Genomic DNA, 72,089 nt, shown 5'->3' with positions numbered 1-72,089 from the left:
ATTTCCAGCATAGCCAGTATTTTGTGTTTGTCTCAGGACATCAGACATGAATACAGAACATAGAACATTGCAGTGCAGTCCAGGCCCTTTGGCCCTGAAACCAATCTGAAGCCCATCGAACCTACATCATTCCATTCTCGTCCATATGCCTATCTAATGACCATTTAAATGTCCTTAAAGTTGGTGAGTCTATAACTGTTGCAGGCGGTGCATTCCACACCCCCTACTACTCTCAGAGTAAAGAAACTACTTCTGACATCTGTCCTATATCTATCCCCCTCAATTTAAAGCTATGTCTCCTTGTGCTAGCCATCACCATCCGAGGAAAAAGGCTTTTACCGTCCACCCGATCTAACCCTCTGATGATCTTAGATGTCTTAATTTAGTCACCTCTTAACCTTCTCCTCTTTAATGAAAACAGCCTCAAGTCCCTCAACCTTTCCTCATTACACCTTCCCTCCAAACCATGCAGCATCTGAGTAAATCTCCTTTGAACCCTTTCCAAAGTTTCCACATCCTTCTGAGAATGCGGTGACCCGAACTCCACACAATACTCCAAGTGCGGCTTTCCCCAGAGTTTTGTACAGCTGCAGCCTGACTTCATGGTTCCGAAACTTGATCCCTCTACTACTAAAAGCTAACACAACATACGCCTTCTTAACAGCTCTGTCAACCTGAGTGGCAACTTTCAGGGATCTATGTACATGGACACTGAGATCTCTCTGCTCATCTACACTACCAAGTAATCTCCATTCCTGTTACTCCTTCCAAAGTGAATCACTTTTCTGCATTAAACCCCATTTGCCACCTCTCAGCCCAGCTCTGCAACTTATCTATGTCCCTCTGTAACCTATAACATCCTTCGGCACTATCTACAATTGTACTGAGCTCAGTGTCGTCCGCAAATTTACTAACCCATCCCTCTCCGCCCTCATCCAGGTTGTTTATAAAAATGACAAACAGCAGTGGATCGAAAACAAATCCTTGCAGTACACCACTAGTAACGGAACTCCATGACAAACATTTCCCATCAACCACGACTCTCTGTCTTCTTTCAGGTGGCCAATTCATCAACCAAACTGCTCAATCACTGTCAATCCCATGCCTCTGTACTTTGTACGGTAGCCTACCATGGGGGACCTTATCAAACCCCTTACTGAAATCCATATACATCACATCAATAGCTTTACCCTCATCCAGCTGTTTGGTCACCTTCTCAAAGAACTCAATAAAGCTTGTGAGGTATGACCTACACTTCACAAAACCCTTCATCCCTGCGGGCGGCATGGTGGCTCAATGGTTAGCACTGTTGGCTCACAGCACCAGAGCCCTGGGTTCAATTCCTACCTCAGGCATCTGTCTGTTTGGGCATTCTCCCTGTGTCTGTGTGGGTTTCCTTTGGGTGCTCCGGTTTCCTCCCATAGTCAAAAGATGTGCTGGTTAGGTGAATTGGCCATGTTAAATTGCCCATAGTGTTAGGTGAGTTAGTCAGGATAAATGGAGGGGAATGGGGTCTGGGTGGGTTGATTTTTGGAGGGTCGGTGTGGACTTGTTGGGCCAAAGGGCTTGTTTCCACACTGTAGGGAATCTAATCTAAAAAAAAACTGTGTTGACTGTCCCTAATCAACTTATTCCTATCAAGATGATTATAAATCCTATCTCTTGTAACCTTTTCCAATACTTTACCCACAGCCGAAGTAAGGCTCATGGGTCTATAATTACCAGGGTTGTCTCTACACCACATCTTGAACAAGGGAACAACATTTGCTACCCTCCAGTATTGTGGTACTATTCCTGTAGACAACGACAACATAAAGATCAAAGCCAAAGGCTCTGCAATCTACTCCCAGGTTTCCCAGAGAATCCGAGGATAAATCCCGTCTCTCCTAGGGTATTTATCTATTTTCACACTTTGCAGAATTTCTGACACCTCCTCCTTGTGAACATCAATCCCATCTGGTCAAATAACCTGTATCTCAGTATTCTCCTCAACAACATTGTCTTTTTCCAGTGTGATTACTGACGGAAAATATTCATTTAGCGCTTCCCCTGTCTCTTCTGACTCCATGCACAACTTCACATTACTGTCCTTGATTGGCCTGAATCTTACTTTAGTCATTCCTTTATCCCTTCTATACCTGTAGAAAGCTTTTGTGTTTTCCCTGATCCTATCCACCAACAACTTCTCATGTCCCCTCCTTGCTTGTCTTAGCTCTCTCTTTAGATCTTTCCTGAAAAACTTGTAACTCTCAAGCTCCCTAACTGAGCCTTCACATCTCATCCTAATATAAGCCTTCTTCCTCCTCTTGACAAGAGATTCAACTTCTTTAGTAAACCACAGTTCCCTCGCTCAACCTCTTCCTCCCTGCCTGACAGGTCCATACTTATCATGGATGCACAGTAGTCATTCCTTGAATAAACTCTACATTTCCATTGTGCCCATGCCCTGCAGTTTCCTTCCCCAACCTATGCATCCTCCATCTTGTCTTATCGCGTTGTAATTGCCTTTCCTCCAGCTGTATCTCTTTCCTTCTGGTGTGTACCTATCCCTTTCCATAGCTAAAGCAAACATAACTGAATCGTGGCATGTTGGCTCAGAGGTTACCACGGCTGCCTCACAGTGGCTGGGGACCCGGTTCAGTTGAAGCCTTGGAGCTCATGTGTAGTTTTGCACATTCTCCCAGTGTCTGCATGGGTGTTTGTTGTGTGCTCCAGTTTCTTCCCACAGTCCAAAGATGTGTAGGTTAAATGGATTAACTACAGTAAATGTGTGATTACAGGATAGGACAGGGAGCTGGGTTTGAGTCAGTGCAGACTCAATGGGCCAAATGGTCTTTTTCCACATTGTAGAGATTCTGTGATCGGGAATTCTTCCAAATAGTGTCCTCATCTCACTCATTTTCAGCTGTTCCTTCAATAGTCCTCCATTTATCATACAAAGTCACAATGATATTAGCAATTTTACATCATTCAGCTACATTCCCAATTCATTCCAGAATAAGGCAGCTCACAAAGCACTTACAGCAGGACCTGGACAATATTGTGTGACAGGTAGTACTTACTAATGAAGAAGTAACCATTTCCAACAAGAAAATATTCAACTGTCTGATTATTGAGAGTGTGGCAGAGACTAGATACTGAGTGACTGTCAAATTCTGTCCACCATTTACACATTAAAAGGTCGATGCAAGTGATGGAAGTTTGAAGTTTCCTTCCACAAATAGAAATTTAATCAGTTGTTAACTCTCAAGTGAAACTAAGATTTCTGTTAAGCAGAAATACTGAGAGATAGAGAACAAAGTTGGGTAAAAGGAACTGAGCTGCAGATCAGCCAGGATCAGAGTGGAGGAGGAACATGCTTGTAACATTAAACTGCCTCCTACTCTTTCCATGTTCCCAACCAGAAGGACACTCAAGAAGCTCCAGAAGAGCAGCCTGCCTGATCGGGGGATCTCGGACACGTTATCATCCACTGCACCTGAACTCTAGCTGTAAGACTGATCCTCAGAATGCATTCCAGCAACTCATTCAAAACACACTCCAACAGTACCAACCAACCAACTCCACATCCGATCCCAACAGGAAAAACAAGGACATGCCATCCCACCACGGACATGCTATTCAGTTCCTTCATTCTGTCGGATTAATATCCTGGAATTCCTGACACCTTCATCACTGTGACAGGTGAATATCAATGGGAAGGCCGATGAACACCATCTCAGGGAAACTGGGGCTGGACAATAAATGTGGCCTCACAGTACGGCTCACTCCAGGAGAATAAAGAGGAAGAGAATAAATCAGCGGTCGAGTGGTTATACCGAAAACTATCAGAACTGGCTTCAGATTTTACAGGTTAATGGAAAACACGAACACTTACAGAGGTTTAAAACTTGCCGAGCACGGGTGTGTAAGGGATAATAGTTAAAAATGGACAGAACGAACACAAGACCAAAGGAGGAAATGTAAACTGGGTGTGGGAACAAACACAGACTTGGGGTTTTAGTGGAACATTTCCTCTTCAAATCTTAAGTGAAAAAAAGGAATCAATTCTTTTCTCATTCTGATCTTGTTTTGCACATTCAAATGGAGTCATACAGCATGGAAACAGACCCTTTGGTCCAATTTGTCCACGCCAACTAGATATCCTAAATTAATCTATTCCCATTTGCCAACTCTTGACTCACATCCCTCTAAAATAATCCTGTTCATCTACAGGGTGCCTTTTAAATGTTGTAATTGGAGCAGCCTCCACCACTTCCTCTGGCAGCTCATTCCATATAAGCACCAATCGCTCCGAGAAAAAGTTGACCCTTAGGTCACTTTTACAGAGGAGCCTTGATTATCCGACATTCGATGAATCGAGTTTCAGATGATCCTAAAATCAGATCCCGAGGTGTGGCTAACGATGTTATCCGGCATTCAATTAACTGAACAAAATACTCCCCACCTGTGTCCTGTGGATAATTGAGGTTCCTCTGTATATCTTTCCCCTCTCACCCTCAACCTATGCCCTCTAGTTCTGGACTCACCCAACCGAGAGAAAAGACCTTGTCTGTTTACCCTATCCATGTCCCTCATGATTTTATAAACCTCTATCAGGTCACCCCTTAACCTCCCATGCTCCAGGGGATTGAAAACCATCCCCCACTTTTCCGCCCAACTCTCCAGTCTATCTATACCCTCCTGTATTCTCTGACAGTCCCTTATACGTTCTGCTACTCCATCAATCTTCGTGTCATCTGCAAACTTGCTGATCATACCAACAGTGCCCTCTTCCAGATCATTTATGTATATCACAAACAACAGTGGCCCCCGCACTGACCCCTGTGGAACATCACTGGTCACCTTTCTCTATTTCGCGAAACACCCTTCAACTACTACTCTCTGTCTCCTGTTGCTCAACCAGTTCTTTATCCACCGAGCTAGAACATCCTGCACACCATGTGACTTCACTTTCTCTATTCGTCTACCATGGGGAACCTGATCAAATGCCTCACTTAAAGTCCATGTATATGACATCAACAGCCCTTCCTTCATCTCTCAACTTGGTCACTTTCTCAACGAACTCTATTAAGTTGATAAGGCCCGATATCCCCCTCACAAAACCATGTTGCCTATCACTGATAGGCAGTGATATAAATAGATCCTATCCCTCAGTATCTTCTCCAGCAACTTTCTCACCACTGACGTCAGGCTCACTGGTCTGTAGTTACGTGGAATATCCCTACTACCCTTCTTGTACAGGGGGTCAAATGAGCAACCTTCCAGTCCTCCGGCACCTCATCTGTGTTTAAGGATGCCACAAAGATATCCATCAGCGCCCCAGCTATTTCCTCTCTCGCCTCCCTCAGCAACCTGGGATAGATCCCATCTGGTCCTGGGGAATTGTCCACCTTAATAACCTCTAGCCTACCCAACCCACTTCCCTACTTATGTTAATGTGATCCAGTCTAATCAAACTTCTATCGCTAATCTCAATATTCATCATGTTCCTCTCCTCAGTGAACACTGATGCAAAGTAATCATTCAGAATCTCACCCATTGTCTCAGGTTTGACACACAGCCTTCCTTCATTATCCTTTCGTGGACCAAACCTTTCTCTAGTTACCCGCTTGCTTCTTATATAAAAATAAAATGCTTTGAGATTCTCCTTAATTCTGCTTACTAAAGCTATTTTATGACTCCTTTTAGACCGCTTGATTCCTCATTTAAGACTTGTCCTAGTCTTCCGAAATTCCTCCAGGGCCTGTTAAACTCTTAGCTACCTAGACCTTATGTACGCTTCCCTTTTCCTCTTGGCTAGTTGTACAATTTCTCCTGTCATCCACGGTTCACGAATCTTGCCCTTCCTATCCTTTGCCTTCAACGGGACATGCCTATCCTGCACTATCTTTAACCTCTCTTTGAAAGCCTCCCACATCTCAGATATCGGCTTCTCTTCAAATAGCTGTGTCCAATCCACATTTCCAAGCTCCTGCCTAATTTTGATACAATTGGCATTGGCCCAGTTTAGTACTGTCCCCTTAGGACTACTCTCTTTTCTATCTATACGTATTCTAAAACTTACAGAATTGTGGTCACCGTTCCCAAAGAAATCTCCCACCGCAACTTCTACCACCTATCCTGGCTCATTCCCCAGTACCAGGTCCAATATGGCCCCCTGTATGAGGAAAACCCGTGTCTTGCAAATGTAATTGAGCTTTTTGAAGAAGTTACCTAAAAGGTGGATGAGGGCAGAGCAGTAGATGTTGTTTACTTGGACTTTATTAAAGTCCTTGACCAGGTTCCACAAAGTAGACTAATTAGTGAAGTTAGATCATATGGGATTCAGAGTGATCTTGCCACTTGGATACAAAACTGGATTAACGTCAGGAGACAGAGTGACGGCAGAGGATTGTTCTCCCATAGACGGCAGTATGTCAGGAGTCTGCACTCTGTTGCTGCTGTCCTTGTAAAATAGATGCTGAGTTGTTTCAACTGACAGTAGCTGGAGTAGGTTGAGGCCTAGAGCAGGGAGTCTCTGGTGCTGCAGCCTGCCTTCCTGGAAGCACTCGAGCCTGGGATTCTCTGATGCTTTTACTGCCTTTGGAAGCCTGGTGGTCTGTATTTTTCCTCGGTGAGTTGAATACTGCTGTAATAGCACCTCCTATGCTGGGGAGAAAATGCTGAGGGTTGGGGCTACAGCCTGGGGCTTAGGTGCTGTAGCCTGGAGGGAACCAAACTTGGGACTTGCTGTCACTGCTGCTGCTGCCCTGAGAAGCCTGAGGGTCTGCAATTCTATTCACCGGTGGCTGGGAGATTTGTTTCTGGAGCCTGGATGTCTTCTTCAGTTTGGGGATTCTGGCCTGGACACTAATTTCTTGGGGGAGGCTGAACACTTACAATGAGTGACTGTATGTTGAAGTCTGGGGCCTGGAACTATTTGGAGCCTGGACCATCTCCTTATTGCTGCTGCTTTGTGACTGTAACCTATTTGCTGCCAGTGACTATTGCTCAGGGCACTGGGGAACAATTGCTTTGCACCTGTGGTTTGGGTAGCAGGTCAGGACATGGTTGCCTGGGTGACTGGACGAGCAGGTCAAGCCTAACAGGACTCTCTCAGTTTCCTTTACTGACTATTTATGTGAGGGAAGGTGTTGGTCTTGGTTTGGGAGGGGTGATGGTGATCACAGGACTCTGTAAAACAACACCCAGGGTGGGGCCCAGTCACTCCTACAAGGGGGTGGATACATCTTCCACCTCCCCCACCAGCCCCTCCCAGGGCCTCGTCACCCTTTCCTTATTTAACAAACCAGCTCAGGACGAAATGTTACATTCACCCCAACATGACCAATAAGACCTGTCAGCAGCCTTGGTGGGGCTAGTCTGGTTCCCCACCATTGTCACTACATCAAAGATGTCTGGGAAGGCAGTGTTCTTCCTGAAGACTGAGGAGGTGGTGCAACTCGCCCTGGAGAAGGGCCTTACTGTCACTAAGATGGTATTGCCTGTTGACCCTCTGGAGGTAATTTCCCAGAGGATCATTTTGATGAATATCCTGCCCTTTGTTCCATTTGATTTACTTCCATCCCACCTTCACCAGCTCGGGGAGATGTTGTCGGGTATGGTGTCAGTACTGCTTGGTCTAAAGGAGGTCTTTGCTTACCAGGCATTCTGGTCAGTGAAGGCTGTGCGGTATCATGTCTGCAAGGAGGTGGGACTACTCTGGAGTAACTGGCCTGCGTGGAAGACCACTACCAATACCCAAACGACCAATCATGAAGCTTTGAGTGAGCAGATGGTGCCTCCATTTGCAGTGCCATCTGTGTGTGGAGGGGGAAAAGAGTCAGTCTTTTGGTTGTTGCTGATGACACATTCATAGCTAGCCTCAACGTCAAAGGCAGCAGGAAGGCCGAGCGCAGATATCGTATCCTTCGCTCCTCAGGGAATGAATCTACACAGTGAGCCTCCTGCAAGAAATCCCAACTGTATCAGGAGACAAAGGTCCATGGCTCTTGGAGAGGCAGGGAAGGGTCTTCCTGAGTCACTGGCCTCCAATTCTGGAGGGGTGGATATCTTGTTGGCCTCTTTTCCCAGCTGGAGATCTTGAGGGTCAAGGTGACCCAGCCATCTGCTCCAACTCACGGTTCATTTCAGAGGCTCAATGATTCACTTCATGAAGGTATATGCAGCTTTGATGGTGCATGAGCATCTAGGACAAGGAAGCATCTAGTCTTCTTCCCTCCATTGGTGAGGGGGAGCCCATCATTCTCAGGGGACATTTAAATTGCACTCTCAGGAGGAGGGGCTGTGGAGATACCCAGAAGAGCTCAGCATCGGTGGTCAAGTTGAAGACAAGCTGTTCTGGGACTTGTTTCGTTACTTCAGGACTTGCTGGAGAGGGAAGCAGGGGGAGCTTCCCCGCATTGGGGGATGTCAGCAAGAGCTGAAAATGTGTTGCTGGAAAAGCGCAGCAGGTCAGGCAGCATCCAAGGAGCAGGAGAATCGACGTTTTGGGCATGAACCCTTCTTCAGATATTTTGCATTAAGCTGTTTTCAGGTATGGCTCTGCACGGGCTGGGGCTCGAGCTGGGTTTTCTCGGTGTACACCGATGACTCGCTCCTCATGTTCACAGAGCTGTGGAGGATGGGAAAATGCAAGGAGGTCCACTCAGCAATGTCCTCTGTAAGGATCACCTGGAGCAAGGTGCTTGGACCATTTGGTCGGATCGTGACAGATGGACGCCCTGCCAGATGAGCTCCGGTGCTTCACGGGGAATACCACTCACCTGAGAGTCTATCTTTGGCCAGCTGAGGAATCCTGGCTGGCAAACTGGCCCATGTTGGAGACCCAGGTAACCACTCACCCAGCACAGAAAACAGGACTGCTCTGAATGTTGTCCTACAGGGCATGAGTAATGGCCAGAAACCAGCTGGTGGCTGCCATGTTGGGCACTGGCTGGTCACCTTGGCCCCTCCCCCTAGATTTTTCACCCTCATCCAGATAAAACTCATCGGGGTTTTTTCTGGGCCTAGAGGGTAACACCGGGTCACTGCTGTGGTTCTGCGTGTGACTTTATACCCATAACTTCCCACCTTCAGACCCTGCAGCGATATCTTCACATCGAGCCTCCTCAAGGTGGTGGGCCCTGATCATGTATTTCTTCTGTCAGGTGTGCGGCCTCTGTTAGGACATGGAGTTCCTTTCCGAGCAGTGGTCCCAGACTTGTGTCTTGTTCCAGGAATTGCCTGTCTTCTAGCTGGACCTGATCACAGTCTGGGATACAGTCGGCTCACACTGGAGTTCTCCCTCTATGGAAGTAACGGCTCTCATCAGAGAACCACTGTTCGGGAACAGATTCCTCCTTGAACATGGATTGTGCTGGCTGAGGGAGGAAAGAACTTGGGATGCAGGGTTGGATGGTAGAGGAGCAGGCCTGTTAACGCTGGCACAATTGACTGCAAAGGTATCAGTCCATCTCCAGTTCACGATCAGAGCTATCCATAACCTCCAGATAAGGCACTCGGCCGAGACACCTCATACTCACTCGAGGTGACTCAGGCATGTGGTGGGCTTCCCAAAGAACTCCTAACTTCCTGTCCATCCAGAATTCAAGATTGGGCCCATTCCACGGACCCTCCCTTGTACCGAGGTGCCCCACTATCTGAGCAGTCGCAGGGATATCCTCCTTTAACTGTGTTTGTTAACCATCGTGTGTCACCTTTTCCTTTTGCTGTTTGCACCTTGGAGGGATCTGTGTGTATTCTATACCTTACCGCATTTCTATAAATAACGTACATTGCCTGACTGCCATTAAATTTTGCGGGGCATAAGTGAGGACTGCAGATGGTGGAGATCAGAGTCTAGATGAGAGTGGTGCTGGAAAAGCACAGCAGGTCAGGCAGCATCCGAGGAGCAGGAAGATCAATGTTTTGGGCAAAAGCTTTTCATCAGTAATGAGGTCGGGAGCCTCCAGGGTGGAGAGATAAATGGGAGAGGGTGGGGCTGGGCAGAAGCGTGCAATATGTGGAAGGAGGTGGGGATAAAGGTGATAGGTCAGAGAGGAGGCTGGAGCAGATAGGTGGGAAGGGAGATTGGCAGGTCATGAGGATGGTGTTGAGCTGGCAGGTTGGAACTTGCGTAAGGTGGGAGGGGGGAAATGAGGAAACTGGTAAAGTCCATACTGATGCCCTGGGGTTGAAGTGTTCCGAGGTGGAAGATGAGGTGTTCTTCCTCCAGAAGTCGCATGGTGAGGGAGTGGTGATGGAGGAGGCCCAGGGCCTGCATGTCCTCAGCAGAGTTGGAGGAGGAGTTGAAATGTTGAGCCACAGGGCGGTGTGGTTGATTGGTGGGGGTGTCCCGGAGATGTTCCCTAAAGCACTCTGCTAGGAGGCATGCAGTCTCCCCAATGTAGAGGAGACCACATCGGGAGCAACGGATACAATAAATGATATTGGTGAATGTGCAGGTAAAACTTTGATGGTTGTGAAAGGCTCCTTTAGGGCATTGGATGGTGGTGAGGGAAGAGGTGTGGGCGTAGGTTTTGCAATTCCTGTGGTGGCAGGGGAAGGTGGGAGGGTGGGTAGTGGGAGGGGGGGGTGTGGACCTGACCAGGTAGTCACAGAGGGAATGGCCTTGCGGAAAGGGGTGGGGAGGGAAATATATCTCTGGTGGTGGGGTCCATTTGTAGGTGGTGGAAATTTCGTTGGATAGTGCGGTTTTTGCTGAGGTCGGTGGGGTGGAAGATGACTACCGGAGGGGGAGGGGGGTTCCATTAAATTTGTTTTGGACACCTTTCCAATTCAGTGATGTCAACTTGCCCCTTATACCTTCATGGTTTGCCTGGCTCAAGTTTATATTCATAATTTCACGAAAGAAAATGGCAAAAGCTGTTTCGTATTCAGATGTCACATTAAATTCAATATATTATGATTACTACTCCCAAACACTCCTTTGCAGCAAGGTTTTGAATTAGCTCTTCTGCTCACACAATATCAATTCCTAAACAACCTGGTCTCAAGCTTGGTGCTCAACATGCTGTGCAAGCAAACCATCTGAAACATGCTCACGGTATTCATTTTCCCCAGGATGAGCATTCACTTGGCTTACCACAGTTCAGATACATCTTGAATTCATCCATTATTACTGCAGTACCCACAAACCTGAACATCTATTTTCTTATTTTATAATATGCTCAACATTTGTGTTAGGGCTTTCACTTTCATATCTAACTACCCTCGATGTTCGCTTCTCTTTTTTGTTTCTAAGCTCCACCTTATCAGATTCTGTAGAATCCGAATGACTTGAGCTCTGAGGAAATTGATGGTACATCCCAGCGTGCTCTGATGCTGTACATTCTGAACTCAGAAAAAGTCTCACTTTTACCCCATTGGTGGCCCCACCTTAATGAATCTCAGGCACAATATGACGGTGAACTCTTCTTCTGTCACTTTCCCCTCCCCACCCGTTTCTATGGAAAAGAGTTCTCTCCCCATCCCACATACCCCATCACCCTCCTCCAACACTCTCCCTCCAACTCCTCCCTCTGGCCTTTTACCTGCACTCATAAAAAAGGAAACAAAAAGAGAAATTGCTGGAAAAGCTCAGCAGGTCTGGCAGCCTCTGTGGAGAGAAATCAGAGTTAATGGTTCTAGTCGAGTGACCCTACCTCAGAACAGACTCTTCAGTCTGTTACAGGGGAACAACAAGAGGCCATTCAGCCCCTCAGGTCTGTTACTGGTGAACAACAAGAGCCCATTCAGCCCCTCATGTCTGTTACAGGGGAACAGGAGGTGGCCATTCGACCTGTCGTGTCTTTTAGATAGGAACAGGAAGAGACCATTCAGTATCTCGATCCTGCTACACCGTGAAATAACTGCAGAGGTCGTTATCTTGTCCCAAAGTCACCCTTTATTTACATGTTCACAGTGCGTAGGCTCAGACCTGCCAGCTCAGAGGCAGTCCCTCAAATGAAGAGCATCTCTGGGAATCTTATGTTTATTTTTTTTCTTTTCTTTTTTTCTTTTTTTTATTTAACCCCCAACACTGCTGCCTAACTGTGGTAGTGCTTATTTTTTCCCCAGCATCCATGGTGTGTGTGTGTAGGTGTGAGACACAGTGAAAGACACAAAGTGCACGAATCTTTATTCAATTTCCACCACCAGGGAGATATGAAAAACACCCAAGTGGCCAGTGACAAGCACTGCCCTTCACATCAAAGGGCAATACTGTGTGAGCAAAACAGTGAAGGGGAGGGTAGGGACTAAATCAAAATAGAGTTGGACGGGGAAATAATACACTCCACTCCCTGCGGCGCCCACCTCTCCCTGAACGACTCCAGGGTGTTGGTGGACACCACGTGCTCCTTCTCCAAGGACACCCGGGCTCTAACGTAACCCCGGAAGAGGGGCAGGCAGTCGGCCCTAACGACCCCCTCCACAGCCCGCTGCCTGGACCTGTTGATGGCCAGTTTGGCCGAATCTTCTGTTTTTTTTTAAAAAATTTTTTTAATTTAACCCCCACACTACCACCTAAGTGCGGTAGTGCTTATTTTTTTCCCCAGCACCCATGGTGTGTGTGTGTGTGCAGATGTGAGACACAGTGAAAGACACAAAGTGCACAAATCTTTATTCAATTTCCACCACCAGGAAGATATGAAAAATACCCGAGTGGCCAGTGACAAGCACTGCCCTTCAAACCAAAGGGCAATGCTGTGTGATCAAAACAGTGGAGGGGAGGGTAGGGACTAAATCAAAATAGAGTTGGACGGGGAAATAATACACTCCACTCCCTGCGGCGCCCACCTCTCCCTGAACGACTCCAGGGTGTTGGTGGACACCGCGTGCTCCTTCTCCAAGGACACCCGGGCTCTAACGTAACCCCGGAAGAGGGGCAGGCAGTCGGCCCTAACGACCCCCTCCACGGCCCGCTGCCTGGACCTGTTGATGGCCAGTTTGGCCGAATCTTCTGTTTACATCTGTCAGGCAGGTTCCCTGATTGGCTCAGGTTAGAAGTCCCAATCAGGGATCACAGTGATCTACCTATTCCAATCAATACATCCTCCCTCTGCCCCCCACAATAATTCCCTGGTATAGGTTCTGTTATAGCTTTTGTTGGAATATATCATTTTGCTGAGGCCTGTGATCAGTGAAGTGCCACAGCTGGGCACTTTTCGTCATTTATACAAACAATTTGAATGTGAGGTATCATTAGTAAGTTTGTAGATGACACCAAAATTGGAGGTGTAGTGGACAGTGAAGAAGGTTACCTCAGATTACAACAGGATTTTGATCAGATGGGTCAATGGGCTGAGAATGTCAGATGGACTTTCATTTAGATAAATGCAAGGTGCTGCATTTTGGGAAAGCAAATCTTAGCAGGACTTATATACTTAATGGTAATGTCCCAGTAAGTGTTGCTGAACAAAGAGACCTTGGAGTGCAGGTTCATAGCTCCTTGAAAGTGGAGTCGCAGGTAGATAGGATAGTGAAGAAGGCATTTGGTATGCTTTCATTTGTTGGTCAGAGTATTGAGTACAGGAGTTGGGCGGTCATATTGCGGCTGTATAGGATATTGGTTGGGCCACTTTTGGAATATTGCATGCAATTCTAGTTTCCTTCCTATTGGAAGGGTGTTGTGAAACTTGAAAGGGTTCAGCAAAAATTTACACATAGAGTCGTTCAGGGAGAGGTGGGCGCCGCAGGGTTAGAGGATTTGAGCAAAAGGAATAGGTTGAACAGGCTGGGGCTGTTTTCCTTGGAGTGTCAGAGGCTGAGGGTGACCTTATAGAGGTTTATAAAATCATGAGGGGCATGGATAGGATAAATCGACAAAGTCTCTTCCCTGGATTGGGGGAGTCCAGAACTAGAGGGGCATAGGTTTAGGATGAGAAGGGAAAGATATAAAAGAGACATAAGGAGCAACGTTTTCATGAAAAGGGTGGTACCTGTATGGAATGAGCTGGCAGAGGAAGCGGTGGAAGCTAGTATGATTGTAACATTTAAAAGGCATCAGGATGGGTATATGATTACGAAGGGTTTGGAGGGATATGGGCCGGGCGCTGGCAGATGAGGCTAGATTGGGTTGAGATATCTGGTTGGCATGAACGGGTTGGAAAAAAGGGTTTGTTTCCATGCTGTACATTTCAATGATTCTATTACTCTTTGAACACATTTTGCCCCCATCTAGGATGGGAATAGCATTGGGAAGGAAAACTGCCAAATAAACATCGCTCTCAGCTACTCTTCAGCAGATTTATATATCCTCAGTTTGGGGAGCTTAAAAGTAGACAGACCCCAAGGTCTAGAGGAGTTGTATCCAAGGAGACGAGGGAGGAATTTACAGGGACTCTGACCCAAATCTTTAATTCCTCTCCGGTCACAGGGAAGGTGCCAGGGGATTTGAGGGCATTTGATGTGTTTCCACTTTTCAAGAACAGTGGTAGGGATTGACCAGGAATAACAGAGCAGTGAGTGTTCATCAATGTCAGGGCAACTATGAGAGAAAATTCTGAAACAAAGAATTAATCTCCATTCTGAGAGACAAGGTCTGATCATGAAATAAAAACTGAATGAACTGCAGATGTTGTAAATTAGCAATTAAAACAGAAATTGCTGGAAAAGCTCAGCAGGTCTGCAGCATCTGTGGAGAGAAATCAGAGTTAATGTTTGGGGTTGAGTGGCCTTTCCTCAGACCTGATGGTAGTTGGAAACATGTCAGCTTTTTGTGCAGATCCAAAATGGCAGCAGAGTAAGATGCTCCAGCCAGACCTCCTCTGCTCCATCTGTTCTTTTTTCCGTTTCTTTCTCTTTTTTTCTCCTTTTCCCTTTTTCCTGATTTTCTTTTAATCTGATGACTTCAACTGACCTGGAGCATGTCTGGTGGTGGCATCTCGCTGGAGATGGTGGCGAATGGTCCTCTGGAGATGGTTGCTGGTGGGATGGTAGGTAAGGACAATGGGAACCCTATCTCTGTTGGAAAGGGAAGAGAAGAGGTGAGGACTGAAGTACAGGAGATAGGTTGGACCCGCTGAGGGCACTGTCAACAATGGAGCTGGAGAATTCTTTGTTAATGAGGAAGGTGAACATTTTGGAGGCTCCCTTATCAAAGTTGGCATCATCGGAACAGATGTGATGGAGATAGAGGAAGTTGGGTAATGGAATAGAGTCTTTGCAGGATACAGGATGTGGATGTATAGACAAGGTGTTTATGATAGACATTGGTGGCCAGTCTATCCCATGAAATATAAACAGAGATGTCAAGAAAGAGAAACGAGAAGTCAGAGAGTCGGGATATTTGAGTGTATGCTTATGTGTGTGTGTGTCTATCTGTCTGTCTGTCTGTCTGTGTGAGACTGTGTATGTGTGTGAGAGTGTGTGTGTGCCTATGAGTGTGTGTCTGCGTGTGTGTGTGTCTGTGTGAGAGCCTATGTGGGTGTCTCTGTGTGTGTCCGTCTGTGAGTGTGTCTGTGTGGGTATGTCTGTGTGTGTGAGTCTGTGTGAGTCTATATGTGTGTGAATGTGTGTCTGTGTGTGTCTCTGTATGGGTGTGTCTCTGTGTGTATGTCTCTGTGTGTATATGTCTGTGTGTGTGTCTATCTGTCTATGTAAATGTGTGTGTGTGTGTGTGTTGTGGGGGAGGGGTAGGACAGGAGAAAACTTGGGAATGATAATTTTGTAGACGACACAAATACTGATCAGGCCGTTGTCAGTGAGTAAGAAAGTATCAGGTTATTGGTAGAAACAGTCAGATTGGTCCAATGGGCAGATCAATGATGGATGAAATGTAACTTCTGATAAACGAGAGGTGATGTGTTCTGGCAGAAGTTATACGATAAGACAGGACGCAATGAATGGGAGGATACGAGGAAGCACAGAGGAACAGAAAGATCTTGAGGCACTTGTTAATAGATCCCTGAAGGCAGCAGGACAGGTACCGAGTCCCAGTGCAGAGGGCAGTGAGGGGAATCGGGTCCCAGTGCAGAGGGCAGTGAGGGGAATCGAGTCCCAGTGCGGAGGCCAGTGAGGGGAATCGAGTCCCAGTGCGGAGGTCAGTGAGGGGAATCGAGTCCCAGTGCAAAGGCCATTGAGGGGAATTCGGTCCCAGTGCAGAGGCCAGTGAGGGGAATCGAGTCCCAGTGCGGAGGCCAGTGAGGGGAATCGAGTCCCAGTGCGGAGGGCAGTGAGGGGAATCGAGTCCTGGTGCAGAAGCCAGTAAGGGGAATCGAGTCCCAGTGCAGAGGCGAGTGAGGGGAATCGAGTCCCAGTGCGGAGGCCAGTGAGGGGAATCGAGTCCCAGTGCAGAGGCCAGTGAGGGGAATTGGGTCCCAGTGCGGAGGGCAGTGAGGGGAATCGAGTCCCAGTGCGGAGGCCAGTGAGGGGAATCGAATCCCAGTGCAGAGGCCAGTGAGGGGAATCGAGTCCCAGTGCGGAGGGCAGTGAGGGGAATCGAGTCCTGGTGCAGAAGCCAGTGAGGGGAATCGAGTCCCAGTGCAGAGGCCAGTGAGGGGAATTGGGTCCCAGTGCGGAGGGCAGTGAGGGGAATCGGGTCCCAGTGCAGAGGCCAGTGAAGGGAATCGGGTCCCAGTGCAGAGGCCAGTGAGGGGAATCGAGTCCCAGTGCGGAGGGCAGTGAGGGGAATCGAGTCCTGGTGCAGAAGCCAGTGAGGGGAATCGAGTCCCAGTGCAGAAGCCAGTGAGGGGAATCGAGTCCCAGTGCGGAGGGCAGTGAAGGGAATCGAGTCCCAGTGCAGAGGCCAGTGAGGGGAATCAGGTCCCAGTGCGGAGGACAGTGAGGGGAATCGAGTCCCAGTGCGGAGGTCAGTGAGGGGAATCGAGTCCTGGTGCAGAAGCCAGTGAGGGGAATCGAGTCCCAGTGCAGAGGCCAGTGAGGGGAATCGGGTCCCAGTGCGGAGGCCAGTGAGGGGAATCAAGTCCCAGTGCGGAGGTCAGTGAGGGGAATCGGGTCCCAGTGCAGAGGCCAGTGAGGGGAATCGAGTCCCAGTGCGGAGGGCAGTGAGGGGAACCGAGTCCCAGTGCAGAGGGCAGTGAAGGGAATCGAGTCCCAGCGCAGAGGCCAGTGAGGGGAATCGAGTCCCAGTGCGGAGGGCAGTGAGGGGAACCGAGTCCCAGTGCGGAGGGCAGTGAAGGGAATCGAGTCCCAGCGCAGAGGCCAGTGAGGGGAATCAGGTCCCAGTGCGGAGGGCAGTGAGGGGAATCGAGTCCCAGTGCAGAGGCCAGTGAGGGGAATCGAGTCCCAGTGCAGAGGCCAGTGAGGGGAATCGAGTCCCAGTGCAGAAGCCAGTGAGGGGAATCGAGTCCCAGTGCAGAGGCCAGTGAGGGGAATCAGGTCCCAGTGCGGAGGGCAGTGAGGGGAATCGGGTCCCAGTGCGGAGGGCAGTGAGGGGAATCGAGTCCCAGTGCAGAGACCAGTGAGGGGAATCGAGTCCCAGTGCGGAGGGCAGTGAGGGGAATCGAGTCCCAGTGCGGAGGGCAGTGAGTTAAGTGGGCAGTTATGAAGGCAGATAGGAAACATGCCTTTACACATTGAGGCAGAGATTATCAGAGCAGGGAGGGTCCTGTTGGAGATCTACAGTCATTTGGATAGGCCACAGTTGGAGTATTGTGTACAGTTCTGGTCACTGCACCACGGGATGGAGGTGATTGCACTGGAGGGAGGGGAAAGGACATTCACCAGAACATGGTTTGGGCTGCAGCAGTTTCGCTGTGAAGGGGGAGGCTGGATAAGCTCAGGCTGCTTTCTTTAGAGCAGAGATCGGGGTATATAAGACCAAGGGGGGTGTGGACAGGGTGAATGTTAAGCAGTTTTCCCCCTTAACCAGAGGGCAATTAATAAAGTGGTGTAATTTTAAGCTGAAAAGCGAAGGGTTTAGAAGGGACATGCCACCCAGAGGATGGGAGGGGCCTGTGCTGCATTGTCCAGGAGGGAATTGTGGGAGAAATCCTCAAAACTGTCACAAAGTACTTGGACAAGCACTGAAAGGTCATAACATTCAAGACCATGGACTAAGTGCTGGGGACTGAGACTTGTGTTGCTTTTAGAGTAATTTTGGACCAAAGTGGACATTTATCCCATATGATGCTATCACTTTATTAATTTGAATGTAAGGTTCTCATTTTTGTTTTGTCTTTGTTTTGAGAAAATGTGACCGACTGGAAGTTCCAGCTGTTGGTGTGGTCGGTATCAGCTTCAGGTTCTGTGTTAGAGTGCTCATTCACAGAGAATTTCCCAAATCAGTTGTATAACTGGATTAACAAGGAAAGCTGTGGGATAACAGTGTGCAGTGGAACAGCTCTCAAGGAGCTCGACAACATGAGATATTGAATGTCTCAGCAGAGATTAGATTACTTACAGTGTGGAAACAGGCCCTTTGGCCCAATAAGTCCACATCGCCCCGCCGAAGCGCAACCCACCCATACCCCTACATCTACATCTACATCTACCCCTTACCTACACTACTGGCAATTTAGCATGGCCAATTCACCTGACCTGCACATTTTTGGACTGTGGGAGGAAACCGGAGCACCCGGAGGAAACCCACGCAGACACGGGGAGAACGTGCAAACTCCACACAGTCAGTCGCCTGAGGCGGGAATTGAACCCGGGTCTCTGGCGCTGTGAGGCAGCAGTGCTAACCACTGTGCCACCGTGCCGCCCACGAATGAAGGTCATCACTGAAAAGAATATCGAAACATATTTCGATGCTGATGGGACTGATAGTGAGTGAAATATTGCAAGTATTATTGTTGAAGACAAATTGGAATGAACATTTGAGACCTAACAGGATCAGATTAATCCAGTCTTTGGGGTATTCAAATACAGACTTAAATCTCAATGCTATCACTTCATTAAAATAAACCTGTTGTCATTAATTGTTTGTTCAAAATGATATAAAAACATATGATCGCGGTTTCCCAGTGGAGATACCACACAATATAAAACAAAGTCTCTGGAACTGTGTCAGCTCCATCTCTGAGAGAATTCTCCAATTCCGACAGATTGCCAGCAGCAGGAAGGGAAAGGTTGTGTCACAAACAATGAAATGCATCTTCTCAGGGAAAGGATTGAGAGAGTGTACGAGACCAGTCTGGCTGTTGTTGGTGTTCCTGGTAAGTTTTGTAACAACTTAACTCATACAAAACTCTGCATTGAATCATCCTTATTTCTATCAACAACTGATAATATATTTCCATTTAGCAAGGCAAATCCCACTGTCAGACAATAGTGTCCTCACTGACTGAGTTTAAAGTGAATAGTTTGTCAGTTCGGAGGCTCCTCAGTAATGTACAGCATTGTGTGTTTCCCTATACTGTGCAGAATGGGTTTACACTGAGGCCACGTTGATGGGGTTTGGCTGAGCACTGGCCCTGGCTGGTTTAGAAAGGGTTTCGGAAGACCACCCTCTCTCTGTGGTAGTTCACAGCCTGCTATCGGTCAGATGGGTTTTGTAACAACCCACCTCGCAGTGACACCTGGTGTTTCCCATTCCTTGATGGAAAGGGATTGTGTAGGTGGATCTTGTTCAGGCAGCTCGCTCCAAATGGGAGCTCAGATACAACAGGGCAATGGGTGGGTTCAGCAGGTCATTAGGAATGAGGAGATAATGGGGACTACAGATAGAGCATGGTGCTGGAAAAGGCACAGCAGGTCAGGGAGCATCTCAGGAGGAAGGGAGTCAAGGTTTCAAGCAGGATTCTTCTTCAGGACAGTTACAGTGACCAATGTTGCATGAATTCAGGTTTTATTTGCTGAAGGCTGTGCTGTAACATCGTGAACACGTGGGGGGATGGAGGAGAGTTCGGACAAATGTTGAAGTTTTTCTGATTGTGGTAAGTGTTCAACCTGGTACAATGTGAATGGATTCACTGCTGAACACCTTTATGGTTCAGATCATCAGGATGTTCAATTTTGTGCATGAGGGCGGGACTCAATGCTCTATCATTTGTTTATCCTATCATTGTGAAGGCCATCCATTCCGGGACACTGTGGGGTGGTTCAATGCCCTGAGCTGTAGATCATACAGTGGGGATATAGAATTCTGGAGGCAAACTGAACTGTGGAGACTCCAAAACCGAATACAATAATTTTGCGATCAATGTCCATGTTCGGTGTCTCCTATTCTTTGTTTCCCTGATCCCAGGTGTCTTTGTGTGGATGCTGTGGGCTTATGGGTAATGCCAGCCAGTCAGAGTAACCTGGAAAACAGGTGAAATCAACTGCTGCTGACCCAAAAAACCCCTTGAATATATGATCGTGTTTCTGTGAGTAATCTGCTGCTCATGTTTAAAATGCAAATGATTCATTTAGAGAGAGTTTGCTGCTGTGGTTCAGATTCTTTAAACTTTATATAACATGGAACAACAATTATCTTTGTGTCATTACTTACAGTCTGGGCTCAGGCACAGAGAATGTTTGATCAATAACCTCAAGTCTCTTTTTCCGTTCTTACAGTTAGTCTTGTGGTAATTGTAATCTTAGCTCGGGGGAAATGTGGCCTTTCAACATGCAGCACTCGCTATCTGGTGGCAATGACAGTGTCAGATCTACTGTTCATTGTTTTTTATATCATTCTTCGTCGATTTAGACGTTATTATTATCCACCGTGTTTCCTGCACATCACTCCTGTTTGTACTGTTATCTTTGTTGGCAGCTGCTTGTCCATTGATTGTTCTGCGTGGTTCACTGTTGCTTTTTCCTTTGATCGATTTGTTGCCATTTGCTTCCATGAGATGAAAACGAAGTATTGCACAGGGAAAACTGCAACCAGGGTTCTAGCAACAATCTGCATCTTCTTTTTGTTAAAGAACATTCCCAACTCCTTTGTACATAAACCTGGAAAGATCATCAACAATGTTCCATGGTACTGTTATATCAGGTCTAATTATTATTATGACCCTCGGTGGAGAAGTTTTAAATATTTTCAGACTTTTTTAACACCAATGTTCCCAATCACTTTTATTCTCTTTATCAACATTCTGACTGTCAGACATATCTTCGAGGCCATTAAGTTGCGGAAGGAACTGAGAGGTCAGAGAAAAACAGAGAATGATCCAGAGGGAGAGAGCAGGAAGCATTCTGTGATTTTACTCTTTGCCATATCTGCCAGCTTCATACTTCTCTGGTTGTTGCATATTTTATATTTCTTTAATGTTGGTTATTCCTTGGATTCTGTTTCTTTTGGTCTCTTTGTTCTGATTGGATACATGCTGAGGAACTTCAGTTGCTGCACAAATGCCCTTATTTATGTGGTGACACAGAAACATTTCAGAGACCAGTTAAAGTACACCATGACATATCCAGTGAGAACAATAATTCAATTGGTGAATCAATCCAAGTAACTGAGAGTCAACATTAGGTGCAGCAGAGAACGGAACGAGGAGTCCACGTGAGGAATGGACTGAAAGGAGAAGGAGGAGCAGCAACATGATAACACTCCTTTCCTCATGGGCAAGGAATGGCTCCATCTGAGGAGCAAAATGAACGAGCCTGGAGGTGGAAAGTCAGTGGAAAGTGCTGTTAGTAATCAGCAACAATTAGTAGGAAGTGGAGGAACAAAAGCAAACCCAAAAGATGAATTAGATATGCACAAAATCGACATTCATCTCAAGGGATCTGTTCTCAGTGAGTGAAGTGGGTAGAAAAATAAATAATATGGAGAAAGGTGAGTGTTAGATGAGATCGGATTAGATTCCTCAGAGTATGGAAGCAGGCCATTTGGCCCAACAAGTCCACACTGACCCTCTGAAGAGTAACCCACCCAGACCCATTCCCCTATATTTACCGCTGACTCATGCACCTAACACTGCGGGCAATTTAGCATGACCAATTCACCTGACCCACACATCTTTGGATTGAGGGAGGAAACTGAAGCACCCTGATGAAACCCACGCAGACACGGGGAGAATGTGCAAACCCCACACAGACAGTTACCTGAGACAAGACAGTTCACTGCAGGTCGGAGAGGAAATGCAACGACAGGCTCCTGTCCACTCTTCCTCACTGAATTCTCTGAGCCACACATCCGGGCAAATTAACAAAATACATGAGAAGTTTAAAAGGGGAAATAACATAGTGTCAGGACTCTGTGTCTTTTAGTTACACATTTCTTTCCAACAATAACATACTTTGTTTCCATTCAATTCCTCACACTAAACATAGAACACAGAACATTACAGCGCAGGACAGGTCCTTCAGCCCTCGATGTTGGTGAGTGCACTACTGTTGCAGGCAGGGTTTTCCATGGCCCTACTCCTCTGAGTAAATAAACTACATTGGACATCTGTCCTATATCCATCACCCCTCAATTTAATGCTATGTCCCCTCGTATGAGCCATTGCCATCTGAAGAAAAAAGCTCCCACTGTCTTACCTTAGCTAACTCTTTGATTATCTTATATGTCTCAATTAGGTCACCTCGCAACCTTCTTGTTTCTAATAAAAACAGCCTCAAGTCCCTCAGTCTTTCCTCCTAAGACCTTCCCTCCATAGCAGGCAATCCTAGTAAATCTTCTCTGAAACCTTTCCAAAGGTTTCACATCCTTCCCACAATGCAGTGACCAGAACTGTAAACAATACTCTAATTGCAGTCTAAACAATATTCTAATCCCTCTCCCAATAAAACCTCACACACCGTATGCCTTCTTTCCTCGACATTTTTCCTTTCCTTGACATCTCTGGAACCATTTGGAGGCCTATAGACAACACCCAACAGGGTGACCTCTCCTTTCCTGTTTCTAACTTCAGCCCATTCTACCTCAGTAGATGAGTCCTCATCAAATGTCCTTTCTGCCACCATAATACTGTCCTTGACTAACATTGCCATGCCTCCCCCTCTTTTACCATCTTCCCTGTTGTTACTGAAACATCTGAACCCCAGAACTTGCAACAACCGTTCCTGTTCTATTCATGTCTCCGAAACGGCCACAACATCGAAGTCCCAGATACCAACCCATCCTGCAAGTTCATCCACCTTATTCCAGATGCTCCTGACATTGAAATCAATTTCCTGCTGGCTGATGCACTCTTGTGACCATGAAACCATATTTCTGACCTCACTACCCTCATCCCCCTGGACACTCCAACTACAATTTTAGTTCCCATCCCCGGCTGAATTAGTTTTGACCCTCCTGAAGAGCAATATCAAATTTCCCCACCAAGGTTATTGGAACCCCTCTGGTTCAAGTGCAGACCATCCTGTTTGTAGAGGTCCCACCTACCCCAGAATGAGCCCCAATTATCTAAGCCTCCTGTATCATCCCTGTAGCCACGTGTTCAACTCTCTCTCTCTCTCTCTCTCTCTCTCTCTCTCTCTCCCTATACCTTGCCTCGCCAGCACTTTGCACGGGCAACAAACCAGAGATAACAACTTTGTTTGTTCTAGCACCAAGCTTCCACCCTAGCTCCCTGAATTTCTGCCTTAAGTCCCTACCCATGTCGTTAGTGCCTATGTGGACCACACCCTGGGGCTGCTCCCCGTTACCCTCAAGGGGCTCCTTATGGGTGGCCCAGTGACTTTGTGGTTAGCGCTGTCACCTCACAGCACTCAGGGCCCGGGTTCAATTCCAGCCTTGGGCGACGATCTGTGTGGAGTTTGTACATTCTCTCTGTGTCTGCATGGGGTTCCTCCAGGTGCTCCAGTTTCCTCCCAAAATCAAAGCATGGGCAGTTTAGGTGAGTTGGCCATGCTAATTTGGCCATAGTTTTCCGGGATGTGTAGGTTAGGTGCATTAGTCATGGGTAAATATAGGATAATAGGGTAAGGGAATGGGTCTGGGTGGGTTACTCTTCGGAGGATCGATGTGGACTTGTTGGACAGAAGGGCCTGATTCCACACTGTAGGAATTCTACGATTCGATGATTCTGAAAATAGGATCTGAGCTATCACGAGCCCTGGCACCTGGGAGGTAACACTCCAACCATGAGCCTCTCTCGTTCCCACAGAACCTCCTGCCTTTCCCCCTAATTATGGAGTCCCCAATGACTAATGCTCTGAGCAACAGGAACAGACTTGGTGTCAGATACCCGTACCCCAAGGCTTACCCCTGGTAAGCTCCCCCACCCCCCCCAAACTGTATCCAAAATGGTCTGCTTGTTATTGAGGGGAACGGCCCCAGGGGATCCCTGCACTGCCTGCTGGTTCCCTTTCCATCCCCTGACTGCAACCCATCAGCCCTTTTCTTGGGCCTGAGGTGCAACTACCTCCCTGTAACTCCTCTCATTAACTCCCCTGCCTCCGGAATGATCTAAAGTTCATCCAGCTCCAGCTCCAGTTCCCTAAAGCGTTTTTCAAGGAGCTGCTTTTGATTGCATTTCCCGCAGATGGAGTCAGCAGGGTGTTATGACACGGGATAAACCCCTCTGTTAATTTAAACCCTACACACAGAGATGTTCACCTCTTGCTGTAACCTGTTAAATTTCAAGAGGCAAAGGACCACCCCAGTTTTCACTACTTCAAATAAAAATTCACAATTTTATTCTTTAAGTTCAACAGAGAACGTTAGAAAACTATTTACAACTCCTTTTTCTTAAACCTGTCTTTTACCGCCCACTCCACAATACTGGGCTGATTTTAAAAAAACTCGAAGTTTACAAAAAAAAAGTTACATTTCAAATCCAGTCAGCTTTGTCGATTCTCCTTTGTAGACTTTCCTCTGTCTAGGTCGGTTTTTCTTTGGTCTTCTCCTGCACAGCGTTTCTTACAGACAGGTACCAAAAGATCGGATCATTTCATTGGTGTGATGTTATCAAAATACTAAATTCAAATTCGATTGGATTTTGGTATCTGGGGCAGAATTTAAACTGATTGGCCGAATTTGAATTTGTTTTTGTTCCATGGCAATGCAACTGCAGCTATTTGTTTCAACCAAGTGTTAGATTTTTAAATTGTTCAGGACACACTGTGCTTTCAGTCAGGCCTTGCGAGCTTCCTCTCGCTCTCAAAGGTACAGGACACACCTACATCTTCATAACACCTCCCCCCTGAAGAAAAAAATGAGCCATCATAATGAAAAGTTGGCTTCATTTTTTTCTCTATTTCCAAACCACATTACCATGACGTACATATGACTTTAACCAAAGTTCATATTAACTTCTTCCCATATGTATATAAAACATTGAATAGACACCAATACATTATTAGTTAAATCCGTGATACCGCATCTGTGATTACATTCTTGTGACCCGCAACATGTACGATTTTTTAATTAAAAGTCTGTCACGTAACACCCCAATGAAATAGTCTCATTTCCTTGTCTTTAAAGCTATCCAAGAGGATTGTGATCCGTGTGCACAACCGTCTCTGACACATTGTTTGTGATGTCCACATTAAAATGTCGTAAGGCCAGTACCAAACTCAATAGTTCTTTTTCGAACATAAAGTATTTTCTCTGGTGGATTTTGGGTTTCTTTGAAAAGTAACCACCTGGCAGTTCAATCCCATCCTTATCTTCCTGCATCAGTACACTCCAACTCCTGTGTCACGAGCATCCATGGCAACTTTGAAAGGTTTGGTGTAGCTACAACTGGTGTGATGGTTAATAATGCTTTGAAATGACCGAATGCCTCCTGGTATTGTTCTGCCCACCAAAACGCTGGGTTATTATTCAGCAAATTGGTAAACAATGCCACTACACTGCTGAAGTTTGGAAAAAACTTCTGATAGAATCTGCTTAGTCCCAAGAATTGTTGTACCTCTTTGTTCGAGGTTGGTTGTGGAAATTCCTTGATGGCCTTCATCTTTGCTTTCCATGGGGGTCAACCTTCCATGACTGATGTTACATCCCAAGAATGTCACCTCTGCTTTCACAAATTCAGTTTTGTTTAAGTTTGTTACCAGTTTTTGCTTCTAGTAGTCATTCAGAGTTCTGCCCACTGTATCATTTGACTTTCCCAGGACTTACTAAAGATCACTACATCGTCCCCATAGACCGCACAGTCTGTTAACCCAGCCACAACTTTGTTCAAGAGTCTTTGGAATGTGGTGGGTGCATTGTTCATTCCAAAAGGCATCACCTTGAATTGATGGAGCCCATTTGGGGTAACAAACACAGAAATTTCTATCACCATCTCTGACAAAAGGAACCACGCAGTAAGTCTAACTTTGTGATGTAACTGGCTTGTCTGATATGAGTCCGATTTTGTAACGTTGTTCACCTTCTGATAATCCACAAAAAATCATTGAGTCCCATTTGGTCTGGGAACTGTGATGATTGGCAAACTCCACTCACTCTGGTTCGGTTCAATGCTGTTCTTGTCAAGCATGGCCTCCACCTCCATCTGGACCTGTCTGGCTTTGAAAACATTAAGCCAATAGGGGTATTGTTTTATCAGAACAGTATTCCCTATGTCCACTTCATGTCCAACAGTATTAGTCCTCCCCATCTGATTCCTACATATGTCTTCAAACTGCAGGAACAAACCTTTCAACTGTGTTCTATGCTCCTGAGACCAACAGCTCACTAACCTGTCCAAGTCCTCGAGGATTTCTTCATTTTTTAACATATTTTGAGACACATCAAAGTTCACAGTATCCGGATTTGATTCCTCGCTCTGTGGAGCAGTAACTAACCCACTTCTCCAGTTCTTTCTCTCCAGCATAATGAGGTTTCAGCATGTTCACATGACATCCCCAGGACAGTCTTTCTTCCATCTGACATCTTTACTAGATAGATCACCTGACTCAACTTTTTCTCAATCTGATAGGTCCCCTAAACCTGGTTTTGAAGGGATCGCCTATTGCTTGTGACAATACTAACACATCATCCCCTCGGGAAAACGTCTGAGTCTCAGAGCTTTTAATCTGCCACCTGCTTCATTCAACACTGTGCCCTCTTTATGTGCTGTTTAGCTAAATCATCAACTCGATTTAGTGTCTCCATCACCTTTGATACGTAATCTAAGTGTGAGATCTCTGACTTTGGTCCTGTTAATTTCTCTTTGATTAATTTCAAACAGCCTCTCACTTCATGTTGAATATTAACTCAAAGGGAGTAAAATGAGTAGATTTATTTGGGGCAAACAATATGAATGGGATACCTTTACCCCAGTCATTCGGGTAATCCTGACAGTATGTTGTCAACATGGTCTTCAAGGTCTGATGCCACCTTTCTAAAGCTCCCTGGGGTTCAGGATGATATTCACTGGATTTAAAATGCTGTATGCCGAAGCTATCTCTAATCTCCTTAAACAGCCTCACAGTAAAATGTGACCCTTGATCCAACTGAATCTCTCTGGGTAGCCCATACCGTGTGAACAAAGCTACTAACTCTTCTCCCATCTTTTTTGCCTTGATACTCCGTAATGGAATTGCCTCCGGAAATCTGGTTGACACATCCATTATAGTTAACATGTACTGGTTCCCACTTTTAGTTTTCTGGAGAGGACCTAGACAATCAATTACGACCCACGCGAAAGGGAATTGACAACAGAGGGGCTGGTTTTGTTACTGCCTGGGTCTTAACTACCATTTGGCATGTATGACACGTACAGCAAACGTTAACCACATCGTTGTGCATTCCAGGCCAATAAAAATGTTTTTGTACCTTAGCCTGAATCTTTCATACCCCTCGGTGACCTCCTACAGGAAGTACATCTGCTCACCGTATCACTTCCTGTCTGTAAGCTACCGGCAACACAACCTGGTGCACTTTGGCCCATTTCTCCTCCACACTAACCTGCCGTGGTCTCCATTTCTATTTGAGGATTCTATCTTTCAGATAATAACCCTCAGGAATACACTCTGACTCCTTTTCGGAGTACACATCTACACATATATCTTTTATTGCCTTGTCTTGCTGTTGCAAGTCCATTAGCCTTTCAGGACTAAACGCTTCTGTCTGACCCTCTGCCTGTTCAGGTTTTTCTGCACCATTACATCAAACAGGGAATCCACCAACTGAACCTCAACTCCTTCATCTTTCTCTTCAGTTTTTGCTTCTTGCTGTGACTTATGTTAGTGGGATCTTGTTACGACACAATCTGGGAAAATATCAGGATATTTTTCTTTTAACTCCTCAGTTTCTTGATCTTCCTTGGGCCTCACCACAAGAAGGGATGTCACTCCCACCTTGGATCCTGCCAAATCATTCCGAAGAACTAACTGAATTCCTGGAACTAACACTCTGTCAAACTCTGACTGTTACTCTCCCAGGTCAAACCAAGAACTGCAGATGCTGGAAACCAGAGTCTAGATTAGACAGTGGTGCTGGAAAAGCACAGCAGATCAGGCAGTGTCCAAGGAGCAGGACTGTTAATCTCCCAACCTTGAGTTGGCACTGCAACCTGATCTTACATCAGGGAATGTTACATTTCTGTCTGTCTATCCCACAGATTACCAAACTCTCGGGTAACAGATCAGGAAGTATGCAAATTCGCTCATCTCTTACACAATCTCACCAGTCTCTAATTATGTTCCTCAAAATTATAATTTCTTGTTCTTCTCTCCCTGTTCTCTTAGAGTAACCTTTACCCACAAAGGTGAATTCTTTGTAGAGATCAGATACTAACCCCATACCCAGCCCCTGCCTCGGCTGTGCACTCTCCTGCAGCTCCTCGGCTCGTCTTGGGGTCTCCTTTACTACCTTCACTAAGGCCACTGGCTCAGCTCCTTTTCGCACATCGTTTCCCACAATGCCTTTCTTCAACAACCAGCACTGTGACTTGACATGTGTCACTTTCCCACAGTGGGAACACCTGAGGCCTTTCACCTCCTTTCCACCCTCTTGGGCTTGTTTTCTAACCTGTGGTAAATATTTACATGTTCTCTACTTTTTCTTTCATTGTGTAGGATCTCCCCTTCTCCCAACGTCTCTCCCACACAGGGTGAAATTCTGCCCGGAAGCTTCTCTTATACACCAATGTGTATTCATCTGCTAATCCTGCTGCACATCTCACTTCCTGAACTTTAAGTTCCTCCACATGAATTCTTACCATCTCTGGAAGTGAGTTTTTAAACTCCTCCAGCAGAATAATCTCTCAGAGCCTCATAGGTCTTCTCTATCTTTAAGGCTCACATCCATCTCTCAAATTGATTATGTTTCATTCTTTCAAACTCAACTTAAGTTTGACATGGTTCCTTCTTTATGTTTCTGAACCACTGTCTGTACGCTTTTGGGACCAATTCATAAGAACTCATAGAGTCATAGAGTCATAGAGATGTACAGCATGGAAACACACCCTTCAGTCCAAGCCATCCATGCCGACCAGATATCCAACCCAATCTTATCCCACCTGCTAGCAGCTCCCCCATATTCCTCCAAACCCTTCCTATTCATATACCCATCCAAATGCCTCTTGCAATTGTATTAGCCTCCACCACATCCTCTGGCAGCTCATTCCATACACGTACCACCCTCTGCGTGAAAAAGTTGCCCCTTAGGTCTCTTTAATATCTTTCTCCTTTCACCCTAAACCTATGCTCTCTAGTTCTGGACTCCCCGACCCCAGGGAAAAGCCTTTGTCTGTTTATCCTATCCATGCCCCTCATAATTTTGTAAATCTCCATAAGGTCACTCCTCAGCCTCCGACCCTCCAGAGAAAACAGCCCCAGCCTGTTCAGCCTCTCCCTGTAGCTCAGATCCTCCAACCCTGGCAACTTCCTTGTAAATCTTTTCTGAACCCTTTTAAGTTTCACAACATCTTTCCGATAGGAAGGAGACCAGAATTGCACGCATTATTCCAACAGTGGCCTAACCAATGTCCTGTGCAGCAGCAACATGACCTCCCAACTCCTGTACTCAATACTCTGACCAATAAAGGAAAGCATACCAAATGTCGTCTTCAATATCTTATTTACCTGCGACTCCACTTTCAAGGAGCTATGAACCTGCACTCCAAGGTCTTTGTTCAGCAACACTCCCTAGGACCTTACCATTAAGTGTAGAAGTCCTGCTAAGATTTGCTTTCCCAAAATGCAGCACCTCGTATTTATCTGAATTAAACTGCATCTGCTACTTCTCAGCCCATTGACCCATCTGGTCTAGATCCTGTTGTAATCTGAGGTAACCCTCTTCGCTGTCCACTACACCTCCAATTTTGGTGTCATCTGCAAACTTACTAACTGTACCTCTTGTGCTCACATCCAAAACATTTATGTAAATGACAAAAAGTGGAGCACCCAGCACTGATCCTTGTGGCACTCCACTGGTCACAGGCCTCCAGTCTGAAAAACAACCCTCCACCACCACCCTATGCCTTCTACCTTTGAGCCAGTTCTGTATCCAAATGGCTAGTTCTTCCTGTATTCCATGAGATCTAACCTTGCTAATCAGTCTCCCATGGGGAACCTTGTCGAACGCCTTACTGAAGTCCATATAGATCACATCTACTGCTCTGCCTTCATCAATCTTCTTTGTTACTTCTTCAAAAAACTCAATCAAGTTTGTGAGACATGATTTCCCACGCACAAAGCCATGTTGACTATCCCGAATCAGGCCTTGCCTTTCCAAATACATGTACATCCTGTCCCTCAGGATTCTCTCCAACAACTTGCCCACCACCGAGGTCAGGCTCACTGGTCTATAGTTCCCTGGCTTGTCTTTACCACCATTCTTAAACAGTGGCACCACGTTTGCCAACCTCCAGTCTTCCGGCACCTCACCTGTGACTATCAATGACACAAATATCTCAGCAAGAGGCCCAGCAATCACTTGTCTAGCTTTCCACAGAGTTCTCGGGTACACCTGATCAGGTCCTGGGGACTAATCCACTTTTAACCGTTTCAAGACATCCAGCACTTCCTCCTCTGTAATCTGGACATTTTGCAAGATGTCACCATCTATTTCCCTACAGTCTATATCTTCCATATCCTTTTCCACAGTAAATACTGATGCAAAATATTCATTTAGTACCTCCCCCATTTTCTGTGGCTCCACACAAAGGCCACCTTGCTGATCTTTGAGGGGCCCTATTCTCTCCCTAGTTACCCTTTTGTCCTTAATATATTTGTAAAAACCCTTTGCATTCTCCTTAATTCTATTTGCCAAAGCTATCTCATGTACGCGTTTTGCCCTCCTGATTTCCCTCTAAAGTATACTCCAACTTTCTTTATACTCTTCTAAGGATTCACTCGATCTATCCTGTCTATACCTGACATATGCTTCCTTCTTTTTCTTAACCAAACCCTCAATTTCTTTAGTCATCCAGCATTCCCTTTCACCCTGACAGGAATATATTTTCTCTGGATTCTTGTTATCTCATTCCTGAAGGCTTCTCATTTTCCAGCCGTCCCTTTACCTGCGAACATCTGCCTCCAATTAGCTTTTGAAAGTTCTTGCCTAAAACCATCAAAATTGGCCTTTCTCCAATTTAGAACTTCAACTTTTAGATCTGGTCTATCCTTTTCCATCATTATTTTAAAATGAATAGAATTATTTTCGCTGGTTCCAAAGTGCTCCCCCACTGACACCTCAGTCACCTGCCCTGCCTTATTTCCCAAGAGCTGGTCAAGTTTTGCACCTTCTCGAGTAGGTACATCCACACACTGAATCAGAAAATTGTCTTGTACACACTTAAGAAATTCCTCTCCATCTAAACCTTTAACACTATGGCAGTCCCAGTCGATGTTTGGAAAGTTAAAATCCCCTACCATAACTACCCTATTATTCTTACAGATAGCTGAGATCTCCTTACAAGTTTGTTTCTCAATTTCCCTCTGACTATTGGGGGGGGTCTATAACACAAACCCAATAAGATGATCATCCCTTTCTTATTTCTCAGTTCCACCCAAATAACTTCTCTGGATGTATTTCCGGGAATGTCCTCTCTCAGCACAGCTGTAATGCTGTCCCTTATCAAAAATACCACTCCCCCTCCTCTCTTGCCTCCCTTTCTATCCTTCCTGTAGCATTTGTATCCTGGAACATTAAGCTTCCAGTCCTGCCCATCCCTGAGCCATGTTTCCGTAATTGCTATGATATCCCAGTCCTATGTTCCTAACCATGCCCTGAGTTCATCTGTCTTCCCTGTTAGGCCCCTTGCGTTGAAATAAATGCAGTTTAATTTATTAGTCCTACCTTGTCCCTGCCTGCCCTGTCTGACTCACTTCTGTTCACAGCTGGACCCGTCTCAGATCGATCTTTTTCCTCACTATCTCCTTGGGTCCCACCACCTCCCCCCTCCCCCCCCCCCCACCTCCCCCACAACCTTACTAGTTTAAATCCTCCCGAGTAGTTCTAGCAAATTTCCCTGCCAGTATATTAGTCCCCTTCCAACTTAGGTGCAATCCGTCTTTCTTGTACAGGTCACTTCTACCCCTAAAGAGATTCCAATAATCCAAACATATGAATCCTTCTCCCATACACCAGCTCCTCAGCCATGCATTCATCTGCTCTATCCTCCTATTCCTGCCCTCACTAGCTCGTAGCACTGGGAGTAATGCAGATATTACTACCCTTCAGGATCTCTTTTTTAAATTTCTGCCTAACTCTCTGTAATCTCCCTTCAGAGTCTCAACCTTTTCCCTTCTAATGTCGTTGGTTCCAATGTGGACAATGACCTCTTGCTGGCCCCTCTCCCCCGTGAGAACATTTTGCACCCTCTCTGAGACTTCCTTGATCCTAGCACCAGGGAAACAACACACCATTCTGCTTTATCTCTGTTGGCCACAGAAACGTCTGTCTGACTACAGAATCCCCTAATACAATTGATCTCTTGGAAGCCGATTTACCCCTCGTTGCATTAGAGCCAGTCTCAATACCAGAAACTTGACTGTTTGTTCTACATTCCCCTGAGAATCCATAACCCCTACATTTTCCAAAACAGCAGACCTGTTTGAAATGGGTATCTCCACAAAAGACTCCTGCCCTAGGTGCCTATCTCTGTTACCCTTGCTGGAGTTAACCCATCTATGTGACTGTATCTGAGACTTTCCCCCCTTCCTATAACTGCCATCCATCACATACTGTTGCTTTTGCAAATTCCTCATCGCTTCTATCTGTCTCTCCAACCGATCCACTCGATCCGATAAGATTCGCATCCAACAGCATTTATGGCAGATATAATCCGCAGTAACCCTTAAACTCTCTTTAAACAGCCACAATTGACAAGAAGTGCATATCACTGAAAAGGCCATTTTTGCTCCTTCACAATCTACAGACCCAGAAAATAATCTACAGACCCAGACTCTTATTCCTCTACAAACACTGCCCAGGTTAAATTCATACCTATGGCTTATATTTTAAGTTTAATCAAGAGACTTATCTCCAAAAGCATATAATCAAGAAAAAATCCACTGTACTCACTACTGCAGCCTTTCTCTTGGACAGACTTAAAACAACAATTAACTTCTCTGATTCTGTGCTGTGAACTTCACCCAACAGTTCCTCCAAGATTAGTTGTGAATTTCACTGTTTGTTAATTTTCCCAGATGCACTCCTATATCCAGCGATACACAAATTCAAACAGCAAAGGCAGCAACTGTACAGGTTCGTTCTCTCTCTCTCTCACACACTCTCACTCTCACTCTACTCTAAGAGATTCAATCCGACCAAGGGTCACATTTTACTGCTAGGCTGTTTAAGGAGGTTATGGATAGCTTTGGGTATACAGCACTTTAATCCCAGTGAATATCATCCTGAATCCCAAGGAGCTTTAGAAAGGTGGTATCAGACCTTGAAGACCATGTTGAGAGTATACTGTCAGGATTACCTGCATGATTTGGATAAAGGTATCCCATTCGTGTTGTTTGCCATTAGAACTGCCCCAAATGAATCTATTCAGTTTACTCCCTTTGAGTTAATATTCAGTCGTGAAATGAGAGGCCCTTTGAAATTAATTAAAGAAAATTTGACAGGACCAAAGTCGGAGATCTCACATTTAGATTATGTATCAGAGACGAGAGAAGAGATGAAATCGAGTAGGTGAGGTAGCTAAACAGCACGTTAAAAAGGGCACAGTGTAGAATGAAGCAGGTAGCAGATAAAAGCTCTGAGACTCGGACATTTTCCCAAGGGGATGACATGTTAATATTGTTACCCAAGGTCAACGCCAACTCATATCCAATTCCCAGATTGGAGGACTGCATCGAGAAAGTCGGACAAGCCAGTTACATCACCAATTAATGCGTGGTCACTGGCAGGTACCTTTAGCAGAGTTGGTGAAAGAAATTTCTGTCTTTGTAACCCAGATGGGCTATATTAGTTTAAAGTGATGCCCTTTGGAATGAAGAATGTGCCCACCACATTCCAAAGACTCATGAACAGAGTTGTGGCTACGTTCACAAACTGTGCAGTCGATTTGGACGATGTAGTGATCTTTAGTAATTCCTGGAAAGATCACATGGTACAGTTGGCAGAGCTCTTTGAATGACATTGTGAAACTTGAAAGGGTTCAGTGAAGATTTACAAGGATTTACAGAGGGTGGCAAGTGTATGGAATGAGCTGCCAGAGGAAGTGGTGGAGGCTGGTACAATTGCGACATTTAAAAGGCATCTGGATGGGTACAAGAATAGGAAGGGTTTGGAGGGATATGGGACAGGTGGGACTAGATTGGGTTGGGATATCTGTTCAGCATGGACGAGTTGGACCAAAGGGCCTGTTTCCATGGTGTACGTCTCTATGACTCTGTGATTCTATGACTACGAGAGGCAAAACTAGTGACAGACTGAAATAAAATGAAACTTGCGAAAGCAGAGGTGACATTCTTTGGATGTAACATCGGTCATGGAAGGTTGACCCCATAGAACACAAAGACAAAAGCCATCAAGGAATTTCCACAACCAACCTGGAAGAAAGAGATGTTTCGATTCTTTGGACTCAACGGATTCTATTGGAAGTTTGTTCCAAACTTTAGCAGTGTAGTGGCACTGTTAACCGATTTACTGACGAAGAACACAAAGTTTCAGTGGACAGAACCATGCCAGGAGGCATTTGATCATTTGAAATCGATATTAACCACCAAACCAGCTTTAGCTACAAGTGTTTCAAAAGCTTTTAAAGTCACTATCGATGCTAGTGACAGTGGAGTTGGAGCTGTACTCCTCCAGGAAGATGAGGATGGGATTGAACTGCCAGTTGGTTACTTTTTGAAGATGATCAACATCCACTAGAGAAAACACTCCACAATTGAAAAGGAACTATTAGGTTTGGTCCTGGCCTTCCAACATGTTAATGTGGATGTCATGAACAATGTGTCGGAGATGGTTGTATTCACTGACCACAATCCACTTACATTGTTGGAATGTTTTAAAGATAGGAGTCTGAGTTTATTTCATTGGAGTCTTATGTTACAGACTTTCAATTTAAAAATCATACATGTTGCGGTTGGAAGAATGTAATCACAGATGCGTTATCGTGGATTTAACTGATAGCTTTTAGATGTGATTTGTCTTTATTTAATGTTTTATATATATCAGTATATGGGAATAAATTAAGGTGAACTGATATAAAAATTATCTGTATGTTCGGGTAATGTGTTTAAAAGCTAGAAAAAGAAATGAAGCCATCTTTTCATTATGATGGTTCGTTTTTTCTTAAGGGGGGAGGTGTTATGAAGATGTGGGTGTACTTTAAGAGAGTTAAAAGCAGCAGAACGACCGGACACAGCACCAAGTGTTCTCAGTAAGGTAACAACGTAACACTTGGTCGAACAACTCAATTGGCTCGTTGCCTGCAGACAAAAACACAAATTTGAATTTGGCCAATCAGTGTCAATTATATCCCGAAAAATATCAAACTCCAATCCAGTTTGAATTGAGTATATTGACAATCTTAAAAGCCAATGACACAATCTGATGCTTTGGGATATAAGACTGGGAACAATTGAACAGTTGATAGGACAACTGCCAAGCCAACGACATCTGCACATTGCCCAGAAAAACAGCTCTCTTAAAAAAGGAACTTTATCAATCAGTAACCTATGAAGCAGAAATTCCTAAGAAGAAGAAGACACAGGAAGATCCAAATCGATGAACAAAAAGCTGCCTGGTTTTGAGCTAAGAAGTGTTATTTTGTAAATCTTAATTGGGAGTTTTATTGGACTAGTATAGAAGGGAAGGTAAAGATAGGTTAGAGTGAGGACTTATACATAGTTGTTAGTTAATTATTCTGTGTTATACTTTAAGAAATAAAGCTGTTAACTTTTACTTTGAATAGTTTTTGGCCACTGGAAGTTTTACAGATTACTGTAAGGAATAAATCTTTTCTGTATTGCTGGTTTTAAATAAAGCAGGAGAGTTTACCCCATGTCATAACAATACTTTATGAATGTTTGAATAACTAGCTGAAATAACCTCCTTTAATGAAGAAAGTGGTTCTAGAAAGATGTCAAAATCAGAATCATTAGGAATCACGATGAACTACGGCCAAAACTGCGAACTTGGAGATATTTAAAGAAGTGGCTTTTAAGAAGTGAAAACGTATCAACTAAGATGTTGAAAAGATGCAGAAACACCATTAACATATAATCTTTCACAGTTTTTATTCCTAATTTAGCCCAACCAGAAAAGGCAATGTCCACTAAAGATGGGGAAAAATATGATTTGCCATCAACGGCACCTTTGTAGAAAATGACTGAAAGCGAAAGTGACATCTAATTGAAACCAAATTTTAAGACAGGATAAAACAATTACATTGTTCGTGTAAATACAGATTGAAGAAAGGAGAGGTGAATTCAATAAAGTCTTCAATGTTACCGGGTGGGTGGAATTTGTCTCAATAGTCAACCAACTTGAGAAAGCATCAAGCTTCTCATATTGGAGCCAATCGTTCAAATTTCTTCAGTTTGCTGTTTTTCAGGAGCAGCGAGGAGAGAGGGAGAGAGGAGTGGGGGCTGCTGGGAGAGACGTTTCTGCTTTAAAAACTGACCTCATGAATAGGCTGAGCAGGAACGGACAAGGGACTGCTGAGTGAGTGAAATAATACATTTGGGTGCTTGGCTTCCCCAAAATACTACTTAGGTGGTGTCTGCTACCCATCATCCTCCTCTCACCAAAACAAGGTTCTGTGTGCCGGATTGATAAGGTAACTAATTTTTCTTTTTTTTTATTTTTCAAGAGACTCTTTCGGAATTTAGAATAGTGGGAATGGTAGTTAGGGCAGTTGAATGTTCCTCCTGCAGAATGTGGGAGGTAAGGGATACCACTAGTGTCCCTTGTTAAGAAGGTGTAGGTGTGTCCTGTACCTTTAAGAGAGAGAGAGGGAGGAAGTTCACAAGGCCTGACTGAAAGCACAGAGTGTTCTGAACAATTTAAAAATCTAACACTTGGTTGAAACAAATAGCTGCAGTTGCATTACCATGGAACAAAAACAAATTCAAATTCAGCCAATCAGTTTAAATTCTGCCCCAGATACCAAAATCCAATCGAATTTGAATTAGTGTTTTGATAACATCACACCAATGAAATGATCCGATGTTTTGGGGGATAAAACCAGACATTTTGAATAGTTCGGGGGAGCACTGCCATGAACCCCAACAAGAATAGACTGCTAATCGAATCGTTCTCTGAAAGGTACCTGTCCGTAAGGTACGCTGTGCAGGAGAAGACTGAAGAAAAACTGACCTAAACAGAGGAAAGTCTACAAAAGGAGAATCGACAAAGCTGACTGGATTTGAAATGTGATTTTGTTTTGCAAACTTAGTTGGGGCCTTTCTTTATCAGACCAGTATTGTAGAGTGGGCAGTAAAACATAGGTTATAAGAGAAAGGTTATGTAAATAGTGGTCTAATGTTCTCTGTTAAACTTAAAGAATAAAATGGTTTATTTTTCCTTTAAATAGTGAAATCTGGGATGGTTCTTTGCCTGTTGAAATGTAACAGATTACAGCACGGGGTGAGCATCTCTGTGTGTCAGGTTTAAATTCGCAGAGGGGTTTACCCTGTGTCATAATAGTTTGGGGGATTGTCGCCAGGATTTGAGCAGTTTGAGTCTCAAATTCATGATCTCAACATGTTCAGATAGATCCAATCTGAGACTTGGACAGATGTGAATAGATTTGGGATACAAAAAAAGCCCAGTTGGTTTAACCACTTGCCGATGAGTGTCCTACATCTTTCATAGGTGAGACAATTAGTTTAATTTTGGTTACCTGTGGTTGATTAAATTAAAAGTGAGAGAAATGGCTCTTAAAATTGCTAAGGAGGTTCTGGGGTTTGGAAATGATTCCCAAATTGCCCAAGAAATTTAGAAAGAAAAGGCCATACTCGTAGAATTAGCAAAGAGGTTAGAATTGGGTTTAACCAAGACCAAAAACAAAGCTGAATCTGTAAGAGAATTACTCAAACACTCAGGTGTGCCAGAGAAACAGATAAGTGGAGGACTGTCAGAAAAACTTCAATTACAATTGAGCAAAATGGAGTTAGAAGATAAACAAAGAGAGAGAGAAAGGAAAAGAGAGAGAGAGAAGGTTCTGAGCTAAACAAAGAGAGAGAGACAGAGAGAGAGGAAAAAGAAAGAGAGAGAAGGTTCTTCCCTGAGCAAACAGAGAGAGAGTTTGAACATGAGAAGTTGCGGCTTAGTCAGAAAAGTCAAGTTAACAGGATGGAGATTAAAGGAGAAGGTAGTGATACATACAAATATGTCAAACTCTGCCACATTTTGATGAGAAAGATGTTGAAGCCTTCTTTATTTCATTGGAAAAAGTTTCTAGGCAGATGGAGTGGTCTGAGAATTTATGGGCAATGCTAGTTCAGGCTAAACTGGTCGGCAGAGCTAGTGAGAATTTGATACACTGTCAGATGTGGGGTCAAGAGATTATGATGAGGTTAAATAGGTTATTTTTCATCTGCATTCTGGGTAATCCAAGATGGAGGATGGGAAAAATTTCTGGCTGTAAGAGCTGCTCCTTTTTTTTGAGGTATTTTAGGTGCTGGAGGTGATTTCCTCAAATTCCAGGAGCAGCAATTACTGTTTTATATGCTGTTGCATTGTTTTGGAACTTTGGGGAAAAAAAGTCAAAACAACAGCAGTTTAAAAGGGAGAAGAGCAGACAAAGGAAGCACATGGTGAGGACAGTGCAGGAGAGAGAGAGTGAGAGTGAGACCCATACCGTGTGAAGAAAGATACTAACACTCCTACTACCCTTTTAGCCTTGATACTCTGTAATGGAATTGCCCCTGGAAATCTGGTAGACACATCCATTATGGTTAACATCTACTGGTTCCCACTTTTAGTTCTCGGGAGGGGACCTACACAATCGATTCTAATCTGCGTGAAAGGTTCTTCAAATGCGGGAATTGACAACAAAGGTTTTATTACTGCCTGTGGCTTCCCTAATATTTGTCATGTATGACAGGGATGGCCAAAGTTAACCATATCCTTGTGCATTCCAGGCCTTAGCCTGAGTCTTTTGTACCCCTACATGACCCCCTGAAGGTAGTTCATGTGCTACCCGTAACGTCTCCTGTCTGTATGCAACAGGCAACACAATCTGGTGTACTTTGGCCTATTTCTCCTCTGCACTAAGCTGCCGTTTCTGTCTGAGGATTCTATCTTTTAGATCATAACCCTCCGGAATATTCTCTGCCTCCTTTTCAGAGTATGCATCCACATATATATGTTTTATCATCTTGTCTTGCTATTGCAAGTCTCTTCATCTTTCAGGAGTAATCCCGTCTGTCTATCCCTCTGCCTGGTCAGGTTTTTCTTGCACCATTACATCAAGCAGGGGATCCGTAAACTGAACCTCAACTCCTTCATCTTTCTCTTTACTTTTTGCTTTGTGCTGTGTTTTATGAGAGTGGGATCTGGTTACCACACAGACTGGGAAAATACCAGGATATTTCTGCTTTAACTCCTCAGTTTCTTGGTCTTCCTTGGGCTTCTCCACAACAAAGGGTGTCACTCCCACCTTGGATCCTGCCAAATCATTCCCAAGAACAAACTGAATTCCTGGAACAGACACTCTGTCAATCCCTCCCACTGTAACTTCCCCAACCTTGGGTTGGCACTCCAACCTGATCTTACTCAGGGAAACACTGAATTTCTGTCCATCTATCCCACAAATTACCACACTCTCGTGTAACAAATCAGAAAGAATGCATATTCGCTCATCCCTATTATCAGGGACTGGTTAGATCGTGTATCTCACAAATTTCTTGTCCTTCTCCCCCTGGTCTTTCTGAGTAACCTTTACCCACAGAGGTGAATTTTTTGTAGAGATCAGATACTAACCCCATCCCCAGCCCCTGCCTCGGCTGTGCACTCTCCTGCAGCTCCTCGGCTCTTATTGGGGTCTCCTTTACTACCTTCACTAAGGCCACTGGCTCAGCTCCTTTTCCCACATCTTTTCCCATAGTGCCTTTCTTTAATGAGCAGCACTGTGTCTGTACGTGTCCCACCTTCTGGCAGTGTAAACACCTTTTCCCAGTGCCCTTCTGAAACCACTGGCACTGTCATTTTCTGTGTCCCACTCCACTATAGTAAGGCCTTTCATCTCCTGTCCACCTCTTGGGATTCTTTATCCTGTGGGGAGATCATACCAGTGTGCTCTCTACTCTGGGTTTGTAGTGTGGGATCTTCTGTTCTCCCAACTTCAATCCCTGACTGGATGAAATTCTGGCCAGAAGCTTGTCTTATGCACCATCACGTACTCATCAGCTAATCCTGCTGCCCTTCTCACTTCCTGAACTTTCTCTACTTCCACGTGAATTCTTACCATCTCTGGAAGCAGGAGAAGACAAAGGCAGTCTGTACTAAACTATTTCTCTGATATCATTCTGTTTCTTTATTTGTTCCTTTCCATGAACCAGCTGATGCATTGCCGGGGAATCCAAGCCCAACCAGAGGGATTTCTGGACTCCCTCTCTGCACCCACCCAATGACCCAGCTCCCTCTCCGATTTCAATTCTCCTTCAAATCTACCTCTTCATATAAGTTATTGTCACCTGACCCAATATCTCATTCAGTGAATCAACATTATCATGACAAACTAAATAGGGTTCAAGGTCTTTTTAAATATCTTTGGGGACTGTGTTGTGGTAAAATGCACGGTGATGGTGCTATCATGGTCAGTGACCTGGGTTAGATTCCTGGCAATCTCAAGTTGAGATTTTTTTACAATAATCAATAGGAAACCCCAAAGAACAAAAGGAATTGGATCATTTTGAAAAAACATTTGGCTTTCATTCCAAGACAATAAAATGCAAAGCAGGAGTAGACAAAGACAGACTGGATGAAACTGTTTACCTGCTGCATTCTCTCACACCTCCTCCCTCCCTCCCCCGTCTAATCCCACTGAGATGGCACTGGCTGTGCTCCATCCCTGGGGGAGGTATGCCCTGGGTAGAGGAACCTGGGACTTGGGCAGAGAGGGTGCTCTGAGTGAGAGACCTGCAGATATTTCAAACAGGTTCTGGCAGCCATTGTCCCTTTCACCGTGTGCACTGAGCAGGGGGTGAGTATCGGTGTGTTTCTGTCTGTCTGTGTGTGAGAGAATGTGGGAAGTGTTTGAATCTCAATCCCAGTTTTGATCCTTTAACCTCACCCCCTCCCAGAACCAGCCCCTCCTGACGCAAGCCCCTGGAGCAGAGTCTGTCCCAAATGGGAGAGAGGAAGTGTGAGAGACCATCAAGAGAACTCAGACCAACCGGAATGGTGAATATCACCTCTTTAATCTCGCTACATCTTTCCTTATCTCCTGGCTGGATCTGTCTGATTTTTCCTCTTCCCCTCTCTCTGTGTCTCTCTTTGCCTCTGATTCTCACTCACTGTCTATATCATTCCATCTCTCTCTCTCTCTCCCTCTCAACCTTTCTCTCTCACATTATCTTTCTCTGTCTCTCCTGACAGACTCTCCTTTTTTTCTTTTTCTCTCTTCCTTCTTCCTTTGTCTCTGTTCTTTCCCACTCTCTTGCTTTCTTTCTTCTTCTCTCATTCTCTCTGTCTTTTCCTCTCTTCTTGATTTCTGTCTTTCAATCCTGAATCTACACCCCACACCCCCTTCAATTTTGGACAACCCCCCCCACCCCCAATGCAAATTTGGCCCCTGTCCCCCTCCATGGCCCCTGTCTAATTACCCTCCCCTGAGTAGCTCCATCTATCCTGAACTGTCCCTCTGTAGTTCCTCCATTACACACCCATTGCATATAAAAACCCCTCGGTATCTCCGTCCATCAACAATACCCTTGCCCCGTGCTGTGACCCAGCCTCTGGACTGGAGGACAAAGTGAGCGTGTGAAGAGACTAACGTGTCTTTTGACTGCGTACCGTAATGTCATGGAGTCATAGAGTCATACAGCACCGAGACAGACCCTTCGGGCCAACCAGACCACACCGACCATATTCCAAAACTAAACTATTCCCACCTGGCCGTGCTTGGCCCATATCCCTCCAAACCGTTCCTATTCATGAACTTATCCAAATGTATTTTAAACGTTGTCACTGTACCTGCATCCGTCACTTCCTCTGGTAGTTCATTCTAAACGGAAACTACTAAAAATTTTGCCCCTCATGTCATTTTTCAATCTTTGTCCTCTCACCTTAGAAATATCCCCCTTTGGTTTGAACTCCCCACCCGAGGGAAAAGACCCTTGTCATTCTCCTTATCTATGCACCTCAAGGTTTTTTAAACATCAGTAATGTCACTCCTCAACCTCCAACACAACAGTGAAAAAAGTCCTCACCTTTCCAGTCCATGTTTATATCTGAAACCCTCCATTCCTGACAACATCTTGGTAAATCTTTACTGAACCCTCTCCAGTTTAATAATATCCTTCCTATCACAAGGTGATGAGAATTGCATACATTAAACCAGAAGAGGCCTCACCAATGCCCTGTAGAACTTCAATATAGTGTCAGTTCTGACATTACTCCTGTACTCAAAGGTCTGTGCAATGAAGGCAAGTGTGCTAAATACCTCCTTAATTACCCTGTCTACCTGTGATGCAAACTTCAAAGAAATATGTCCCTGAACCCCAAGGTCTTTCTGCTCTGCAACACTACTCAGGACCTACCAATAAGTCCTGTCCTTGGTTGTATTACCACAATGCAATACCTCACCTGTATCCAAATTAAATTCCATCTGCTATCCCTCAGCCCTTTAGCCCAATTGATCAAGATCTCTTTGTAACCTCGGGTAACATTCTTCACTGTCTGTTTCACCAATTTTGGTGTTGTCCACAAACTTATTAACTATGCTCGCATATTCTCATCTAAATCATTCATTTCAAAGACTAACAGAAGTGAAGCCAGTCCCGCTCCCTGTGGGACACCGCTGGTCACAGGCCTCCAGTCTGAAAAACAATGATCCACCATCACCTGCTGTCTTCTACCACCAAGCCAATTACATCCAATTGGCAAGCCCACCCTGAATCCCATGTGATCGAACTTTACTAACCTGTCTCCCATGCAGAATCTTGTCAAAGGCTTTACTAAAGGCCAAGCAAACACCATCTTCCACTCTGTCCTCATTGGTTTTTGTTACTTCCAAAAAACAAACCTAACTAAGTGTGTCAGACATGATTTTCCTCACACAAAACCATACTGACCATCTCTAATCAATCCTTTCCTCTCCACCCTGTGCAAATCCTATCTTTCAGAATCATCTCCAAAAATGTGCCCACCACTGAAGTGAGACTCACGGGTTGATTGTTCCCAGGCCTCTCCTGACATCCCTTCTTAAACAATGGCATATTAGCCACACCCCAGTCCTCCAATTCTTCACCTGTGTTTATTGATGATACAAATATGTCTGCTAGGGGCCCTGTAATTTTCTCCCTAACTTCCCACAGTGTCCTGGGACACACTTGATCAGGTCCTGGAGGTTTACCTACTGTTGTGTTTTTTAAGATCTCCAGCACCTCCTCTTCTGTACTGTAAACTTTTCCCAAAATATCAGTATTTATTTCCCTGCTTTCTCTCGCATCCAATTCCTTCCCAACAGTAAAACAGAATTATTCATTTATATCTCTCCCATTTCTTGAGGTTCAACACAAAGACAACCTCGTTGATCTTTAAGGGGTCCTATCTCTCTCCAGTTGCTCCCTCATTCTTAATGTATTTATAGAATCTCTTTGGACTATCTTTACCTTCTCTGCCAAGGCTACCTCCTATCCCCTCATTGCCTTCCTCATTTCCTCATCAGCCTTATCAATAAGGCCTCTTGCATTGAAATAAATGCAGTTTAAGTGTTCAGAGTTTCTCTATTCTGACTTGTTCTTGTCTGTCTTTTCTAAATATCTTGCTGTTTTCTGATTGAGAACCATTGTCGTCTTTCTTTCCATTTTCAATGTTACTTAGGAAGCCCCCACCCACCTCTCTAAATGCTCACAAGCTCCTAATATTGAACTGGCAAATCTCCCCACCAGGATATTGCTCCCCTTCTCGTTCAGGCGAACACCATCCTTTTTAAATCTCTTCTGTCTGAGAAGAGATCCTAACGATCCAAGAAACTAAATCCCCGTACATTGCAGCACCTCTTCAATCATTGATTTATCTGCCCTATCCTCTTATTCTTTCCCTCATTAGAACTTGGCACCAAAAGTAAACTAGAGATTACTACTTTTCATATTCTGTTTATTAACCTTCTACCTAACCTCTTACACTCACTCTGTAATGCTTCAACCCTTTCTTGAACAATGTCATTCCTATCAATGTGTCCAACAACTTCCACCTTCTCACTCTCTCCTTTGACAATCTGCTTCAAACATTTTGAGACGTCCTTCACCCTGGCACCAGAAAAGCAACGTACTCTCCTCAATTCACATTCACTAACACAGAATCTCCTATCTGTGCCCCTCGCATGTGAGTTCCCAAAAAATATTAATCTTTTAAATCTTGACAAACCTATTTAACATAAAATTCATTTTTAGTGCCCAAGATCTGACAACCACTCCTATTTTTCCCATTCAATGATACCCAAAACGGAATATCTGTTTGAGAGAGGAATATCCATAGGAGATTTCGAAACCACCTTCATACCCTTCCTGACGGGCAGTTATCGATCTGAATGATCGTGCTGTGATTATCACACCTCAATGTCATCACACCTTAATGTCTCTTGCAGGCTGTCAGTAACATTAATCCTAAAAAGAAGAAGCTCTCAGTAGCATCTTATATATAAAATTAAATACCTTTCCTTACCCAGAGATTTAAAATGAAGCATGCATAAAAAAGTAAAAACATTAAAGAGAAATCAAGCACTTAACTGAACAAATGAAAAAAAAACAATTCCTTCTCAAATAATCCACCATTCAGTTTTCACTGTCCGCATCGAAAATAAACTCTCCAGAGCCCTCCATATGCAGGCCTCTCCATAAGCTCCATGTATAAACAACCTGTCCCTCTTCATCAACCTTTTTAACTTTTTTATCTCAAAACTTACCCACCACTGACAGCAAACTCACAGATCTATAGTTCCCCAGTTTTTCCCTACCATCTTTCTTAAATAATAGCACTATGGTAGCCACTGTCCAGTCTTCTGGCACCTCAGCCTTGGCTGCCAATTATACGAATATCTCAGTGAAAGGCCCAGCAATCTGTTCCCCAACTCCCTCACAGTCTGACATTTTACAAAATCACAGCATCATTTTATTCCAGAATGTGTGATGTGAAGTCAACAAACAGTCTGCCTTCCATCCACCTCTAACCTACACCATGGAGACAGCAGAAAATGGTATGTGGGAGGGTCTGGTCAAACCACTAACCCTGAAGAATAAACCTTCCAGAAACAATAACCCAATAGGTTACATTGGTCTCTATGGGACTCGACCAGCCATGACTCTCCTGTGGTACATAATAGCATGAAACTACCTAACAGCACAGAGAAAGTGAGGACTAGAGATCAGTGTCGAGAGTGGGGTGCTGGAAAAGCACAGCAGGTCGGACAGCATCTGAGGAGCAGGAGAATCAACATTTTGGGCATAAGCCCTTCATCAGGAATGAGGCTTGAGGCCAGGAAAGATAGATGGGAGGGGGCTGGGGGGTGGTGCTGGGGTGAAGGTAGCTGGGAAAGCGATAGGCAGATGAAGGTGAGGGAGAAGGTGATAGGTCAGGGGGCTGTGGGGTGGAGCAGACAGATGGGAAAGGTGATGGACAAGTCAGGAGGGCGGTGCTGAGTTGGAGTTTTGGGACTGGGATAATGTCAGGGGGAATGTAAATGAGGAAACTGTTGAAATCCACATTTAACCCAAGTGGCTGCAGGCTCCCAAGGCAGAATATAAGGCATTCATCCTCCAGGGAACACTTCCCCAATTATAGCACTTGGAAAACATCTGGATGGATATTTGAATAAGAGGGGTTCAGAGTGATAAGGGCCAAATGCTGACACATGGGACCAGATCTATTCAGGGCGGATGGCTTTAATGGAAGGGTCTGTTTCTGTGATGTACACGTCTATGACTCTAAGCCATCAGTATCAAGAAAACCATGAGGCATGGTTATTGGCAGGTCATTTGGCTAAATGTTGAAAAATATTTAGGTCAGCCCTGTGCCAGTACTTAGTCAGTCTGCCCCATGCACTTCCCAGTTGTTATCGAATCATAGAGATGTACAGCATGGAAAAAGACCCTTCAGTTCAACCCATTCATGCTGAACAAATATCCGAAATTAATCTAGTCCCATTCACCAGCACTTGGCCCAAATCCCTCTAAACCCTTCCTATTAATATACCCATCCAGGTGCCTGTTAAATGTTGTAATTGTGCCCATTTTCACCACTTCCTCTGGCAGCTCATTCCATACACACATCACTCTCTGCAAGAAAAAAACTGCACCTTAGGTCCCTTTGAAATCTTTCCCCTCTAACCTGGAACCTATGACCTCTAGTCTTGGACTCCTATCACCTGGGAAATAGATATTGTCTATTTACTCTATCCTGGCCACTCCTGATTTTATAAAGATCACCCCTCAGCCTCTGACGTTCCAGGGAAAATAGCCTCAGCCTATTCGGCCTCTCCCTATAGCTCAAACCCGCCAACCCTGTCAACATCCTTGTAAATGTTTTCTGAACCACTTTACATTTCACAACATCCTTCCGATAGGAGGAAGGCCAGATTCGAAAGCAGCATTCCAATAGTGGGCTAACCAATGTCCTTCACAGCCACAACATGACACCCCAACTCCTATACTCAATGCACTGACCAATAAAAGAAACACAGGAATGCTTTCCTTCTCAGTTTTTGTGTTTCTCCGTGCACCTACGTCTTGTACTTAGGTACCTTCGTACCTGAGATGGCACCGTGCTTGATGACATTGTCACACATTTCACTGTACTCCTGCACTTGAGCACATGTGACAATAAAGCTTAAGTCTATATCTAAATACCTTCTTCACTCCCCTGTCTACCTGTGACTCCATTTTCAAACATCTATGAACTAGCACTCCAAGGTCTCTTTGTTTAGCAACACTCCCCAATACTTTACCATTAACTGCATATGTCCCACCCTGACATGCCTTTCCAAAATGCAACACCACACATTTATCTAAATTAAACTTTATCTGCCACTCCCCAGCCCAGCAACCCATCTGATCAAGGTCCTGTTGTACTCTGAGGTAATCTTCTCCACTGTCCACTACACCTCCAATTTTGGTGTCATCGCAAATTTACTAATTATCCCTCCCATGTTCACATCCAAATCATGTTTATAAATGACAAAAAGTGGTGGACCCAGCATCGATCACTATGTCACACCGGTGGTCACAGGTCTCCAGTCTAGGAAGCAACCTTCTATCACCAACCTCTGTCTCCAACCTTCTGTATCCAATTGGCTAGTTCCCCTTGTATTCCATGTGACCTAATCTTGCTCACCAATCAACCATGCAGAACTTTGTTGAACACCTTACCGAAGTACTTATAGATCATGTTCACCATTCTGTCTTCATCAATCCTCTTTGTTATCTCTTACAAAAACTCAATTAAGTTAGTTGGAAAGGCAAGTCAGGGTGGGACATATGCAGTTCATGGTAAAGTACTGGGGAGTGTTGCTAAACAAAGAGACCTTTGATTTCCCACACACAATGCCCCATGTTGACTATCCCTAATCTGCCCTTGGCTTTCCAAATATATGTAAATCCAGTCCCTCAGGATCCCCTCTCAACATGTTACCCACCACCAATGTCAGACTCACCGGTCTATAGTTCCCTTGTCTCTCCTTACCACGTTTCTTAAATAATGGCACCACATTAGCCAACCTCCAGTCTTCTGGAACCTCACCTGTGACTACAGATGATACAAATATTTCAGCAAGGGGCAGAGCAATCACTTCTCTAGATTCCTGCAGAGTTCAAGGTCCACCTGAACAGTTCCTGTGGATTTACTAACCTTTATATGTTTTAAGATGTCCTGCACCTCCTCCTCTGTAATGTGGACATTTATCAAGATGTCACTATTTATTTCCCCAAGTTCTCTCGATTCCATCATCTTCTTCACAATAAACACCTACATAAAACATTTGTTTAGCATCACCCATATCTCCTGTAGTACCACAGGTGGTCTTGCTGATCCTTAAAGGGCCCTATTCTCTCCTGAATTACCTTTTTCTCCTTAATGTAATCCCTTTGGATTCTCCTTAACCCTGCTTGCCAACACTATCTCATGTCCCATTTTTGTCCTTCTGATTTCCCTCTTATGTACACTTCTACTGCCTTTATACTCTTCTTGGGATTCTCTCGACCCCTGCTGTCTACATCTGACATATGCTTCTTGCTTATTCTTGAGCAAAACCTCATTTTCTCTCATCATTCAGCATTCCTTAAAGCTACCAGCCTTGCCTTTCACCCATATGGGAACATACTGTCCCTGGACTCTCGTTGTCTCATTTTTGAAAGCTTCCCATTTCCCAGCTGTCCCTTTACCTGTGAACATTTGTCCCCAGTCAACTTTTGAAAGTTCTTGCCTAATATCATGCAAATTGACCTTCCTGTAAATTTAGAACTTTAGCTTTTAGATCCGTTCTACCTTTCCAATCATTATTTTAAAACAAATAGAATTATGGTTCCTGGCCCCAAAGTGCTCTCCCACTGATACCTCAGTCACCTGCCCTGCCTTATCTCCAAAGTGTAGATCAAGTTTTGTTCCTTTAGAAAGTACATCCACATACTGAATCAGAACATTTTCTTGTGCACACTTAACAAATTCCTCTCCAACCAAGTCATTAACACGATGGCAGTCTCAGTCTATGCTTTGGATTATTCTTGCAGATAATTGAGATCACCTTACAAATTTGCTTTTCAATTTCCCCTGACTGTTTGGAATCCATAGTACAATTCGAATAAGATGACTTTCCTTTTCTTATTTCTCTCTCCACTCTTGCTACCCCTCCCCCCCTCCCCCCACCCACCCAAACGCCCCCTCCCACCCCCACCTCCCCCCTCCCCCCCCCCGCCAGCCCCCAGTCCTGTCCATCCCTGAGCCTGGGTTCTGTAATTGCTATGATATCCCAGCCCCATGTTCCCAACCATGCCCTAAGTTCATCTGCCTTACCTGTGAGACCACTTGCATTGAAATAAATAGTTTAATTTATCACTCTTATATCGCTGTCTGTTTTTTTTCCTGCCTGCCCAAGTGTAATTGACTTGCCCCTTTTCCCAACTATACCAGTCTCAGACTGATCCCTTTCCCCACTATCTCCCTTGGTGTCAATTCCATCCCTATCACTCCCAATCCAAGCAGCTCGAGAAACTCTCCCCACCAGTATATCAGTCCCCTTGCAATTCAGGTGCAAACTTTCCTTCTGATACAGGTCTCTTCAATCCCAGAAGATATTCCTCTAGCCCCCTATTCCTACTCCCACTGGGACACGGCACTGGGAGTAATCCAGATATTACTGCTGTAGGAGTAACGGCTCTTTCTGAGGCAAGAAGACTCTGAAGGCCTGGGCAATTCAGCAGGAACAGCAGTTTATTCCAACGGGAATTGATTACAGCCAGGAGAGGAACTCAAGACCGTCACACAGGACAATCGAGCTCTCTCTGTCAAACACCCGCACAATACCAATCTTACACTTTCTGACATCAAAGTTATGTCAGTCTACAAATTAACTGTTCGTGGGCAGTTGGTCATATCAAGTCCACAAGTCAACCAAATGGGCGATGATTACATCAGGTCTGTAAATCAGTTGGGGAGGAAGTTAATTCCATCAGGTCTGAAAATCAGTTGGGGAGGAAGGTAATTCCATCAGGTCTGTAAATCAGTTGGGGAGTAAGTTAACTCCATCAGGTCTGTAAATCAGTTGGCCAGGAAGTTAATTCCAACAGGTCTGTAAATCAGTTGGGGAGGAAGTTAATTCCAACAGGTCTGTAAATCAGTTGGGGAGTAAGTTAACTCCATCAGGTCTGTAAATCAGTTGGCCAGGAAGTTAGTTCCAACAGGTCTGTAAATCAGTTGGGGAGGAAGTTAATTCCATCAGGTCTGTAAATCAGTTGGCCAGGAAGTTAATTCCAACAGGTCTGTAAATCAGTTGGGGAAGAAGTTAATTCCATCAAGTCTGTAAATCAGTTGGCGAGGAAGTTAATTCCATCAGGTCTGTAAAACAGTTGGGGAGGAAGTTAATTCCAACAGGTCTGTAAATCAGTTGGGGAGGAAGTTAATTCCATCAGGTCTGTAAATCAGTTGGGGAGGAAGTTAATTCCAACAGGTCTGTAAATCAGTTGGGGAGGAAGTTAATTCCATCAGGTCTGTAAATTCATTACATCAAATTTACAATCCAATTAACTCGGCATTTTGATTCAATCAGGTCATTGTGTGTTACATATCTCCCAGTCAGGTTCAAACACACGGGGCCTGTTCGCTGATGTGGTCACTTGTTTATCTTGTAACCTTTGTCCCTGAATACCCTGTGATCTGCTGAGGTTCTGCCCTGCTCACCCATATCAGTTAATCATTACCAATGTCTCCCTGGGCTAGCTGGCGTGTCTTTACTGATGCAGAGAGTCAATCACCTTCAAACATCTTATTCTATGGGTTTGTGAGATATTGTACGATATGTTTCTTTATTTTTATATTAAGGCCCTTTATTTGCCAACCCACTCACAATCGCTCGGTATTTACTCCTTCCGCATTTCATCAAACTGTGGTCTCCCCACTCCCCAGCGCACTATCTCACCCGAAACTATGAAAAGATGAGAATACTAATCCCCCTCAGAACCATCTACCGGGACTTGAACAGCTTGCAGGACATCAAACAAGTTGTCTCCATCAGCACGGACCTGTTAGATACAGATTGAATGGGGTCCCTGTCCCCTTTAAGAAAGTTAATGTCAAATCGCGCTTCCGTGAAATGGAATGAATGAGGGAATAAACCAGCAATAGGGAGTGAAATCTCAAAACCCAGCCGCGGGAATCCGTTTACTAAACCCTCTGCTTTTATTAAGTATATCTATAATTTCTGATTTAGTTAAATCATATAACCGTGATATACTTTCCCGTACTCTCGACCCGAAAAAGGACTCACACTCTCACCCCCCTCCTTCCAACTACCCTCCGGGATCGACTTTTTAAGTTCCTGCCTAAATTCCTATTTTCTCCCCTCAGAACCTCGTCCTTTTCCCATCCTGTATCATGGGTACCAATGTGTACAGCAACATCCTGCTGGTCCCTCTCTCCTTTGGGAATATTCTGCACCCTCTCTGAGATAGTTCTGCATTGTCTGTAGTGAGGGGGTATTTGAATAATTGCCTGGATCCAGTTTGGAAGCTCTCTGGACAGATTTCAGATCCCATCATTGACTCACTCTTTATTGGAGGGACAGTGAGGTGCAGCAGCACTATATTTGAATTCAGGCCTTTCCGAAGCTGTTTTCAATATATTTGGTCGGGCAGTGTGTTGGGAGATGACTCAGTTGGTGACTTCTGTTACTGAATTGAGAAATAATCGGGTGTGTACTCTGATTATTGAGGCAAACGAGAACTAAATTTAGTTCCGCTTGATTTTAAAATTGAAAGAAATCAAGAGGTGTTAACTCTTTCTTGTATAACACTTAAAACTGCCCTGCAGTATATTCCTCACAGACTAATCCAGCAACAATTGAACATGGTCACACTCACAGAATCCCACTTTACAGACAATGTGCCAGACAACACAATGACCATCTCAGGGCAGGTCCTGTCCCACTGGCAGGACAGAGCCAGCAGAGGGAACAGCTTCCTGGGATACAGTCAAGAGGGCTGTGCTCTGGAAGGGCTCAGCATTAATGCCAGACCCCATGAAGCCTCATGACATCAGGTTAAACACGGACACGGAAACATTGTGTGTGTTTTAAAAAGTATTAAGGTAAATAAGTCCCTGGGTCCTGATGGGATCGGTCCCAGAATATTGAGGGAGACAAGAGAACAAATTGCTGCAGCATTGACAGACCTCTTTGTATTCTCTCTGGTCACAGGTGAGGTTCCAGAGGACTGGAGAATAGCTGATGTTGTCCCATTGTTTAAGAAGGGGAGCAGGGATAATCCTGGGAATTACAGACCTGTGAGCCTTATGTCAGTGTAGGGAAATGATTGGAAAAGATTCAGACGGACAAGATCTATATGCATTTAGAAGAAAGTGGATTTATTCGTGACAGACAGCATGGTTTTGTGCGGGAGAGGTCGTGCCTTCCTAACTTGACCATGTTTTTAAAGGAGATGTTGAAGATGATTGATGAGGGAAAACCAGTTGATGTTGTCTACATGGACTTCAGTAAAACCTTTGATTAGGCCCCTCATGGCAGACTGGTACAAAAGGTGAAATCACATGGTATTGGGGTGAGCTGGCAAGGTGGATTTTCCTATTTAGAACTGATCATAGGAGAGAGAGGGGAGTGGTGGAGGATGCTTTTCAGAATGGAGGGCTGTGACTAATGGTGTTCCACAAAGATGAAAGCTGGGACGTCTACTGTTCATGGTCTTTATCAATAATTTGGAGGAAAATGTGGCTGGTCTAAATTTGCAGACGATAAAAAGATTGGGATGATACAAAGATTGGTGGAGTTGTAGATATTGAGGAGGATTGTCAGAGGATACAACAGTATATAGATCAGTTGGAGGCATGGGTAGAAAAATGGCAGATGGAGCTTAATCCAGACAAACGTGAGGTGATGCATTTGGAAAGACAAGTACAGTTGGAAATTATACAGTGAATGGCAGAACCCTTCGGAGCATTAACATGCAGAGGGATCTGGGTGTGCAGGTCCACAGATCACTGAAGTAGCAGTGCAGGTAGATAAGGGGGTAAAAAAAGCCTATGACAAGTTTACCTTCATTGGAAGGGGCATTGAGTATATGGATAGTACAAAGATGTGCAGGTTAGGTGACATGGCCAAGCTAAATTGCCCATGGTGTTCAGGGATATGTAGGTTAGGTGCATTAGTCAGGGGAAATATAGAGTAATAGGGGAGGGGAGTGGGTCAGCGTGGGATACTCTTCACAGGATCGGTGTGGACTTGTTGGGCCAAATTGTAGGCATTCTGTGATTTCTATGTCAGGAAAGTTATGCTACGGATTTATAGAACTTCAGTTTGGCTGCACTTGGAATATTGTGTCCGGTTCTGATCACCACACTACTCGAAGGATATAGATGCTTTGGAGGGGGTACAGAACAGGTTTCCCAGGGTATCGCCTTGGTATGGGGGATTTTGAAAAAAGGTTAGATAGACTGGATTTGTTTTCACTGGAATGCAGGACATTGAGGGCTGACCCAGTAGAAGTTTATTAGATTGTGAATGACATTGGATGAAGTGCAAATATGAGGCTTTTTCCCAGGGTGGAGGGGTCAATTACGAGGGACACAGGTTCAAACCACATGGAGAGAAGTTTAAAAGAGATGTTCAAGGCACATTTTTCACACAAAGGGTGGTGAGTGCCTGGAATGTCCTGCCAGAGGAGGTGGTGGATTCAGACACATTAGCAGCATTCAAGGGAATACCTGGACAAATACACAAATAGGAAGGGAATAGAGGGATACGGATCCTGGAAATGAAGACAGTTTTAGTATGGAAAGGTAAAATGTGTCAGCACAGGCTTGGAGGGCCGAAGGGTCTGTTCCTGTGCTCTATTGTCCTTTGTTCTTCTCTGTTCAGTGAGCTCTTCCTGCATTTAAAACACTGCAACAGGGAAGCTTTGAAAAGGCAGTAACCAGGAAACAACTCCAGGTCACTGAGATACAGACCCCCTTGGAGGGTACAGTCCCAGATGTGGCTTTCCCAGACTAGTGCACATGAAAGTTTGATTATTAAGTTTATTTTTAAAAAGACCCCTCCCCTGGATACTATTGAGATAAAAATATCTATACAATCATATTTTCAGAACTCCAGTGTCTTTCCAGTCAGATCAGTACTCCGAACCCCTTGATTAGATTTCAGTCTGTTACTCACTCCGGGATATTTACTATTCGATATAGAAACGTGTTGGAAAACACAAGAAAGAAACTACTGGAGAAACGCAGCAGGTCAGGCAGCATCTGTGGGGGGATAAGAGAATTAACGTTTCTAATTCAGTGTCACTGGGTATTTGAAACAAGGATCCCTTCCTCCGAGGAAGTGAGACTTCTCTGAACTGCTTCCAATACAAGTATGTCCTTTTAGTAAAGGAAACCAAAACTGAACTCAATACTCAATGTGTGGTCTGAACAGTGACTGTGCAGTTGCAAGACCTCCCTCCTTTTATACATTACTCCCTTACATTAAAAGTCAATATTCCATCTGACTACCGAATTCTTTGATGTACCTGTATACTACTCTTTTAGATTCCTGTACACGAACAGGCTGATCCCCCCCCCTCCTACAGAATTCTGTAGTCTGTCTCCTTTTAAATAATGTTCTGCTCTCTGTTATTCCTGTCAATCAAACAACCCCATGCCGCAGCCACATTATACTCCAGGTTCCTTTTCCTTCCCATTTACTCAACCCAGTAGTTTAATGGGATTATAAATAGTTAAGGTCTCAGCACTGATCCCTGTGACCCTCCATTAGTTACCAGTGTGAAACTGAAACATTTATTCTGATTCTCTGTTTCCTGGTAATCAGCCTTTCATCTTCTACCCTGCTTATATATCATCACTGGCAAAATGCAACAATATCTTATGCAGCACCTTTTACACAGCTTCTTGTACAGAGCTTTATAAAATCACAAGGGGCCAGAGACAAGATGAATAGCCAAGGTCTTTTCCCCAGGGCAGGGGAGTCCAAAACCAGATGGCACGGGTTTAAGGTGAGAGGGGAAAGATTTAAAAGGGACCTGAGGGGTAACATTTTCATGCAGAGGGGGTGTGTATATGGAATGGGCTGCCAGAGAAAGTGGTCCAGGCAGGTACAATTACAACATTTCGAAGACATTTGGACAGGGACATGAATAGGAAAGATTTAAAGGGATAAATAAATATTGTCCTGTTTCCAGAACACTGAAAGTAAATGTAATCTTGAACAACTCTATTACAATCCTTGTCCAGAATTGCATGTGAGACAATCTATTTTATTGAATTTGCCTGTACAAGGGATGTGTTTATGGGATGTTACTCTATTGGAACAGTTGCTGTTTGAGTTAAATAACCCATTATCCTGCTAAGTTTTCCAATAGTTATTCCAACTCTTCTTTCTATTGTCTGTAATTTGATTTTGATTTTATTGTCAGATGTACTCAGTACAAAGGGACAGGAACACAGTGAGAAGTGTATAATGTCACCACACAATGCACCATCTTAGGGACAAATACTTCGTATAGAATCATAAGAAGAAGGTAGAAAGAAAGAACAAACATAAAAAGTATATTTTTTTTATTTTACAGTAATAATAGTACTGCATAAAATATATGATGTCAGGAGTGTGATGGAATCCTTCCCACTTGCCTGGATGGGTGCAGCTCCAACAACACTCAAGAAGCTTGACACCATCCAGGACCAAGCAACCTGCTTGATTGGCACCACATCTACAAATATTCAATCCCTCCACCACCGGTGCTCAGGAGCAGCAGTGTATCTATCTACAAGATGCTCTGCAGAAATTCACCGAAGATCTTTCGACAGCACCTTCCAAACCTATGACTGCTTCCATCTGGAAGGACAAGGGCAGCAAGTACCTGGGAACATCACCAGCAAGTTCCCCTCCAAGCCACTCACCACCCTGACTTGGAAATATATCGCCATTCCTTCTGAGTCGTTGGGTCAGAATCCTGGAATTCCCTCCCTACCAGCATTGTGGGTCAACCCACAGCAAGTGGACTGCAGCGATTCAAGAAGACAGCTCACCACCACCTTCTCAAGGGGCAAATAGGGATGGGCTATCAATGCTGGACAGCCAGTGATGCTCAAATCCCACAAAATGAATTTTTAAAAAATGAAGTGAGGTCAAAAGCTACATGTTGCAGACTTTCCCAGTTTTCAATAGAAAATAAATAAATAAAGTGCAAGTTCAAACATTACAGCCTTTCTTAAGTGCTTAGCCTCGGTGAGATCAGAGGCCTATGCTAAGGCCACAGCTGGCCGAATGACTGCACATGCTGGGCCGAGAGATCATCGTGTCAGGCTGAGAGATCACCACGCCTGGCCAAGAGACAGTCACACTGGGCCGAGAGATAGTCACACTGGGCCGAGAGATCATCGTGTCAGGCCGAGAGATAGTCACACTGGGCCGAGAGATAGTCACACTGGGCCGAGAGATAGTCACACTGGGCCGAGAGATCCGTGGGCTGGGCTGAGCGATCAGGCTGAGAGATCACCACACCAGACTGAGAGATGGCTATGCCAGACCGAGAGATCACTGTGCCAAGCTAAGAGATCCCCAGGCCAGGCTAACAGATCACCACACCGGACTGAGAGATCACCGCACCGGACTGAGAGATTTCCACGCAAGCCTGAAAAATCACCATGCCCCCAAGAGATCACCGTGCCAGGCCGAGTGATGCCACGCCAGGACGACAGATCACCATGCTGGGCCGAGAGATCGCCGTGCCAGTCTGAGAGATCTCCATGCTGGGCTGACAGATTACCACACTGGGCTGAGAGATCACCGTTCTGGGCTGAGAGATCATCATGCCAGTCTGAGAGATGTCCATGCTGGGTTGAGAGATTACCACGCCAGGTTGTGAGATCACCGTGCTGGTCCGAGAGATTACCACACTGAGCTAAGAGATCTCCATGTCGGACTGAGAGGTTGCCATACTTGAATAGTTAACAATTTGCAGCATGTTGCTGTGCAGAGAGACCTGGGTGTCCTTGTGCATGAATCACAGAAGATTGGTCTGCAGGTGGAACAGGTTATTAATAAGGCAAATTGAATTTTGTCCTTCATTGCTAAAGGGATTGAGTTTAAAAGCAGTGAGATTCTGTTGCAGCTGTATAGGATGCTGGTGAGGGCACAGTTAATAGACACCTCCACTTCTCACCTTTAAACAACCACCAAAACTTCCAAAGAGATTCTTTCAGTAAAAAGGAGAAAAAATAACGAGAGACATGTGTGTGTAGAACCACAGGAGTTGGGTGAGGTTCTCAATAAATATTTCTCCTCTGTGTTTACCGTGGAGAAAACCATGAAGATTGGGAAGTTGGGAATGTTAGTGGTGAAGATGTGGGGAAGGTCTTGGCGAGGTGCTCATCCCCATTGATGTGTTTCAGGCTGTGAAGACTACATGGTGTAGTCTTTCAGTTCCCGGGAAGTACTGTACCCTGTCGGTTGCAGCCTGTGTCTGTCTCCTGAGAAGGTCATTATGGTTTCTTGCTGTGGCACATTGGAACTGGTGGTCGATGAGTTGGGCATCCTTGAGTTCAGGTTTGAACAAGACGTCTCTACATAGGACCTCCAACCAACACTATACAGCAGGTATATTGCCGACATTTCCTTCCACTGCCCCCATGGTGAAGAGTCACTGAAACAACTACACTGTGATATCAATGATTTCATCCCATTATCAAACTCACCACAGACTACTCTTTAGTATCTGTCTCATTCTTGGACACAAGAATCTCCATCACGGATGGACATCTCAGCACCTCACTGTACTGCAAACCCATGGATAACTTCCAAAGGCTTCACTTCTCTCGCTTCCACCCGAAACATATTAAAACAGCCATCCCCTATGGACAAGCCCTACACACACACAGGATCTGTTCAGAAGTACTCAAGGATGCCCTCATAAAAGGGCATGATGCTCAACTCATCGCCTGCCAGTTCCAATGTGCCACAGCAAGAAACTGTAATGATCTCCTTAGGAGACAGACATGAGCTATAACCGACAGGGTCCCCTTCATTGTCCAGTACTTCCCGGGAGCTGAAAGACTACACCATGTTCTTCACAGCCTGCAACACATTATCAATGAGGATGAGCACCTCATCAAGACCTTCCCTTCACCTCCACTTCTCACCTTTAAACAACCATCAAACCTCAAACAAATCATTGTTCGCAGCAAACTGCCCGACTTTCAGGACAACACCATACAATCTTGTCACAGTGAACGCTGTAAGACATATCAGAGTGTTGAAACAGATACCACCATTACCTGTGGGACACCACCCACCAGGTAATCATGTGACTCGGCCAGCGTGGTCTATCTCCTCCGCTGCAGGCAAAGATGCCCCGAGGCATGGTACATTGGCAAGACCGAGCAGAGATGAATAGACACCACACAACAATCAACAGACAGGAGTGTTCCTTCCTTCCCAGTCGGAGAACACTTCAGCGGTCCAAGACATTCGACCTCAGACCTTTGGCTGACCATCCTCCAAGATGGACGTCGGGTCAGGCTACAACACAAAGTGGGTGAGCAGAGGCTGGTAGCCAAGTTTGGTACTCATGGGGATGGCCTCAGCTGAGACTTTGGGGTCATGTCACACTCCAGGTGACCCCACTGCACTACACACACTCTCTCACAAACACATACTCCAGCAGACCCATACACTGACACCGATCCTCTCTCACACACAAGCTCTCTCTCATACACTCATACATACACACCCACACTCACATACACACACCCTCTCATCGACTTATACAGCTTTAACACTCACACTCAGACACATGCGCACACTCTCTCACAGACACTCAAACACCCCCTCCCCCCACCACACACACACACACACATACAAGTTTGTGGGGTGAACTTGTACTTGCAGAATTACATTTTATTTTGCTCAAAAACCATGTGAAATTCTGAAAATCCTTTTTTTTCAGAAAAAGAATCAGTCTGAGCATCGGCGCACAGACACCCTCCCACAGGGTACCTCACACCTTCGATGCATTACTTGAGCTGACATGGCATCTACTGGTAAAGTTCACTTGAGAATGCAACTTTAAAAGAAAAGATCTGGGATTTCCATATGAAACAAGTGAAAACAACATGGTCATTCTAAAAGATGAGATACATAACAAACAATCCAGGTCTTTTTCAAAATATAATTTCAGTTGCGTCACACTGTAAACTTTTGCAATAAATTCTGTGTCTTATGATCTTATATTCCACAACCACCTGATGAAGGAGCAGTGCTCCAAAAGCTAGTGCTTCCAAATAAACCTGTTGGACTATCACCTGGTGCTGTGTGATTTTTAACGTTGTTCACCCCAGTCCAACACCGGCATCTCCAAATCAGGATTGATGAAGGCAGTGTGGTGAAAGTGATCGATATGGACTTCAGTAAGGCATTCAACAAAGTTCGACATGATAGATTGGTGAGCAAGATGAGGTCACATGGACCACAAGGAGAACGAGCCATTTGGAGATAGAAGGAAGGAGGCAGAGGGTGGAGATGGAGGTTGCTTTCCAGACTGGAGACCTGTAACCAACGGTGATCAATGCTGGGTTCTCGCTTATTGTCATTTATATAAACAATTTGAACACGAACATTGGAGGTAGAGTCAGTAATTTTGCAGATGACACCAAAATTGGATATGTAGTGGACAGCAAAAATTCCCACAGAGTACCATGAGACCTTGATCAGATGGGTTACTGGGCTGAGGAGTGGTAGATGGAGTTTAATTTCGATAAACGTGAGGTGCTGCATTTTGGAAAGGCAACTCAGGGTGGGACATATGCACTTAATGGTAAGGTCTTGGGGAGTGTTACTAAACAAAGAGACCTTGGAGTGCTGGTTCATAAATGTTTGAAAATGGGTGGACAGGGGAGTGAAGAAGATGGTTGGTATTTAGATTCAGATGTAAACTTTATTGTTACATGTTCTCAAGTACAGGGATACAGGAGTACAGTGAAATGTGCACAATGTCATCAAACACGGTACGTGTAGTAATACAACAACTAAGTTAGAGGGAAAGCATTACTGTTTTTCTTAGTATAAGTAGAAAAATCAAGAATTAAAGTTAAATGTTAACATTACCGTCCTTCATAGTGTTAAGTGGAACAATAAAGTAATAACAGTAAAAGTTGCCCAGGGTTTCTGAAGTGCACTCCCTGTGAAGGCTCGATCCCCTTTGCTTGGGCCCGCTGTTTGGAAAACCTCCATCTCTCTGCTCTCGATGCTGCAGATGTTGGGGGTAGGGGTGGGGGTATCTCCCCCATAGACACTTCGGGCTTGCTCAGGTTTAGGACCATTCGGTGCAGCCATTTTGGTGCCGAGCGATTTGGCGCGGCCTGTTTGGTGCAGCCCATTTGCCGCAGACCCATTTAGGCTCAGAACTATATCAATGCAGCTCATATTTATTCATTTTCAGGCTTAGTTAAAGCATTACTGAAAACAATAAAAATAAAAATAATGTTATTCTCTTTCCTAAAAACGTTAAAAAGAAAAAATATGAAAGAAACAAGTTAATTCCGAAAAATCTAAAATCTGACGTTTATTCAAAATTATGGGCAATCCCTCGTAAATATTCAACATCATTTCTCTCACTCAATTTTCTGACGAGGGTGTTTGTATTCTAGCGTCTGCTTCCCTGAATTTCTTTAATTTTAACGGACTATCATGCCCTGCTACAAGATGCTCATAGTAAATGTCCCTTCCACTCTGAACTTTTCGTAAACTGTCAATAAATTTCCTCATAACTGGATGTTTCACTCCAGGTTCACATTGTCATCTCCTGTGGGCAGCTTCTGCATGATTGTTTGTTCTGTCCACATTGTTTAAAGTTCTTTCATATAAATTCCACATTCCAACTGGAAAAAGCGGTGGACACCTACCATTTCCTCTGCGTAATCTTCGTTATCCTCGAACCAGCCCAGCAGCGGCTGCAGTTCATCTGGAAGAGCATCAGCCAAGTGTTCAATGTTTTCAATCGGAATAAATGCAAGACCAATTATCATTTTAGCTCTCAAAGAAAACTCCAAGTCAATCTTATACTTACTCAAGTGTCCCAAACTGGCAAGATGTTTGCTCATATTTTGAGCCAGGTGAAAAAAACCCCCTGATTTCTGCAGGAGGAAAATGCTGCTGTAAATGTTTGAAATTTGCATGTTCAAAGTCACAGTTGATAATGTCAGGGTGGCATTCAGGCTGTATTTCCAGAACCATTTCAAATAATTTATCATCTGTTGTTTGTAACTTATTTGGGAGTAAAGCACAGTGGGAACACACCTTTATGTATTTCCCCTAAAATAACATAAACTTGTGAAAATAGAGCTGGGGAAGTTTTGAATGTTCCATCAACATGTAACATTTTTGATTGTTTCAGAAACACAACATTCCTTTTTCTTCCAAATATAAGAATTCTGCAGGTGGTGCTACTGCTGTAAAGATAGTATAAATTGTCCTTCAATATATTCCTTAACAGAATATGTTTTAAAGCTGTCTGGAATTACAAGTTCTTCTAAATTTCTTGGAATTACTGGGTAAGCAGCAATTTCTTTCCTTGTCTTCAGTGCTCTGTTTTTAGGCATCGTTCCTTGGCAAGCTTCCGACATATATTCTAGGCACTTGTTACTCACTTGTAAACTTCCCTCTACAGTTTCAGCAGCTCATACTTTTATCTTTGAAATGACGGTATCTCTTTCTGCATTCTTTAATGGGTTATATTTTATTTTAATAATAACTACAAGCTGCTGGAAACTGTATATCTGCACCAAAACAGTTCTTTGCCTGAATGGGTCTGCAGCAAAATTGGCTGCGCCAAACAGGCCGCACCAAATCGCTCGCGCCAAAATGGCTGCACCGAATGGTCCCACTCCGGGCTTGCTCTGACCATGTTAGGCTCAGGCCCACAGCCACATCCACACCCCAGATGGTCATCCGACAGCACTCAGGACCCACGGCCACTGGCACACTTCCCACAATGCATCATCACTGTTGTCTCTCAACAGAACTCCAGAAATGAAGGAAGTTATAAACGACAAGGAGAGAGAGAGAAAGGAATATGGCCAGCCTGGAGCAAAAGGAGCCGAAGGTGCCTGTTCCACTATCTTGGATAACTGGCACACTCACTCCCTCACACTGCCTGCTCCCACTCTCTCTCCCTCACACTGCCGGCTTCCACTCTCTCCCTCCCTCACACTGCCCGCTCCCACTCTCTGTCCCTCCCTCACACTGCCCGCTCCCACTTTCTCTCTCCCTCACACTGCAGGCACCCACCCTCTCTCTCCCTCACACTGTTTGCACCCACTCTGTCTCTCCCTCACATTGCCGCCTCCCACTGTCCCTCCCACACATTCCCGGCGCCCACCCCCTCTCTCCCTCTCACTGCCCGCTCCCACTCTCTCCCTCCCTCACACTGCCCGCTCCCACTCTCTCCCTCCCTCACACTGCCCGCTCCCACTCTCTCTCACACTGCCCACTCCCACTCTCTCTCTCTCCCTCACACTACTGGCGCCCACTCTCACTCTCCCTCACACTGCCCGCTCCCACTCTCTCCCTCACTCACACTGCCCGCTCCCAATCTCTCTCTCCTTCACCAATGCCCGCTCCCACTCTCCTTCTCCGATACACTGCCCGCTCCCACTCTCTCTCTCTCTCCCTCACACGGCCCGCACCCACTCTCTCTCCCTCATGCTCCCGGTTCCCTACCTCTCTCCATCACACTGCTGCTTCCCAATCTCTCTCTCCCTCACACTGCCCGCTCCCACTCTCTCTCTCTTCCTCACACTGTCTTCCCCCCCCTCTCTCACACCCTCACACTGCCCACTCCCATTCTCTCTCTCCCTCACACTGACGGCTCCCACTCTCTCTCTCCCTTCCACTGCCCACTCCCACTCTCTCTCTCCCTCACACTGCCCACTACCACTCTCTCTCACCCTCACACTGTCTGCTCCCACTCCCTCTCTCCCTCACACTGCCCACTCCCACTCTCTCTCTCCCTCACACTGTCTGCTCCCACTCTCTCTCTCCCTCACACTGACGGCTACCACTCTCTCTCCCTCACACTGCCCGCTCCCTCTCTCACTCTCCCTCACACTGCCTGCTCGTACTCTCTCTCTCTCTCACACTGCCCGCTCCCACTCTCTCTCTCCTTCACACAGCACTCTCCCACTTTGTGTCCCTCACACTGCCAGCTCCACTCTCTCTCCCTCACACTGCCTGCTCCCACTCTCTCTCTCCCTCACACTGCCCGATCCCACTCTCTCTCCCTCACACTGCCCGCTCCCACTCTCTCTCTCCTTCACACTGCCCGCTTCCACTCTCTCTCTCCCTCACACTGCCCGCTCCCACTGTCTCTGCCTCACCCTGCCCGCTTCCACTCTCTCTCCCTCACACTGCCCACTCCCACTCTCTCACTCCATCACACTACCGGCTCCAACTCTACCCCTCACTCTTCCCCATCCCAAACTCTCTCTCCCTCACACTGCCCACTCCCACTCTCTCTCCCTCACACTGCCGGCTCCCACTCTCTCTCTCCCTCACACTGCCCACTCCCACTCTCTCACTCCATCACACTACCGGCTCCAACTCTACCCCTCACTCTTCCCCATCCCACACCCTCTCTCCCTCACACTGCCGGCTCCCACTCTCTCTCTCACTTTGCCCAAACCCTCTCTCTCCCGCACACTGCTGCCTCCCAATCTCTCGCTCCCTCACACTGCCCACTCCCACTCTCTCTCCCCGTCACACTGTCCGCTCCCACTCTCTCTCCTTCACACTGCCGTTTCAAACTCTCCCTCTCCGATACACTGCCCGCTCCCACTCTCTCTCTCTCTCTCACGCACTGCCCGCTCCAACTCTATCTCTCCCTCACACGGCCCGCACCCACTCTCTCTCCCTCACACTGCCTGCTCCCACTCTCTCCCTCCCTCACACTGCCCACTCCCACTCTCTCTCTCTCTCACACTGCCCACTCTCACTCTCTCTCCTTCACACTGTCGGGGCCCACTCTCTCTGCCTCACCCTGTCCGCTTCCACTTTCTCTCTCCCTCACACTGCCCGCTCCCACTCTCTCACTCCATCACAGTACCGGCTACAACTCTACCCCTCACTCTTCCCGATCCCACACTCTGTCTCCCTCACACTGCCGGCTCCAACTCTCTCTCTCCCTCTCACTGCCCGCTCCCACTCTCTCTCCCTCTCACTGCCCGCTCCCACTCTCTCTCCCTCACACTCTCACACTCTCTCTCCCTCACGCTGCCCGCTCCCACTCTCTCCCTCCCTCACACTGCCCTCTCCCACTCTCTCACCTTCAGACTGTCGGGGCCCACTCTCTCTCTCTCTCCCTCACACTACCGGCGCCCACTGTCACTCTCCCTCAAACTGCCCGCTCCCAATCTCTCTCTACTTCACAATGCCTGCTCCCACTCTCCCTCTCCGATACAAGGCCCGCACCCACTCTCTCTCCCTCATGCTCCCGGTTCCCTACCTCTCTCCCTCACACTGCTGCTTCCCAATCTCTCTCTCCCTCACACTGCCCGCTCCCACTCTCTCTCACTCACACTGACGGCTCCCAATCTCTCTCTCCCACACACACTGCCCGCTCCCACTCTCTCTGCCTCACCCTGCCCGCTTCCACTCTCTCTCTCCCTCACACTGCCCGCTCCCACTCTCTCTCTCCCTCACACTGCCGGCTCCCACTCTCTCTCCCTCACACTGCCCGCTCCCACTCTCTCTTCCTCACACTGCCCGCTCCCTCTCTCTCTCTCCCTCACACTGCCTGCTCCCACTCCCTCTCTCTCTCACATTGCCCACTCCCACTCTCTCTCTCCCTCACACTGCCCGTTTCCAGTCTCTCTCTCTCCCTCACACTGCCCGTTCTCAGTCTCTCTCTCTCCCTCACACTGCCCGTTCCCACTCTCTCTCTCCCTCACACTGCCTGCTCATACTCTCTCACTCTCTCCCTCACACTGCCCACTCCCACTCTCTCTCCTTCACACTGTCGGCGCCCGCACTCTCTCTCTCCCCCTCACAATGCCGGCGTCCACTCTCTCTCTCCCTCACAATGCCCGCTCCCTCTCTCTCTCTCCCTCACACTGCCTGCTCGTACTCTCTCTCTCCGTCACACTGCCTGCTCGTACTCTCTCTCTCTCCCTCACACTGCCCGCTCCCATTCTCTCTCTCCTTCACACTACCGGCTCACACTCTCTCTCTCAATCTTCCCGTTCCCACTCTCTCTCTCCCTCACACTGCCCACTTCCACTCTCTCTCCCTCACACTGCCCACTCCCACTCTCTCACTCCATCACACTACCGGCTCCAACTCTACCCCTCACTCTTCCCCATCCCAAACTCTCTTTCCCTCACACTGCCCACTCCCACTCTCTCTCCTTCACAATGCCAGCTCCCTCTCTCTCCCTCCCTCACACTGCCGGCTCCCACTCTCTCTCCCCCTCACACTGCCGGCTCCCACTCTCTCTCTCCCTCAAACTGCCCACTCCCACTCTCTCACTACATCACACTACCGGCTCCAACTCTACCCCTACCCCTCCCTCTTCCCCATCCCAAACTCTCTTTCCCTCACACTGCCCACTCCCACTCTCTCTCCTTCACAATGCCAGCTCCCTCTCTCTCCCTCCCTCACACTGCCGGCTCCCACACCCTCTCTCCCTCACACTGCCGGTTCCCACTCTCTCTCTCACTTTGCCCAAACTTTCTCTCTCCCTCACGCTGCCTGCTCCCTCTTTCTCTCTCCCTCACACTGCCGGCTCCCACTCTCTCTTCCTCACACTGCCCGCTCCCAATCCCTCTCTCTCACACTGCCCGCTCCCTCTCTCTCTCCCTCACACTGCCTGCTCCCACTCCCTCTCTCCTTCACACAGCACTCTCCCACTCTCTCTCTCCCTCACACTGCCCGCTCCCACTTTCTCTCTCCCTCACACTGCAGGCACCCACCCTCTCTCTCCCTCACACTGTCCGCTCCCACTTTCTCTCTCCCTCACACTGCCTGCTCCCACTCTCTCTCTCCCTCACACTGCCTGCTCCCTCTTTCTCTCTCCCTCTCACTGCCCGCTCCCTGTCTCTCTCCCTCTCACTGCCCGGTCCCACTCTCTCTCCCTCACACTCTCCCACTCTCTCTCCCTCTCACTGCCCGCTCCCACTCTCTATCCCTCACACTGCCCGCTCCCACTCTCTCCCTCCCTCACACTGCCCGCTCCCACTCTCTCTCACACTGCCCACTCCCACTCTCTCTCACACTGCCCACTCCCACTCTCTCTCTCTCCCTCACACTACCGGCGCCCACTCTCACTCTCCCTCACACTGCCCGCTCCCAATCTCTCTCTCCTTCACCAATGCCCGCTCCCACTCTCCCTCTCCGATACACTGCCCGCTCCCACTCTCTCTTTCCCTCACACGGCCCGCACCCACTCTCTCTCCCTCATGCTCCCGGTTCCCTACCTCTCTCCCTCACACTGCTGCTTCCCAATCTCTCTCTCCCTCACACTGCCCGCTTCCAGTCTCTCTCTCCCTCACACAGCCGGCTCCCACTCTCTCTCGCTCGCACTGATGGCTCCCACTCTCTCTCTCCCACACACACTGCCCGCTTCCATTCTCTCTCTCCCTCACACTGCCCGCTTCCAGTCTCTCTCTCCCTCACACAGCCGGCTCCCACTCTCTCTCGCTCGCACTGATGGCTCCCACTCTCTCTCTCCCACACACACTGCCCACTCCCACTCTCTCTCTCCCTCACACTGCCCGCTCCCACTCTCTCTCTCCCTCACACTGCCCGCTCCCACTCTCTCTCCCTCACACTGTCTGCTCCCACTCTCTCTCTCCCTCACACTGCCCACTCCCACTCTCTCTCTCCCTCACACTGTCTGCTCCCACTCTCTCTCTCCCTCACACTGCCCACTCCCACTCTCTCTCTCCCTCACACTGTCTGCTCACATTCTCTCTCTCCCTCACACTGCCCACTCCCACTCTCTCTCTCCCTCACACTGCCCCCTTCCACTCTCTCTCCCACACACACTGCCCGCTTCCACTCTCTCTCTCCCTCACACTGCTCGCTCCCACTCTCTGTCTCCCTCACACTACCGGCTCCCACTCTCTCTCCTCACACTGCCCGCTTCCACTCTCTCTCTCCCTCACACTGCTCGCTCCCACTCTCTCCCTCACACTGCCCGCTCCCACTCTCTCTTCCTCACACTGCCCGCTTCCACTCTCTCTCTCCCTCACACTGATCGCTCCCACTCTCTCTCTCCCTCACACTGCCTGCTCCCACTCTCTCTTCCTCACACTGCCTGCTCCCACTCTCTCTCTCCCTCACACTGCCCGTTCCCAGTCTCTCTCTCTCCCTCACACTTCCGGCTCCCACTCTCTCTCTCCCTCACACTGCCTGCTCGTACTCTCTTTCGCTCTCTCACACTGCCCACTCCCTCTCTCCCTCCCCCACACTGCCCGCTCCCACTCTCTCTCTCCTTCACACTACCGGCTCACACTTTCTCTGCCTCACCCTGCCCGCTTCCACTCTCTCTCCCTCACACTGCCCGCTCCCACTCTCTCTCTCCCTCACACTGCCCGCTCCCACTCTCTCACTCCATCACACTATCGGCTCCAACTCTACCCCTCACTCTTTCCCATCCCAAACTCTCTCTCCCTCACACTGCCGGCTCCCACTCTCTCTCCCTCACACTGCTGGCTCCCTCTCTCTCTCCCTCGCACTGCCAGCTCCCTCTCTCTCTCTCTCCCTCACACTGCCAGCTCCCACTCTCTCTCCCCCTCACACTGCCGGCTCCCACTCTCTCTCTCCCTCAAACTGCCCACTCCCACTCTCTCACTCCATCACACTACCGGCTCCAACTCTACCCCTCACTCTTCCTGATCCCACACCCTCTCTCCCTCACACTGCCTGCTCCCACTCTCTCTCTCACTTTGCCCAAACCCTCTCTCTCCCTCACGCTGCCTGCTCCCTCTTTCTCTCTCCCTCACACTGCTGCCTCCCAATCTCTCTCCCCCTCACACTGCCCGCTCCCACTCTCTCTCCCCGTCACACTGTCCGCTCCCACTCTCTCTCCTTCACACTGCCATTTCAAACTCTCCCTCTCCGATACACTGCCCGCTCCCACTCTCTCTCTCTCTCACACTGCCCGCTCCAACTCTATCTCTCCCTCACACTGCCCGCTCCCTCTCTCTCTCCCTCACACTGCCCACTCTCACTCTCTCTCTCCCTCACACTGCCTGCTCCCACTCCCTCTCTCCCTCACACTGCCCCCTTCCACTCTCTCTCCCACACACACTGCCCGCTTCCACTCTCTCTCTCCCTCACACTGCTCGCTCCCACTCTCTGTCTCCCTCACACTACCGGCTCCCACTCTCTCTCCTCACACTGCCCGCTTCCACTCTCTCTCTCCCTCACACTGCTCGCTCCCACTCTCTCCCTCACACTGCCCGCTCCCACTCTCTCTTCCTCACACTGCCCGCTTCCACTCTCTCTCTCCCTCACACTGATCGCTCCCACTCTCTCTCTCCCTCACACTGCCTGCTCCCACTCTCTCTCTCCCTCACACTGCCTGCTCCCACTCTCTCTTCCTCACACTGCCCGCTCCCACTCTCTCTCTCCCTCACACTGCCCGTTCCCAGTCTCTCTCTCTCCCTCACACTTCCGGCTCCCACTCTCTCTCTCCCTCACACTGCCTGCTCGTACTCTCTTTCGCTCTCTCACACTGCCCACTCCCTCTCTCACTCCCTCACACTACCGGCTCCCACTCCCTCCCCCACACTGCCCGCTCCCACTCTCTCACTCCATCACACTACCGGCTCCAACTCTACCCCTCACTCTTCCTGATCCCACACCCTCTCTCCCTCACACTGCCTGCTCCCACTCTCTCTCTCACTTTGCCCAAACCCTCTCTCTCCCTCACGCTGCCTGCTCCCTCTTTCTCTCTCCCTCACACTGCTGCCTCCCAATCTCTCTCCCCCTCACACTGCCCGCTCCCACTCTCTCTCCCCGTCACACTGTCCGCTCCCACTCTCTCTCCTTCACACTGCCATTTCAAACTCTCCCTCTCCGATACACTGCCCGCTCCCACTCTCTCTCTCTCTCTCTCACACTGCCCGCTCCAACTCTATCTCTCCCTCACACGGCCCGCACACACTCTCTCTCCCTCACACTGCCTGCTCCCACTCTCTCCCTCCCCCACACTGGCCGCTCCCACTCTCACTCTCCCTCACACTGCCCGCTCCCACTCTCTCTGCCTCACCCTGCCCGCTCCCACTCTCTCACTCCATCACACTACCGGCTCCAACTCTACCCCTCACTCTTCCCGATCCCACACTCTGTCTCCCTCACCCTGCCAGCTTCCACTCTCTCTCCCCCTCACACTGCCCGCTCCCATTCTCTCACTCCATCACACTACTGTCTCCAACGCTACCCCTCACTCTTCCTGATCCCACTCACTCTCTCCCTCAAACTGCCATCCCCCCCTCTCTCTCTCTCAAACTGCTCGCTCCCACTCTCTCTCTTCCTCACACTGCCAGGTCCCACACTTTCTCTCTCACACACTGCCCCTTCCCACACCCTCTCTCCCTCACACTGCCGGCTCCCACTCTCTCTCTCACTTTGCCCAAACTTTCTCTCTCCCTCACGCTGCCTGCTCCCTCTTTCTCTCTCCCTCACACTGCCGGCTCCCACTCTCTCTCCCTCACACGGCCCGCTCCCACTCTCTCTTCCTCACACTGCCCGCTCCCAATCCCTCTCTCTCACACTGCCCGCTCCCTCTCTCTCTCCCTCACACTGCCTGCTCCCACTCCCTCTCTCCTTCACACAGCACTCTCCCACATTGTGTCCCTCACACTGCCGGCTTCCACTCTCTCCCTCCCTCACACTGCCCGCTCCCACTTTCTCTCTCCCTCACACTGCCCGCTCCCACTTTCTCTCTCCCTCACACTGCCCGCTCCCACTTTCTCTCTCCCTCACACTGCCCGCTCCCACTTTCTCTCTCCCTCACACTGCCCGCTCCCACTTTCTCTCTCCCTCACACTGCAGGCTCCCACTCTCTCCCTCCTTCACACTGCCCGCTCCCACTCTCTCTCTCTCCCTCAGACTACCGGCGCCCACTCTCACTCTCCCTCACACTGCCCGCTCCCAATCTCTCTCTCACTCACACTGCCCGCTCCCACTCTCTCTCTCCTTCACACTTCCGGCTCCCACTCTCTCTCTCCCTCACACTGCCCGCTCCCACTCTCTCTCACACTGCCCACTCCCACTCTCTCTCTCTCCCTCAGACTACCGGCGCCCACTCTCACTCTCCCTCACACTGCCCGCTCCCAATCTCTCTCTCCTTCACCAATGCCCGCTCCCACTCTCCCTCTCCGATACACTGCCCGCTCCCACTCTCTCTCCCTCATGCTCCCGTTTCGCTACCTCTCTCCATCACACTGCCCGCTTCCAGTCTCTCTCTCCCTCACACTGCCGGCTCCCACTCTCTCTCGCCCTCACACTGCCCGCTCCCTCTCTCACTCTCCCTCACACTGCCGGCTCCCTCTCTCTCTCTCGCTCGCACTGACGGCTCCCACTCTCTCTCTCTCCCTCACACAGCCAGCTCCCAATCTCTCTCTCACTCACACTGCCCGCTCCCACTCTCTCTCTCCTTCACACTTCCGGCTCCCACTCTCTCTCTCCCTCACATTGCCGGCTCCCACTCTCTCTCTCACTCACACTGCCCGCTCCCACTCTCGCTATCTCACACTGCCTGCTCGTACTCTCCCTCTCCCTCACACTGCCCGCTCCCACATTCTCCCTCCCTCAAACTTCCCGCTCCCACTCTCTCTCCTTCACACTGTCTGCGCCCACACTGTCTCTGTCCCTCACAATGTCGGTGCCCACTCTCTCTCTCCATCACAATGCCCGCTCCCACTCTCTCCCTCCCTCACACTGCCCGCTCTCTCTCTCTCTCCCTCTCCCTCACACTGCCAGCTCCCACTCTCTCTCTCCATCACACTACCGGCTCCCACTCTCTCTCGCAATGTGGCTGCTCCCCCCCTCTCTCTCCTTCCCACTGCCTGCTCCAACTCTATCCTTCACTCTTCCCGATCCCACTCTCTCTCCCCCTCACATTGCCCACTCCCACTCTCTCTTCCACTAACACTGCCCGCTCCCACTCCCTGTCTCCTTCACACACCACTCTCCCACTCTATCTCCCTCACACTGCCCGCTCCCTATCTCTCTCTCCCTCACACAGACGGCTCCCACTTTCTCTCTCCCTCACAATGCCGTCGCCCACTCTCTCTCTCCCTCACACTGCCCGCTCCCACTCTCTCTCTCCCACACACTGCACGCTCCCTGTCTCTCTCCCTCTCACTGCCCGCTTCCTCTATCTCTCCCTCTCACTGCCTGCTCCCTCTCTCGCTCCCTCACACTGCCCAATCCCACTCTCTCTCGCCCTCACACTCCCCGCTCCCACTCTTTCCCTCCCTCACATTGGCCACTCCCACTCTCTCTCTCCATTACACTGCCTGCCCCCTCTCTCTCCCTCTCACTGCCCACTTCCTCTCTCGCTCCCTCACACTGCCCGCTCCCACTCTCTCTCTCCCTCACACTGCCTGCTCCCACTCTCTTTCCCTCTCACTGCCCGCTCCCACTCTCTCTCACTCACACTGACGGCTCCCAATCTCTCTCTCCCACACACACTGCCTGCTCCCACTCTCTCTGCCTCACCCTGCCCGCTCCCACTCTCTCTCTCCCTCACACTGCCCGCTCCCACTCTCTCTCTCCCTCACACTGCCTGCTCCCTTTCTCACTCTCCCTCAAACTGCCCGCTCCCAATCCCTCTCTCCTTCACAATGCCTGCTCCCACTCTCCCTCTCCGATACACTGCCCGCTCCCACTCTCTCTCTCTCTCCCTCACACGGCCCACACTCACTCTCTCTCCCTCATACTCCCGGTTCCCTACCAATCTCCCTCACACTGCTGCCTCCCAATCTCTCCCTCCCTCACACTGACGGCTCCCACTCTCTCTGGCTCACACTTACGGCT

The sequence above is a fragment of the Chiloscyllium punctatum genome, chromosome 19 (assembly GCF_047496795.1).
Source record: "Chiloscyllium punctatum isolate Juve2018m chromosome 19, sChiPun1.3, whole genome shotgun sequence".
Taxonomy (NCBI): domain Eukaryota; kingdom Metazoa; phylum Chordata; class Chondrichthyes; order Orectolobiformes; family Hemiscylliidae; genus Chiloscyllium; species Chiloscyllium punctatum.
This window is presented reverse-complemented; position numbering follows the sequence as displayed.